This window comes from Camelina sativa, chromosome 9 (genome assembly GCF_030686135.1).
Source record: "Camelina sativa cultivar CO46 ecotype springtype chromosome 9, ASM3068613v1".
Lineage (NCBI taxonomy): Eukaryota > Viridiplantae > Streptophyta > Magnoliopsida > Brassicales > Brassicaceae > Camelina > Camelina sativa.
The window spans coordinates 16,813,573-16,885,661 of record NC_141888.1 but is presented as its reverse complement, the minus strand read 5'-3'; the positions used below and the strand labels follow the sequence as shown (position 1 = coordinate 16,885,661).

General features: G+C 38.1%; 2 protein-coding genes, 3 long non-coding RNA genes and 4 pseudogenes across 10 annotated transcripts; 5 read left to right on the top strand and 4 right to left on the bottom strand.

Annotated features, from left to right (window-relative positions):
- Nucleotides 1–6,486: 6,486 nt before the first annotated feature.
- LOC104715210 (vacuolar iron transporter homolog 3 pseudogene) lies at nt 6,487–7,257 on the top strand (annotated as a pseudogene).
- Nucleotides 7,258–31,360: 24,103 nt separating this feature from the next.
- Nucleotides 31,361–35,700, top strand: LOC109125139 (dolichyl-diphosphooligosaccharide--protein glycosyltransferase 48 kDa subunit-like; annotated as a pseudogene). Its single transcript, XR_015566211.1, has 9 exons — nt 31,361–31,376; nt 31,469–31,588; nt 31,690–31,818; nt 31,974–32,027; nt 32,162–32,275; nt 32,431–32,486; nt 32,571–32,612; nt 32,764–32,839; nt 32,984–35,700. The product of XR_015566211.1 is annotated as a dolichyl-diphosphooligosaccharide--protein glycosyltransferase 48 kDa subunit-like (transcript).
- LOC104715218 (dolichyl-diphosphooligosaccharide--protein glycosyltransferase 48 kDa subunit-like) lies at nt 35,688–36,797 on the top strand. The gene is made up of 5 exons (XM_019229926.2): nt 35,688–35,764; nt 35,874–35,997; nt 36,109–36,213; nt 36,302–36,385; nt 36,496–36,797. The coding sequence occupies exons 2-5, from the start codon at nt 35,893–35,895 to the stop codon at nt 36,541–36,543; spliced, it is 342 nt and encodes a 113-aa protein (XP_019085471.1). The 5' UTR covers nt 35,688–35,764; nt 35,874–35,892; the 3' UTR covers nt 36,544–36,797.
- A 1,956-nt stretch (nt 36,798–38,753) lies between these two features.
- LOC109126654 (uncharacterized) lies at nt 38,754–40,474 on the bottom strand. 2 transcript variants are annotated; one of them, XR_002033556.2, is made up of 4 exons: nt 40,364–40,474; nt 39,746–40,264; nt 39,410–39,571; nt 38,754–39,319 (listed from the first exon to the last, which is right to left on the bottom strand). It is a non-coding gene; the product is annotated as an uncharacterized LOC109126654 (long non-coding RNA). The 2 variants fall into 2 exon arrangements; XR_015566532.1 differs by having other exon boundaries at nt 40,209–40,264.
- A 4,808-nt stretch (nt 40,475–45,282) lies between these two features.
- On the top strand, nt 45,283–47,126 carry LOC104710879 (uncharacterized). Of its 4 annotated transcripts, XR_015565629.1 has the most exons (4): nt 46,233–46,371; nt 46,458–46,548; nt 46,806–46,904; nt 46,991–47,126. It is a non-coding gene; the product is annotated as an uncharacterized LOC104710879 (long non-coding RNA). The 4 variants fall into 4 exon arrangements; XR_015565628.1 differs by lacking the exons at nt 46,806–46,904; nt 46,991–47,126 and adding an exon at nt 45,283–45,949 and having other exon boundaries at nt 46,268–46,371; nt 46,458–46,695; XR_015565627.1 differs by lacking the exons at nt 46,806–46,904; nt 46,991–47,126 and adding an exon at nt 45,815–45,949 and having other exon boundaries at nt 46,261–46,371; nt 46,458–46,695.
- A 2,782-nt stretch (nt 47,127–49,908) lies between these two features.
- On the top strand, nt 49,909–50,648 carry LOC104710878 (vacuolar iron transporter homolog 3 pseudogene; annotated as a pseudogene).
- Nucleotides 50,649–59,097: 8,449 nt separating this feature from the next.
- LOC147938195 (uncharacterized) lies at nt 59,098–61,446 on the bottom strand (annotated as a pseudogene).
- Nucleotides 61,447–66,159: 4,713 nt separating this feature from the next.
- Nucleotides 66,160–68,111, bottom strand: LOC147938194 (uncharacterized). Its single transcript, XR_015565578.1, has 6 exons — nt 67,684–68,111; nt 67,242–67,382; nt 66,916–66,968; nt 66,652–66,788; nt 66,493–66,563; nt 66,160–66,409 (listed from the first exon to the last, which is right to left on the bottom strand). It is a non-coding gene; the product is annotated as an uncharacterized LOC147938194 (long non-coding RNA).
- Nucleotides 68,112–68,298: 187 nt separating this feature from the next.
- Nucleotides 68,299–71,007, bottom strand: LOC104710877 (casein kinase II subunit beta-2-like). The gene is made up of 4 exons (XM_087465519.1): nt 70,737–71,007; nt 69,106–69,321; nt 68,726–68,983; nt 68,299–68,633 (listed from the first exon to the last, which is right to left on the bottom strand). Exons 1-4 carry the CDS (start codon nt 71,005–71,007, stop codon nt 68,503–68,505), a joined length of 876 nt encoding a protein of 291 aa, XP_087321645.1. The 3' UTR covers nt 68,299–68,502.
- Nucleotides 71,008–72,089: the final 1,082 nt, after the last annotated feature.

Here is a 72,089-nt window from a genome sequence, read left to right as displayed (position 1 = left end):
CTCGAAGAGGATGTTCTAGGACTCCATGCCACACACAATTGACTAACTCACATAATCAATCAAGACATGCAATCCCAAACATCTACAACAGAAACCTAGTGAACCCAAACCTAGAACCGTAAGGGCTCTGATACCAAAATGAAACGACCGACCTTTTTTTTTTTAATAATAAATACTAAATAATAAATTTATAATTTAATATAATAATAAACTACAACTAGTGGTCCCATACCCACTAGCCACCTAACCACAATCACAATCATCAGCGGAAATAACAACACCAACATAATATCCAATAATACTCCAATAAAAACCAATAACCATAATCATCAGCAATAATCAATCCAAACAACAAGAAACAAGGAACCAGCAACCTAGCAATGTTTCTAATGACCCAACTCTAGCAACCTAGCAATGCCAGACAACATCCAATCGAGTCCCTAGAACATCCTCCTCTTCATTGCCTTGATTCCACGATCACACTTTGCCTTTACCTGCACCACAAACACAAATTGAGATGCATGAGTATTTGATAAACACTCAGTGAGGCAATCCTCCCATCTACTGGGCTATACACACAAGCAATAAGATCTCTACATGCCACAAACAGCAACCAATAAAACAAACCAGGCAATATACAAAGCATGCGACGTCCATCGTAACTGAACAAGGGGTGTCGACCGACACCAGATGGTGTCGATCGATACTGAACATCTGGTGTCGACCGACACCAAACTGGTGTCGACTGACACCCTGCCCGACACTCCCGGAAACCCTAGTTTGCATCGACCGACACCTCCACATGGCATCGTTCGACACTCGCTAAAGTCCCGAGCCGTCCTCGCGTTGGTGTCGACCGACACCCCAACTGGTGTCGACCGACACCGATGCCGAGCAGCGATTTTCCCCTCGACCAGAAACTCCAAATCTCGCCTCCAAGCTTCTCCAATCCGCTCCTTGCACTCCCAGAAGCCAAACCCAGCCCAGACAGCAACGAAATATCATAGAGAACTCAAAGAAACAACCACATAAGCACCAAATCACATAGAATCTAGAGATCTTAGCTTAGATAAGCCATGGTCATGCACTCACCTCTTTGCAGGAAGTTTCTGACCAATAAGGACGAATCCCTCACTCCTAGCAAGCTTCTAGCACCTTCCCAGCCTCCAATCTCTCAAGAACAGCCAAGAATCTCACAATCTCACTCACAATCTCAAGAACACTTCTTTTCTCTCTGTTTTTGACAAAAGCGGCCAAGAGAGGAGAAAAACTCGAGCTCCCCTCTTAAAAACCCGAGCTAGGGTTTTCCTTAAACCAACTCCCCAAACCGGACAATTAAAATTGAACCGACCAAACCGGCCACAACTGGTGTCGATCGATGCCTCACTAGAGGGTGTCGATCGACACCCTTACCAAAATACCAAAAATTGGTTTGCGGGTGTTACAACCTATGTGAGTATATTGTTGATTATAATGATTGCACTAAGAAAATATAGACATCAAACGATTATCTTGCTGAGAGCTTAGAAAACCAGTACCTCACGATAGATAATCTTATTGACCCTTTGGACAGAGATTAAAAGCAAATATGGACACCAAAAGATGGTGCTCCTACCAAATGCTCAATTCGATTGGAAAACCTAAGGAACCAGGACTTCAAGTCCCTCGATGAGTATAACTCAGAGCTTTTAAGATTGTCTCAATCCTAAGGTTGTGTGGTACTAAGGTCATTGAGAAGGAATTGTTGGAGAAGACATTCTCGACATTTCACACAAATAACATTGTGCTCCAGCAGCAATATCGCGAGAAAGGTTTAAAAACCTACGCAGACCTAAAACTCTTGTTTAATGCTAGATGAGCAAAACAATGAGATATTATTGATGAAAAGTGCAATGAAGCCCACAAGGTTGATATGACTAAGAAAAAATCCTAAAGAGCCTAAAGAGCCAAAGAGACTAATGAGTCTAACTATGTCCATAGGGACAAGTGTGGCCGTGGCCAAGGAAGAAGTGGACGTGGTGGTCCTGGTCGTGGGACTTACCAAAGACATAATTATGATGGTCAAGACCGTAGAAACCGATTAGGCTTCGGCCGTGGTCGGGGTAGAGGCCGCGTGTTATCTAAACCGCAACATAAGACCAAGTCCACTTGTAATAATAATTATGGTATAGAGAACCATTAGATAAAGACATGCAGAACTCCTAAGCACCTTGTTGATCTCTATTAAGAGAGTTTGAAAATAAAGAAAAAAAAAATCCAGAAGCTAACCTGGTTCATCTTGATGGTGAAGGAAATTTCAACCATGAGAAAGATGACTAAATTGGATTATGAGATTTGTAATTGCCTAAAGAAAATAATTAAACTCATGTGGTGTGTTGATTTAATTTCTATGCCTTGAATTTGATTGAATTATTATTTTGGTTTAAATTCAATTATTCTATTTCCTTCAATATATATTAAAACATAAAATCTTGTCCATTATTGGAAATGGCTAAGGACAAGAACATAAGTGTGGTGGATAGTGGATTAAGCCACACAACTTTGAAAATGCCAATATTAGCAACGATAAGCGGGTATAGCAAGCCTAAGTGAAGGCTACGGCCAGGCATATATTTTATGGCACACATTTTGAACTAAGTGTTGCATTATATTCACCCAGCTCTAAGAGAAGCTTATTGAGCCTTAAGGACATTCATTTGAATGGTTTCCATATTGAAATAAAGGGTGAAGGAAACAGAGAGTTCCGCTATATTGAAATCACCCAAGGACATAAGAAAGTCCTAGAGTCTATACCTGCACTAGCCACTGGTATTTACCATGCTAAGATTAATATGACAGAAAATCATTTGGCAAAGAATAAGATGTTCAATGAACAATTGACTTTATGGCATGACCGGATTGGCCATCCGGGTTCTAACATGATGCGTAAGCAGATATTAAAATGGGCACACTCCTAAAAGAGAGAAGAAGTTATCCCTAAAAGAATCTCACGTGTGTAGCATGTACACAAGGAAAACTCATTTATAAGGCCATCACCAGTAAATTTAAATAAAGAGATTATCCACTTAAGACTATAAGTCTAGATAGTGCTAGTGAATTTATATCCCAAGCGTTTAATAATACTGGTATGTCCATGGGGGGAAGTGTGGACCACCCTGTGGCACATGAACATACAGAGAATGGATTAGATGAATCCATCATTAAACGTATTGCTCGACCATTACTCATGAGGTCGAAGCTTCTTGTGTCGGCTTGGGGACACACAATATTACATGCAGAAAAGCTTATACGCATCAGGCCATCTAGTGAGCATAGAATATTCACCATCCCAATTACTAACGGGTCATGAGCCAGACATATCCCATCTAAAATAATATTCGGGATTGCCGTTTATATTGCATCATCACAGAAAAAAATGGGATCTTAAAGAGGATGGGAATATATGATGGATATGATTCTCCCACCATTATTAAGTATCTTGAGCCAACTATGGGTGATTTATATGTGGCCAGATACACGGATTGTCACTTAGTTGAATCCGAGTTTTCTATGTTGGGTGGAGAGACAAACAAGCTGGTCAAAGAAATATTATGGAATCAAACATCCTTAAATTGGCAAGATCCTAGGACTCTAGCCTATGATGCAGAGGTCCAAAGAATTATATATAGGCAAAAGCTAGCTAATAAATTGCTAGATTCCTTTTGACCCAAAGAGAATAAGAAAATCATACAATACCAGCTTGTAATGCACCAGTACGTATTGATGTTCAAAAGGAACACAATAATCAAGTTGCTACAGAGTCTAAATAGACCAATATGTTCCATAGAAAATAACCTTTGGAAATCTAAGAAAGGTGCAAATAAAACCGAGGTTAAGGAAAGAGTATAGACATGGCCGCGGCAAATCCTAAGGTACCAACAATGAGGTTTGGGACGCTAAACCTCAAGGTCCTTAAGGTATTGATAATAATAAAAGCTCGATAAACTATATCATGTTTGGAATAAAATGGAACTGCAAAGATGTCGACATTAATGAAATAATTGCATGCAAGGTAGCACTTGAGATAAATGAGGATCTAGAGCCCACGTCTATATTAGAGTGCACTCAAAGCAAAGATTAAAAGGAAGCTATTGATGTGGAGCTTAACTCTTAGAAGAAGAGAAATGTGTTTGGTCCGACCTTAAGGACAACACTTGATATAAAACCAGTTGGACATAAGTTGGTCTTTGTAAGAAAGAGAAATGAGAGTAATGAAAGCGTGAGACAAGGCACAACTTGTAGCACAAGGATTCTCTCAAAGACCAGGAATAGACTATGAGGAGACATACTCCCCTGTGATGGATGCAACGACTTTTAGATATCTAATAAGTCTGGCTGTAAGAGAAAAACTGGATTTGCGGTTAATGGATGTTGTAACTGCTTACTTATATGGTCCACTGGATAATGAAATTTATATGAGATTACCAGAGGGAATAGAACTCAAAGATAAGAGTGGTTCTCGAGAACAGTACTGCATAAGGCTAGACAAATCGCTTTATGGACTGAAACAGAGTGGTCGAATGTGGTATAATAGAGTTAGCAAATTTTTGGCAAAGAAAAGGCTATAGAAATGACCCCATCAGTCCATGTATATTTATAAAGAAGTTTGCAAACAAAGGATTTGTGATAATAGCAGTCTATGTGGATGATTTAAATATCCTTGGAACTCCTGGTTAAATCGCTCAAACAAGTAGAAAGCATTTGAAATGAAAGACCTAGGCAAGAGAGAAAAATAATTCTGTTTGGGGTTACAAGTTGAGTACATAAAAGATAGAATCCTTGTGCACCAAATGGCATATACAGAAAGGTACTCAAGAGGTTTAATATGGAGCAAGCTCACTCATTGACTAGCCCCATGGTTGTGAGAAGCACAGATGTAGATAAAGATCCATTTGCTCCTAAGAAGGCCGATGAAAAGATTCTCGGTCCTGAAATGCCATACCTCAGTGCTATAGGAGAATTAATCTTGGCTGGCCACACTAGACCAGAGATAAGTTTTGCCGTGAACCTCCTAGCAAGAATTAGTTCTTGTTAAACCCAAAGGCACTAGAGTGAAATTAAGTATTTATTATGTTACCTACGGAGGAACATTTAATTTTTGGGTTTATATTTTACTAACTATAACAAAGAAGGTTTTAGTTGGTTTAGCTGATGCAGGTTATAGCAAAGAAAGTTTAAGTATGTATGGTTGAGATTGAAGACTCAACATATCAGGACGGATTGCAGTATCGTCGAAGACAGCAAAGAAGCAACCGTAATTTATGAAGATAACACAGCCTGCAACGCACAGCTCAAGGAAGGTTACATCAAGGGAGATCGGACGAAGCACATATTACCAAAATTCTTCTTTACACATGAACTACAAAAGGCCGGAGAAGTTCAAGTGGTGGAGGTTCAGTCATGCGACAACTCAGCCGATCTCTTCACCAAATCGCTACCGACAACAACTTTCAAGAAGCTCGCGCACCAGATTGGGATGCGGAGACTTAGGGACTTGGAGTGATGTTTGGAACAGGGGGAGCAATGTGTACTGTACTCTTTTTCCTTCACCAAGGTTTTGTCCCAATGGGTTTTCCTGGTAAGGTTTTAATGAGGCAGCACCCCCAAGCACATTGCGTCGATCTCATTCCAACATAGGCACTGTCATCTCGTCCAAGGGGGAGTGTTGTGAAACATTTAGTGGACTCAATAGACCGGCCCGTATATTATCCATGGAGTCTCGGTCCATCGGCCATACTCAGTCCGCACACCTTTGGCCCATTAGCCGAAGCCTTACTCGGCCATTACTTCCTTATGTCGGTTTAAGCCTTGTACTCTACTATATAAGGCTAAAGAATAACAAGAGCTTTATCCCTAAACTCTATATTCATAACAATACATGTTTTTTTTTTCAACCATTGGGCCACAACAGATCGGCCCATTAGCCTAATCTCTACATTCGTAAGGAGCGGAACTCGATCCCTGGTGTGATGGTGCCTTGTGCAGACTAAGGTCACTTCACAAAGTTATACATGTTTATGTTATTTAACTATTAACTTTTTTGTTTATAATTTTTACTGGCACACGACTCTAATTGCTGGATCAAAGGGATCCTCAATAGACCAGCCGTTACCACTTCGTTTATATTTCTAATACTACACGTAGTGCTTAATTCCAATTCCAAGGTTTGAAAAGTTATGAATCAGCGAAATAAGACAAATACAAGTGGGTTTTAGTCCACAATTTTTCAAATATAAGTCAGAGGTGTTTATGTTAGTGATAATGATACCCCACCACATTAATATTATCGACTCCACGCCACATAATTACTTTTTCGTACGTACGAATTATCATACTCAATTACAAAATCTCTCCATAAGTAGAGCTCAACGTAGGCGTGTGTTCTCCACACTTCACAGATATTCCTCTTTCATTTTAACTCTTTCTCATCTAACGAAGATCCAAACCATGGAATCTCACAACACCTTGAACCTTACATGGAGAAAGATCAAGAAAAGGCTTTCGACTACTCCAAACGAGCTCAATGGCTAAGAGCCGCCGTTCTTGGTGCAAACGACGGTCTTGTCTCAACGGCTTCACTTATGATGGGTGTTGGTGCGATTCAAGCTAGACGTCAAAATCATGATCTTAACCGGTTTTGCCGGTTTAGTTGCCGGAGCTTGTAGCATGGCGATCGGAGAGTTTGTCTCCGTTTACTCTCAGTACGACATAGAGAAGGCTCAGACGAAGAGAGAGAGCGGAGGAGGAGGAGAGGTAGAGAAAGAGAAGCTTCCTAGCCCGACGCAAGCAGCTGCGGCGTCAGCGTTAGCGTTTTCTCTCGGGGCGGTTGTGCCGTTGTTGGCGGCTGCGTTTGTGAAAGAGTACAAAGTGAGGATTGGTGTGATAGTGGCGGCTGTTACGTTGGCGTTAGTGATGTTCGGATGGTTAGGAGCGGTTTTGGGGAAAGCACCGGTGGTTAAGTCGTCGCTTAGGGTTTTGATTGGTGGATGGTTAGCTATGGCCATTACCTTTGGTTTTACAAAACTCATTGGGTCGCATGGTCATATGTATGCGTAACTGTGTGTGTTTACTGACATGCATGTGTGACCAAATGCTTCTTCATGTTTCTATGTTACATGCTTGAAGTCAATAAACTGTTAGAAAACAAAAAATGTCTAGTTTCAATCTCTAGATGTTTTTCCCTTTACAATCTAATAAATTTACAAATATAATTACTCTCATGAATTTTTTTTTTTTCAACCAAACATTAATAAAATTAAAAGAGAACTCTAAGATTGGTTGCCCAAACAGGAGGAAAAGAGTTTACAAAAATAGATTCAGAGGTTAAGCAACGTGATGACCGAGCCAGACAGTCCGCCCTAGCGTTGACATCTCGGGGGATCCTGACTAAGGTGAAGGAAGGGTAAAAGGTTCGGAGGAAAGCGAAATCCTCCATCAAATTGGAGAAAGCAGGCCAATCTTCCGGCGTCTGCACCATTGCAATTAGCTTAGCACAATCCGTCTCAAACGTCTGACAATCAACTCTAGCCGCCAGTAAGGACTCCATAGCCCATATCAGTGCTTGTAGTTCCGCATGTAAGGGGGTAAGACCTCTTCGGTGACTCCATGCTCCCAGAAGGAGCGTTGAATATTCGCCGCTGCAACACCTCCAGCCCAAACTCTGAAAAGGATCCGCATTTTTCCATGAACCATCAATCTGATAACGAGGGAAGAGACCCCTATCCTCCATAAGAGGCGGTGGATCCAAATAACGCGTTGAGTATGATTTGGCCTCCTTCCACAGTAATTTATCATTTGCCGCTTGATTCAAAATTTCAGTTGGCTCTACCTCAATACCTTGGAAAACCTTTTTGTTCATATCCTTCCAAATTGACCATACAATCCAGGGTAGACGAAGAGCTATATCTGAAACCCTGGATTGGGAAGACGCCCACCAGAATATGAAATCTAGATTCGCATAAATCGAATCATATGGAAAACCTCCCGAATTAATAACCACTGGGGACAAATCCCAAATGTGTCGCGACCGTGGACACTCGAATAATGCATGGTTGATAGTCTTTATTGCAGACTCGCACCGCTTACACGTAGCCTCGCACCGAACACCCCGATACGAAAGCCTATCTAAAACGGGGAGAGTACCCGACCCAATCTGCCAGAAGAAATGTTGAATCCTTGAGGGTACATCTAATTTCCACGACTGAGCCCGCAAGGCCACAGTAGTCAGCCTATATTCAACATCCGCAAGTAAATCTCGGGCCAACCGATAACCTGATTTGACCGTATACTTCCCTGACTTAGTAAAATGCCATAATAATCTATCCGGTTGACCAGTTTTACTAATCGGCATACTCCAAATAAGAGAGATATCCTCAGGATCAAAAAACTCCTCAAGAATAGGCAGATGCCAGTCCTTCGTAACCGGATTGATTAAATGATTAACCATCAAACTCGGCAACCATAAACTCCCCCGACCATTCGCTGGTCTTGGACGGATATCTGGCAACCATGGATCACGCCAGACCAAAATCGAAGACCCGGAACCTACTGCCCATCTCGCTCCTTGTTCCACCAACCCCTTAGTGGAGTAAATACTCCTCCATGCAAAGGAAGAATTATTCGGTTTTTTTGTCATAAAAGGATGTTTGTTCCTGAAATATCGTCCTTTCATCACCCAGGCCATTAAAGAATTCGGATAATGAATTAAGCGCCAAAACTGTTTAGCCAGCATGGCTTCATTGAATTGTTCCAAAGCTCGGAAACCTAATCCTCCTTCACATTTATCCTTACACAATTTATCCCAAGCAACCCAATGCATACCCCGAGCCTTATCATTAGACTTCCACCAAAAGGTAGCTATTGCACTCGTTAGTTTAGACGTCAAATCCTGTGGTAGTTTACAACATGACATGACATGAGTGGGAAGGGCGAAAGCCACCAATTTAATCATAACTTCCTTACCACCCTTGGACAAACACTTTGCGGACCAGCCATTTACTCGCTTGTCCAAACGATCCTTAACATAACTAAAAACCTTAGTTTTCGACCCTTGCAGATTTTTGGGGATACCCAAATAAGAAGCCATACCGCCTTCCTTAGAGATGCCTATAACTGATTTCAACTGGGATCGAATATCATCAGGAACCTTTTTACCAAACATAATAGAGGATTTAGCCAGATTAACCTCCTGTCCTGAGGCTGTACCATAACTATCAATAATATCCATTACCGTCCTACATTCATTTGCCGCTGCCTTACAAAAAAACAAACTATCATCTGCGAACAACAAATGTGAAACCGTAGGACTATCACAGACAATGGTAATACCCATTAATTTCTTCTCCCGTTCAGCCTTTTTAATATTTGCTATTAAAACTTTTGTGCAAAGGATAAATAAATATGGTGAGAGAGGATCACCCTGACGTAATCCCCTCTCTGGTCTAATAAAGCCTCGGGGTTGACCATTCAGAAGAACCTGGTACGACACAGACGAGACACACCACATAATCCACGAAATCCATTTCCTGTGAAATCATAGACGAACCAAAACCGCCTCCAGAAAATCTCATTCCACCCTATCATAAGCCTTACTCATGTTCGTTTTGAACGCCAAAAACTCTGAATTACACCGACGGTTAGTATTCAGCCCATGAAACATCTCCTGAGCCACAAGAATATTATCTGTAATTAAACGCCTAGAATATTATCTCATGAATTTATCAATGAAATTTTAAATCAAATAACTAACATCTTATTATATAAAACTCATATATATATATATGAGATTTGCATATTTTAGCTCATCAACTTTATGATCACTAGAACCTACCTAATATGCTTTTAGACTCTACACGAAATCAACCTGTAATTTATTTTAACATTCCTCAATCAATGAGACTTTGAATTGAGTACAACTATTCAAATCACATATCTATCTTAAACCAAATTTGGCTAAAATATAACTTTTTCTTGTTCCACCACAAAGTTTTTCATGCGTCTCCTTTGGTACCCTATAATGTACATTCTTGTATAGTCAAAATTTTGTAACAAAGTGTTATATAACAAGAAAAAGCAATTCTTTTTGTAAATTAAAATCGAGATTTCAAATAGGGACAGTACGTACTAGAAGATTTGAACTAAAGCAAGCACATACATGTTAAGAAAAAAAAGCAACTTAAAACAAGCCAAGAACTTTAGGAATATAAGAGATTGTTTGTGTCCTAAATCTAACAAATGTGATAAGAAAACAAGTGTTATATATGAAATTATTTTCTAGAAATTACCAGAAACAATAAATACGTGCAAAATGGCTCATCAATTTGTAAAACTACTAGATTAAGGTCCGTGCTAGAGCACGGATTGAAATTCATTTTATTTATATTGTAATTTTTATATAAAATATAATTTATGTGATTGTTTTTAAAAGTTTTTTTGGATAAAACATTATGCAATAAAATCATATGATAAATATGATGGCTTGAAAAAAGACACATATTTTGTAAGTTTTATATTACTAATGATTCTAGATAAGTACCCGTGCTATAACACTAGTTAAAAAAAATTTTATACAAATTTTGTATATTTTTATATTTTAAAATTAAATTTTAATATGTTGTATTAGTTTATATATGTGCAGTTATTTTCAACAATATATATTCTACATCATGATTTGAATGTCATTATAAGACATAATTTTCTAAATTTAGTTTTTAAAAAGCGAGTTATTATATTATAAGTAATTTAATATATTGTTATACTTTTTGTTTTAACATATCTGGTTACTTGAAATCTATATATACATTTTTGGAGACATTTATGAAATAAATCTTGTAGTTTCAACCTATTTACAACCATGCCATTGACATTAATTATTAATTTTATTATTCATTTAATTTATTAATATTAAATTTCAATTTTTAGAAATAAGATTTTTCATCCTAAGAAAATTTCCAAAACAATAGGAACCACTCCCTTTAACATTAAATATTAAGTTTACAACAAATTTAATTAATATTAAGTTTCCCATTTTACAAAATAATATTTTCTCCATAAAAACATTTCCTGAACAAATTATATACACACATTTTGGGTCTATTTTAATAACCAAAGTTTATTTTAAGAAAAATAATGTGGAATTCATGTCAAACAAATAACTGCTAACAATTTTATTTGCATTTCACAACAAAATTATATATACTAAAATTAACTGATTCTTTATATATAAAACACTAGATTATGACCCGTGCTAGAGCACGGGTTGAAATTTCTTTTATTTATATTATAACTTTAGAATAAAATATAATTTTATATGATTGTTTTTAGAAGTTTTTTGGATTAAATATTATGCAATAAAATTATATGCAAAATATGATGACTTTAAAAAATATCTATTTTGTAAGTTTTATATTGTTAATTTTCTAATTTTATGTATGAGAAATGGTTATGTTTGTTGTTTGTTTTTATTTTAATTTTTGAACATGTTTGGTGAAAGTTTTTTAATATGATCCGTGCTCAGTTAAGATTTTATTTTCAACAGCACAATAAGATCTCGGAAATCAAAATTAAGTGTGATAAATTGCCAAAAAAAAAATTTACGTTTAACAGTATATTTTTATGCCTAACAATATATCTTTTGTAACAATACATCGAATACTAAAGATTTTATTTTATAAATTGTATAAATTATTAGAATATTCTCTTTAAGAGGATTTTTTGGGATATTATTAAGTGTATTCATATAGCTTACAGATTGACCAATTAATCTATAACCTTTTTTTGTAACCAACCTATATTTAATCTATAGCCTATTTTGTAACCAACTTATAAAAATTATATAGTCTACCAAAAAAGTTGTGTACTTCCATTTTATTATATAGGGAATACAAAACTACAATACAAAATTATCCGGTACATATATCTAAACAATTTAAAATAATAAAAATACTACTATCTGTAAATAAATAAAAAACACAGTATATTCCTTCTATAAATCACTACTTATTTAATTGTATGTTATACTATAATAAAAAACAATAAACCTCAAACAAAATACTTTATAATTTCTATACTAACTAATATATCTATATTTGTAAGGTTGTACATGTTAAAAAATACAAATTAAACATTACTTATATATATATATATATAGTTAATCTATAAAACAAATTAAATCTTTTATAAAAAAAATAGCCCTGCGGTGTACCGCGGGTGAATATCTAGTTCTTTCATATTATAGTGACATATTATTGACATTGCTATAACAAATCAATTTAGAGTGTTTATAGTTTCTAACTTTTATATCAAGTTTCAATATTTTAAAAATATTTCAAAATAAATTATCTAAAGTTTATTATAGGGAAATTACCTAGAAATTTATTATATAAACCTTAGTTCACAAAGTTAGTAACTCACTAGATCGTGACACGTGTTTGTTTTAATGATTAGAGATCAAAGTTAAATATTCATCAGATCATGACACATGTCAATTTTAATGATCAAAGATCAAATTTAGTAATTCATCAGATCGTGACACATGTCAATTTAAAAAAGTTAGTAACCCACCAGATCGTGACACATGTTAATTTCAACGATCATAAATCAAAGTTAAATTCTCACCAGATTATGACACATGTCAATGTTAACGATCAGAGATCAAAGTTAGTAACTCATCAGATCGTACACATGTCAAATTTAACGACAAAAATCACAGTTTTCAAGCTTGGTAAAACAAAGCATAATATAATTGTAATCTTATTATATTAAAAAACAACTAAAATAAATATATTATGTGTCATCTATATCAAAGTTTCACTGTTACAAAGATTCTCAACCACTACATAGTAAAATAAATATACTATGTGTCATCCATATTTGTTCGTATAATTATACTATACAACCTAGCACATTAAATTTTATGTTTTTGTTTGCACAAAAAAAAAAAATATGTCTCTATGGTTAGCTAATTTCAGACACTGAGTACTGCAACAAGATTTGTGAAGGCACATGCGAAGAAAACGAATTTCATGGAGAACCGATTGGCATTCTTAGGAAAAAAGCTTGAACTAATATTTTTATTATATTAAAAATCTTACTATATCAAGTTGGGTTTACAAATTAGCCACATGTCAAGTATACTGATGAAATGTTAACATGTGTCAAAAATTATTTTTTTTTTCAAAACAGCTAATTAAAAAAATAACATTAAATCTAAATAAAATTTACACGTTTATCTAAAAAAAACTAAATCAAAAAGGAAAATTAACAAAACTACTATATTTTCGATTGTAAGCTACTTATGTTATACGTGTTTTCTCAATAAGATTTTGACATGTATAAACAAAAAAGTAATTCACTAAGCATGTATATTATTATTAATAAATTATGTCAAAAGAATAAGTTGAGAATAAGTTGAGAATAATTAATAAATTATCTTCCTCTCCAGGATATCATCGCCCTAATTTTGATTCAGGTAATAATAAGTTGAGAATTTATGATTCGAGAATATTTAAGACGAGATCATAACTTTAAGTTGTTTTGGTACAATTGGATACTTCTGAAGAATAAATAGGTCTTTGATCCTTAATGTGATTATGACATATGTCATGTTTTGGATTGTATATAAAGTGTCTATTTTGTATATCTGAATTATCTAAGACTTATATATATCATCTTGATTATAATTTTCAAATTTTTATTTTTATTATATTATATTATATTTCTTTCAATTTCTCAATTTTTATTGGGTTAGTCATAAAATCATTGTAATTGAGTAGATAATTTTCACCAGTTGTTCATCCAATATATTTGGAGTAAAAAAACTTCATGGTTAAAGAAATTATGTCACAAAACAATCTTAGTAATTATAAGAACTATAATTATGCCAAAAGGAAAGTAAAGCAACATAAAATTTGTTTAATTTTGAAACAACCGACCTTTTTTTTTTTTAATAATAAATAATAAATATAATATATTAAAATAAACTACAGCTAGTGGTCCCATACCCACTAGCCATCTAACCACAACACAATCAACAGCGGAATAACATAATCAATATCCAATAATAAACTAATAATAAACCAATATTATAGCAAGGCAATATCTCAATACTAAACAACAAGAAACATGAAACCAGCAACCTAGTAATGTTTCTAATGACTCAACTCTAGCACCCTAGCAAATGCCAGAAAACATCCCATCGAGTCCCTAGAACATCCTCCTCTTCATTGCCTTTGATTCCACGATCACACTTTGCCTTTACCTGCACCACAAACACAAATTGAGATGCATGAGTATTTGATAAACACTCAGTGAGGCAATTCTCCTATCTACTGGGCTATACACACAAGCAATAAGATCTCTACATGCCACAAACAACAATCAATAAAACAAACCAGGCAATATACAAAGCATGCGACGTCCATCGTAACTGAACAAGGGGTGTTGACCGACACCAGATGGTGTCGATCGATACTGAATATCTGGTGTCGACCGACACCAAACTGGTGTCGACCGACACCCTGCCCGACACTCCCGAAAACCCTAGTTTGCATCGACCGACACCTCCACATGGCATCGTTCGACACTCGCTAAAGTCCCGAGCCGTCCTCGCGTTGGTGTCGACCGACACCCCAACTGGTGTCGACCGACACCGATGCCGAGCAGCGATTTCCCTCGATCAGAAACTCCGAATCTCGCCTCCAAGCTTCTCCAATCCTCTCCTTGCACTCCCAGAAGCCAAACCCAGCCCAGACAGCAACGAAATATCATAGAGAACTCAAAGAAACAACCACATAAGCACCAAATCACATAGAATCTAGAGATCTTAGCTTAGATAAGCCATGGTCATGCACTCACCTCTTTGCAGGAAGTTTCTGACCAATAAGGACGAATCCCTCACTCCTAGCAAGCTTCTAGCACCTTCCCAGCCTCCAATCTCTCAAGAACAGCCAAGAAATCTCCCAATCTCACTCACAATCTCAAGAACACTTGTTTTCTCTCTTTTCCTCTTTTTCAAACAAAAACGGCGACCACAACCTCTGGAACACGACCTAGGTCGTTTCCTTCCTTTAAAGACCCGGTTCAATGGTTTCCTTAAACCAAACCGAACCAAATCGATTAAAAACTCATTCTGATCGAACCGAAAAATAAGTGGTGTCGACCGACACCCCCTTGGTGTCGATCGACACCCATCCCCAAAAACCAATTTTTGGTTTGCGGATGTTACAATTCTCCCCCACCAATCTAGATTCGTCCTCGAATCTCCAACAACCATCAGTCAAGGACCCCCGTGCAACCGTCTCCACGGCCTGCACTCCTCCGACCGATCTACAGAAGGTCACCTCTAGGCGATAGACTCACGCTCCAGGCGTCATTTTCTCTTGACTTTTTGGACTTTCCTTTACTCATAGGCCTAAACCTTGAGTTTTTTATTGGCTCCTCATCAGACCTAAGTCTGCATGCCAAATGATATAAGGAAAAAAAATCCAAACTCGTCTCTCGGGTTGCCACCCTACAGCGCGCCCCCCGATCGTCATCCGGAGTCGATATACCAACCATACTCCCGAGCCACAAAGTCTCTGAAAATGGCAGTACTAGGAGAACCTAAGTCCCCCAAGAGTCGCGAGCAAACAATTCTGAACACGTCTGAGTCCTATCCCTATCCAGGTTTCCTTCCCGTGGCTCGCGTAAAACATCTCAATGTCTTACCAACCACATATTCCCACACCGGGATACCCCATGACCGCACAAGGATCATATATACGCCACAAGGGCCGCCACAAAGGCCAACAAAAATGTCCTCACGAGGACCGCCACCAAGGCCAAACAAAATGTCCTAAAAAGGACCGCCACCAAGGCCACTCGTCCCCAAAGGACCGTCACAAAGACCGTCTGTCCCGAAGGACCGTCACAAAGACCATCTGTCCCGAAGGACCGTCACAAAGACCATCTGTCCCGAAGGACCGTCACAAAGACCATCTGTCCCGAAGGACCGTCACAAAGACCATCTGTCCCGAAGGACCGTCACAAAGACACTCTGGCTAAACAGCCCGCCACAAAGGCCAACAAATGGCTAAAAGCCCGCCACAAAGGCCTCACAATTGGCTAAAAGCCCGCCACAAAGGCCATACAATGTCTAACAATACCGCCACACACAGGCACTCTGACTCAAAAGTCCGCCACAAAGGCACAAAAGCCCCTCCCAAGGCTTCCCACCGCTAAAATGGACAAAATTCTGACTCCCGCAAAACTTTCCATATTTAACACTTTCCATTTTTTGGAAACTCCTCTTCACAACCCTGCCTCACTGAAACTTTGTACCCCAAACACCACCTCATCTTGTTACTGAGTCGCACAACCAACCACCCCAAGCGACCGAGTAACAAGAGAGATGGGCTGGAATACTCCATTCCCGCTCCAGCCACGGATTACAGATGGGACCAGGCTAAACAAGCTCAAGTCGCGGCTTGCTTCTCATACCACTTCTTGAACCTTGCCTTCATCTTTGCCTCAGGCTCCCAAGTCTGTTCCTCAACACCATCACAGTCCCACAGGACTCTCATCAAAGGAATCTTCTTCTTCCGAAGTTCCTTGATCCTCCTCTCGAGAACCCTCACTGGTCTCGCCTCCAAAGTCATGTTAGGCTGAAGATCCTCAGGAATCTTAGCCAACACCTCCTCTCCCTCACGGAGACACCTCCGCAACATAGACACATGGAAAACCTTATGGAATGCACGCATCACCTCAGGTAACTCCAATCTATATGCCACTGGTCCAACCCGCTCAATCACCCTGAATGGACTCATATACCTCGGACTCAACTTAGTCTCTGACAATGACCTGTTCGGACCCCGCAACATGGCCATCTTGAGGTACACTCTGTCTCCCACCTGAAACTCAAGATCTCTCCTCCTCCTATCTGCATAACTCCTCTGCCTATCCTGAGCCTCCTTCATGTTCAGCTTGAGAACCCGAATCTTCTCTGAGGTCTCCTGAACAAAACTAGCACCAAACATACTCCTCTCCCCCACCTGAGTCCAGCATAATGGTGTACGACATGGCCTCCCATACAAAGCCTCATAAGGAGCCATCTTAATACTCGCCTGATAGCTGTTGTTGTAAGCAAACTCTACCAGGTTCAGGTGATCTGCCCAATGGCCACCCCAATCCAACACACACATCCTCAGCAAATCCTCCAGCGTCTGGATCGTCCTCTCTGACAGTCCATCAGTCTGGGGATGATAAGCTTTACTCATATGCACCTTAGTGCCCATCTCTGCCTGAAACACCTTCCAGAACACCGAAGTGAACTTGGAATCCCTATTAGACACAATGCTCGCTGGCACCCCATGCAACCTGACTATCTCCCTCACATACTTCTTAGCCAAGACCGCTGCTCCATCAGTCTTCTTAATGGCCAGAAAATGTGCTGACTTGGTCAACCGGTCCACAATGACCCAAATAGCATCAAAGGTCCGTGACACTGGCAATCCCACCACAAAATCCATAGTGATCATATCCCACTTCCACTCAGGAATGGGTAAACTCTTCAGTAACCCGCCAGGAACCTGATGCTCAGCCTTCACAAGCTGACACACATCACACCTCGAAACCCAACTAGCTACATCCTTCTTCATCCCGACCCAATGATAGTACCTCTTGAGATCACGGTACATCTTAGTCGCTCCTGGATGAATGGACAACTTGCTCGCATGAGCCTCTCTCAGAATCTCCTGTCTCAACTCCTCATCCTTGGGCACACAAACCCGACCGTGCACCAAGATAGTACCATTATCTGAGACCTGATACTCTGAATCCACATCCTTAGAGGCATTCACCAGCCCCAAATCCTTCTCCTGAGCCAACCGCACTCTACTCAGAAGATCTGCTCTATCTACTGCTTCCAAACCCAACGGTTCCTGTGAAACAGCACATAAGCTCAACGCACTGATCTCCCCTACCAGAGACTCCATCTCCTGCTCCTGAGCCGAAGCTACCCTCTTCCGACTCAGAGCATCTGCAACAGTGTTAGCCTTTCCAGGATGATAGGCTATCTCCAAATCATAATCTGCCACAAGCTCCATCCACCGCCTCTGTCTCAAATTCAGCTCAGGCTGAGTGAATATATACTTCAGGCTCTTATGATCTGTAAACACCTGTACCTTTGCACCATAAAGATAAGACCTCCAAATCTTCAGGGCAAAAACTACAGCACCCATCTCCAAATCATGGGTAGGATAGTTGCCTTCATGCACCCGCAACTGCCGCGAAGCATAGGCAATCACCTTCCCATGTTGCATCAGAACACAACCCAACCCAACTCTAGATGCATCTGTATAAACCACATAGGGTTCTCCCTGCTCAGGCAAAGCCAACACTGGCGCAGTAGTCAACATCTCCTTCAGGCTTGCAAAGCCTTCCTCACACTCTTCTGACCAGACAAAAGGAACATCCTTCCCTGTCAACTTAGTCATAGGACATGCTCTGCTTGCAAACCCCTGCACAAATCTCCTGTAGTACCCTGCCAATCCAAGGAAACTCTTGATCTCTGTGGCATTCTGCGGTCTAGGCCAATCTCTGATAGCCTGAATCTTCTCTGGATCTACAGAAACCCCCTCTGCAGAAACAATGTGACCCAGAAAGCCCATCTCACGCTGCCAAAAACTACACTTGCTCAACTTGGCAAACAACTTCTGCTCCCGCTGCTTCTCCATAACTGTCCTCAAATGCACTGCATGTTCCTCAGGACTCTTAGAATAGACCAGGATATCGTCGATGAAAATGATGACAGATACATCCAGAAACTCCTGAAACACACTGGTCATCAATCTCATAAACGCTGCTGGCGCGTTAGTCAATCCGAAGGGCATCACCACAAACTCATAGTGACCATATCTCGTCCTGAAAGCAGTCTTCCTCACATCTGCCTCATCTATCGGTATCTGATGATAACCCGACGCCAGATCTACCTTGGAGAACCAAGTAGCACCCCTCAACTGATCCAACAACTCATCGATCCTAGGAAGAGGATACTTGTTCTTCACAGTGACCCGGTTCAAACCCCGATAATCAATACACAACCTGAAACTCCCATCCTTCTTCTTCACAAACAACACCGGCGCTCCCCACGGTGATACACTAGGAAGGATGAATCCCTTACTCAACAAATCTTCTAGCTGCTTCTTCAGCTCTGCCAACTCTGCTGGAGCCATTCTGTAAGGAGCCTTGGATAACGGTGTCGTCCCCGGTTCCAGTTCAATGGTAAAGGGATCCGACCGAGATGGTGGTAATCCCTGCAAAGACTGAAACACATCCTCAAACTCTTCCACTACTGGAATACCGCTAACCGTAGACTTCCCCACTGACTCTGGCATAGATATAGTAACCAGATAGGCCTCACGGCCCTTCTCGATCATCTTCCCAGCCTGAATGGCTGAGATCACGAGACTCCCCCAAGTCGGTCTAATACCCTGAAAGACCAACTTCCCTCCTGAACGCTCAAACTCCACTCTACCCCGATGGCAATCCAAATGCACCCTATGCCGATGCAACCAATCCATCCCGAGAATAACATCATACAGCTCCACTGGACTGATAAGCAAATCTGCTGGCCACGACTCTCCTGCGATCTGAATATCAATTCCTCTAGCTCGTCCAATCACTCTCAGGAACTCGCCTCCCGCAACCCTGACAACTCCTGCACGCTCTCCAGGATCCCCGCTGATCCCCGCACACTCTGCACACTCTGGAGTAATGAAGCTATGCGAAGCTCCAGAATCAAACATAACATGGGACTTAAACCCGCCCACCAACAAGGTCCCTACACAAACCTCATGTGTTGAGAACCTAACACTTTATCACAGGAAACATATACAATCTGAACCTACTAAAATTCACAAAGTTTAAGTACCAGAAAATATACCTGTGATCGCCCCAGCACTGGTTCCACCAGTCTCAGCTGTCGTGTAAACCCGAGGCCCCTGCTCAATCCGTGCCACCTGCTGTCCACCAGGCTGCACCTGCTGCAACGCTGCCACGGCTGCCGGCTGCAACTTGGGACAAAAAGGCCTGATGTGCCCTGTCTCCCTACAGTGATAACATACCCGAGGTCCTGTCGACGGAACACTCCTCTTGGGACAACTAGCAACCCTGTGATCTCTGCTCCCACAACTGAAGCAACCTGCACCACTCGGCTTCTGCGTAGCCTCCCACTTCCTCTTGGTTCCCTGAGCATGCCTACCGCCCCTGCTAGAACCACCCTGCTGCTGAGCCTTACTAGGCTGAACTGCTGGAGTAACCGACACTGACTGTGCCCGGATATCCTCCTCAATCTCTGCTGCAGTCTCTACCAGCTCTGCACGCGTAGCATAGTACCTCCCTCTACAAAGAACTCTCAAATCATCCCGTAGAGCTCTCATGAACCTCCTGACCTGAGCCTCCTCAGACTCCATGGCCCGACCCCCATAACATAGAAGTCGACTGAACTCCAAGTCCAGCTCCCGCACTGACCGCGTCCCCTGAGATATCTGAAGGAACTGCACCTCCAACCGGTCCAATGCCTCCCTAGGAAAATACTTGCGGTTGAACTCCAAGACGAAGTCAGCCCAAGTCATCTCCCTCTGCACCCTCCTAGCAACCACGGATCTCCACCACAACTCAGCATCACCACCCAAAAAGTAGACCCCTATGTCCACCCAAAACTCCACAGGACATCTCAGAGTATGGAAGTTACGTTCCACACTCGTCCTCCAAGCATCCGCAGCTGTAGGATCTGTACCACCCAAAAACCTCTCAGTGAACAGACCCTTCATCTCCTTGAGCATAGCCAAATAACGTCCATGCTCTCCCACATCCGCAACCACTGGCTGCCGCTCCTCCGCCACCACTGGTGGCACTACCTGAGCCCGAGCCGGTACCACAGGTGGTAACCGCTCTAACACCTGTGCTAGCAAAGCCGCAACGTCAACACCAGGGACTCCACCCGCTGGGACCCCCACACCCGGGACCCTAACATCACCGGCCACTGGAGCATCAATACCGCCCCCTCCTGCCACACTCACGGAATCCTCCGGAACATCCTGCGACTCGCCAACACCCTCAGCTGTCACACTCTGGTCCTCGGTCTCACTAACCACTGGGGCTCTACCCCTACCACTACCACGTCCGCGACCACGTCCGCGTCCACGACCTCGACCAGTCACAGCATCCTCTCTAACCATCTGCACTACCATGAACAGAAGGCTAAGCAAACAATTTCTATTATAACACAGAAACATAAACTCACCGTGGAATCACACACTCGGCTCGAAGAGGATGTTCTAGGACTTCATGCCACACACAATTGACTAACTCACATAATCAATCAAGACATGCAATCCCAAACATCTACAACAGAAACCTAGTGAACCCAAACCTAGAACCGTAAGGGCTCTGATACCAAAATGAAACAACCGACCTTTTTTTTTTTTTAAATAATAAATAATAAATATAATATATTAAAATAAACTACAGCTAGTGGTCCCATACCCACTAGCCATCTAACCACAACACAATCAACAGCGGAATAACATAATCAATATCCAATAATAAACCAATAATAAACCAATATTATAGCAAGGCAATATCTCAATACCAAACAACAAGAAACATGAAACCAGCAACCTAGCAATGTTTCTAATGACTCAACTCTAGCACCCTAGCAAATGCCAGACAACATCCAATCGAGTCCCTAGAACATCCTCCTCTTCATTGCCTTTGATTCCACGATCACACTTTGCCTTTACCTGCACCACAAACACAAATTGAGATGCATGAGTATTTGATAAACACTCAATGAGGCAATCCTCCCATCTACTGGGCTATACACACAAGCAATAAGATCTCTACATGCCACAAACAACAATCAATAAAACAAACCAGGAAATATACAAAGCATGCGACGTCCATCGTAACTGAACAAGGGGTGTCGACCGACACCAGATGGTGTCGATCGATACTGAATATCTGGTGTCGACCGACACCAAACTGGTGTCGACCGACACCAAACTGGTGTCGACCGACACCCTGCCCGACACTCCCGAAAACCCTAGTTTGCATCGACCGACACCTCCACATGGCATCGTTCGACACTCGCTAAAGTCCCGAGCCGTCCTCGCGTTGGTGTCGACCGACACCCCAACTGGTGTCGACCGACACCGATGCCGAGCAGCGATTTCCCTCAATCAGAAACTCCGAATCTCGCCTCCAAGCTACTCCAATCCTCTCCTTGCACTCCCAGAAGCCAAACCCAGCCCAGACAGCAACGAAATATCATAGAGAACTCAAAGAAACAACCACATAAGCACCAAATCACATAGAATCTAGAGATCTTAGCTTAGATAAGCCATGGTCATGCACTCACCTCTTTGCAGGAAGTTTCTGACCAATAAGGACGAATCCCTCACTCCTAGCAAGCTTCTAGCACCTTCCCAGCCTCCAATCTCTCAAGAACAGCGAAGAAATCTCCCAATCTCACTCACAATCTCAAGAACACTTGTTTTCTCTCTTTTCCTCTTTTTCAAACAAAAACGGCGACCACAACCTCTGGAACACGACCTAGGTCGTTTCCTTCCTTTAAAGACCCGGTTCAATGGTTTCCTTAAACCAAACCGAACCAAATCGATTAAAAACTCATTCTGATCGAACCGAAAAATAAGTGGTGTCGACCGACACCCCCTTGGTGTCGATCGACACCCATCCCCAAAAACCTATTTTTGGTTTGCGGATGTTACAATTCTCCCCCACCAATCTAGATTCGTCCTCGAATCTCGAACAACCATCAGTCAAGGACCCCCGTGCAACCGTCTCCACGGCCTGCACTCCTCCGACCGATCTACAGAAGGTCACCTCTAGGCGATAGACCCACGCTCCAGGCGTCATTTGCTCTTGACTTTTTGGACTTTCCTTTACTCATAGGCCTAAACCTTGAGTTTTTTATTGGCTCCTCATCAGACCTAAGTCTGCATGCCAAATGATATAAGGAAAAAAAATCCAAACTCGTCTCTCGGGTTGCCACCCTACAGCGCGCCCCCGGATCGTCATCCGGAGTCGATATACCAACCATACTCCCGAGCCACAAAGTCTCTGAAAATGGCAGTACTAGGAGAACCTAAGTCCCCCTAGAGTCGCGAGCAAACAATTCTGAACACGTCTGAGTCCTATCCCTATCCAGGTTTCCTTCCCGTGGCTCGCGTAAAACATCTCAATGTCTTACCAACCACATATTCCCACACCGGAATACCCCATGACCGCACAAGGATCATATATACGCCACAAGGGCCGCCACAAAGGCCAACAAAAATGTCCTCACGAGGACCGCCACCAAGGCCAAACAAAATGTCCTAAAAAGGACCGCCACCAAGGCCACTCGTCCCCAAAGGACCGTCACAAAAACCGTCTGTCCCGAAGGACTGTCACAAAGACCATCTGTCCCGAAGGACCGTCACAAAGACCATCTGTCCCGAAGGACCGTCACAAAGACCATCTGTCCCGAAGGACCGTCACAAAGACCATCTGTCCCGAAGGACCGTCACAAAGACACTCTGGCTAAACAGCCCGCCACAAAGGCCAACAAATGGCTAAAAGCCCGCCACAAAGGCCTCACAATTGGCTAAAAGCCCGCCACAAAGGCCATACAATGTCTAACAATACCGCCACACACAGGCACTCTGACTCAAAAGTCCGCCACAAAGGCACAAAAGCCCCTCCCAAGGCTTCCCACCGCTAAAATGGACAAAATTCTGACTCCCGCAAAACTTTCCATATTTAACACTTTCCATTTTTTGGAAACTCCTCTTCACAACCCTGCCTCACGGAAACTTTGTACCCCAAACACCACCTCATCTTGTTACTGAGTCGCACAACCAACCACCCCAAGCGATCGAGTAACAAGAGAGATGGGCTGGAATACTCCATTCCCGCTCCAGCCACGGATTATAGATGGGACCAGGCTAAACAAGCTCAAGTCGCGGCTTGCTTCTCATACCACTTCTTGAACCTTGCCTTCATCTTTGCCTCAGGCTCTCAAGTCTGTTCCTCAACACCATCACAGTCCCACAGGACTCTCATCAAAGGAATCTTCTTCTTCCGAAGTTCCTTGATCCTCCTCTCGAGAACCCTCACTGGTCTCGCCTCCAAAGTCATGTTAGGCTGAAGATCCTCAGGAATCTTAGCCAACACCTCAGCTCCCTCACGGAGACACCTCCGCAACATAGACACATGGAAAACCTTATGGAATGCACGCATCACCTCAGGTAACTCCAATCTATATGCCACTGGTCCAACCCGCTCAATCACCCTGAATGGACTCATATACCTCGGACTCAACTTAGTCTCTGACAATGACCTGTTCGGACCCCGCAACATGGCCATCTTGAGGTACACTCTGTCTCCCACCTGAAACTCAAGATCTCTCCTCCTCCTATCTGCATAACTCCTCTGCCTATCCTGAGCCTCCTTCATGTTCAGCTTGAGAACCCGAATCTTCTCTGAGGTCTCCTGAACAAAACTAGCACCAAACATACTCCTCTCCCCCACCTGAGTCCAGCATAATGGTGTACGACATGGCCTCCCATACAAAGCCTCATAAGGAGCCATCTTAATACTCGCCTGATAGCTGTTGTTGTAAGCAAACTCTACCAGGTTCAGGTGATCTGCCCAATGGCCACCCCAATCCAACACACACATCCTCAGCAAATCCTCCAGCGTCTGGATCGTCCTCTCTGACTGTCCATCAGTCTGGGGATGATAAGCTTTACTCATATGCACCTTAGTGCCCATCTCTGCCTGAAACGCCTTCCAGAACACCGAAGTGAACTTGGAATCCCTATCAGACACAATGCTCGCTGGCACCCCATGCAACCTGACTATCTCCCTCACATACTTCTTAGCCAAGACCGCTGCTCCATCAGTCTTCTTAATGGCCAGAAAATGTGCTGACTTGGTCAACCGGTCCACAATGACCCAAATAGCATCAAAGGTCCGTGACACTGGCAATCCCACCACAAAATCCATAGTGATCATATCCCACTTCCACTCAGGAATGGGTAAACTCTTCAGTAACCCGCCAGGAACCTGATGCTCAGCCTTCACAAGCTGACACACATCACACCTCGAAACCCAACTAGCTACATCCTTCTTCATCCCGACCCAATGATAGTACCTCTTGAGATCACGGTACATCTTAGTCGCTCCTGGATGAATGGACAACTTGCTCGCATGAGCCTCTCTCAGAATCTCCTGTCTCAACTCCTCATCCTTGGGCACACAAACCCGACCGTGCACCAAGATAGTACCATTATCTGAGACCTGATACTCTGAATCCACATCCTTAGAGGCATTCACCAGCCCCAAATCCTTCTCCTGAGCCAACCGCACTCTACTCAGAAGATCTGCTCTATCTACTGCTTCCAAACCCAACGGTTCCTGTGAAACAGCACATAAGCTCAACGCACTGATCTCCGCTACCAGAGACTCCATCTCCTGCTCCTGAGCCGAAGCTACCCTCTTCCGACTCAGAGCATCTGCAACAGTGTTAGCCTTTCCAGGATGATAGGCTATCTCCAAATCATAATCTGCCACAAGCTCCATCCACCGCCTCTGTCTCAAATTCAGCTCAGGCTGAGTGAATATATACTGCAGGCTCTTATGATCTGTAAACACCTTTACCTTTGCACCATAAAGATAAGACCTCCAAATCTTCAGGGCAAAAACTACAGCACCCATCTCCAAATCATGGGTAGGATAGTTGCCTTCATGCACCCGCAACTGCCGCGAAGCATAGGCAATCACCTTCCCATGTTGCATCAGAACACAACCCAACCCAACTCTAGATGCATCTGTATAAACCACATAGGGTTCTCCCTGCCCAGGCAAAGCCAACACTGGCGCAGTAGTCAACATCTCCTTCAGGCTTGTAAAGCCTTCCTCACACTCTTCTGACCAGACAAAAGGAACATCCTTCCCTGTCAACTTAGTCATAGGACGTGCTCTGCTTGCAAACCCCTGCACAAATCTCCTGTAGTACCCTGCCAATCCAAGGAAACTCCTGATCTCTGTGGCATTCTGCGGTCTAGGCCAATCTCTGATAGCCTGAATCTTCTCTGGATCTACAGAAACCCCCTCTGCAGAAACAATGTGACCCAGAAAGCCCATCTCACGCTGCCAAAAACTACACTTGCTCAACTTGGCAAACAACTTCTGCTCCCGCTGCTTCTCCATAACTGCCCTCAAATGCACTGCATGTTCCTCAGGACTCTTAGAATAGACCAGGATATCGTCGATGAAAATGATGACAGATACATCCAGAAACTCCTGAAACACACTGTTCATCAATCTCATAAACGCTGCTGGCGCGTTAGTCAATCCGAAGGGCATCACCACAAACTCATAGTGCCCATATCTCGTCCTGAAAGCAGTCTTCCTCACATCTGCCTCATCTATCGGTATCTGATGATAACCCGACGCCAGATCTACCTTGGAGAACCAAGTAGCACCCCTCAACTGATCCAACAACTCATCGATCCTAGGAAGAGGATACTTGTTCTTCACAGTGACCCGGTTCAAACCCCGATAATCAATACACAACCTGAAACTCCCATCCTTCTTCTTCACAAACAACACCGGCGCTCCCCACGGTGATACACTAGGACGGATGAATCCCTTACTCAACAAATCTTCTAGCTGCTTCTTCAGCTCTGCCAACTCTGCTGGAGCCATTCTGTAAGGAGCCTTGGATAACGGTGTCGTCCCCGGTTCCAGTTCAATGGTAAAGGGATCCGACCGAGATGGTGGTAATCCCTGCAAAGACTGAAACACATCCTCAAACTCTTCCACTACTGGAATACCGCTAACCGTAGACTTCCCCACTGACTCTGGCATAGATATAGTAACCAGATAGGCCTCACGGCCCTTCTCGATCATCTTCCCAGCCTGAATGGCTGAGATCACGAGACTCCCCGAAGTCGGTCTAATACCCTGAAAGACCAACTTCCCTCCTGAACGCTCAAACTCCACTCTACCCCGATGGCAATCCAAATGCACCCTATGCCGATGCAACCAATCCATCCCGAGAATAACATCATACAGCTCCACTGGACTGATAAGCAAATCTGCTGGCCACGACTCTCCTGCGATCTTAATATCAATTCCTCTAGCTCGTCCAATCACTCTCAGGAACTTGCCTCCCGCAACCCTGACAACTCCTGCACGCTCTCCAGGATCCCCGCTGATCCCCGCACACTCTGCACACTCTGGAGTAATGAAGCTATGCGAAGCTCCAGAATCAAACATAACATGGGACTTAAACCCGCCCACCAACAAGGTCCCTACACAAACCTCATGTGTTGAGAACCTAACACTTTATCACAGGAAACATATACAATCTGAACCTACTAAAATTCACAAAGTTTAAGTACCAGAAAATATACCTGTGATCGCCCCAGCACTGGTTCCACCAGTCTCAGCTGTCGTGTAAACCCGAGGCCCCTGCTCAATCCGTGCCACCTGCTGTCCACCAGGCTGCACCTGCTGCAACGCTGCCACGGCTGCCGGCTGCCGGCTGCAACTTGGGACAAAAAGGCCTGATGTGCCCTGTCTCCCTACAGTGATAACATACCCGAGGTCCTGTCGACGGAACACTCCTCTTGGGACAACTAGCAACCCTGTGATCTCTGCTCCCACAACCGAAGCAACCTGCACCACTCGGCTTCTGCGTAGCCTCCCACTTCCTCTTGGTTCCCTGAGCATGCCTACCGCCCCTGCTAGAACCACCCTGCTGCTGAGCCTTACTAGGCTGAACTGCTGGAGTAACCGACACTGACTGTGCCCGGATATCCTCCTCAATCTCTGCTGCAGTCTCTACCAGCTCTGCACGCGTAGCATAGTACCTCCCTCTACAATGAACTCTAAAATCATCCTGTAGAGCTCTCATGAACCTCCTGACCTGAGCCTCCTCAGACTCCATGGCCCGACCCCCATAACATAGAAGTCGACTGAACTCCAAGTCCAGCTCCCGCACTGACCGCGTCCCCTGAGATATCTGAAGGAACTGCACCTCCAACCGGTCCAATGCCTCCCTAGGAAAATACTTGCGGTTGAACTCCAAGACGAAGTCAGCCCAAGTCATCTCCCTCTGCACCCTCCTAGCAACCACGGATCTCCACCACAACTCAGCATCACCACCCAAAAAGTAGACCCCTATGTCCACCCAAAACTCCACAGGACATCTCAGAGTATGGAAGTTACGTTCCACACTCGTCCTCCAAGCATCCGCAGCTGTAGGATCTGTACCACCCAAAAACCTCTCAGTGAACAGACCCTTCATCTCCTTGAGCATAGCCAAATAACGTCCATGCTCTCCCACATCCGCAACCACTGGCTGCCGCTCCTCCGCCACCACTGGTGGCACTACCTGAGCCCGAGCCGGTACCACAGGTGGTAACCGCTCTAACACCTGTGCTAGCAAAGCCGCAACGTCAACACCAGGGACTCCACCCGCTGGGACCCCCACACCCGGGACCCTAACATCACCGGCCACTGGAGCATCAATACCGCCCCCTCCTGCCACACTCACGGAATCCCCCGGAACATCCTGCGACTCGCCAACACCCTCAGCTGTCACACTCTGGTCCTCGGTCTCACTAACCACTGGGGCTCTACCCCTACCACTACCACGTCCGCGACCACGTCCGCATCCACGACCTCGACCAGTCACAGCATCCTCTCTAACCATCTGCACTACCATGAACAGAAGGCTAAGCAAACAATTTCTATTATAACACAGAAACATAAACTCACCGTGGAATCACACACTCGGCTCGAAGAGGATGTTCTAGGACTTCATGCCACACACAATTGACTAACTCACATAATCAATCAAGACATGCAATCCCAAACATCTACAACAGAAACCTAGTGAACCCAAACCTAGAACCGTAAGGGCTCTGATACCAAAATGAAACAACCGACCTTTTTTTTTTTTAAATAATAAATAATAAATATAATATATTAAAATAAACTACAGCTAGTGGTCCCATACCCACTAGCCATCTAACCACAACACAATCAACAGCGGAATAACATAATCAATATCCAATAATAAACCAATAATAAACCAATATTATAGCAAGACAATATCTCAATACCAAACAACAAGAAACATGAAACCAGCAACCTAGCAATGTTTCTAATGACTCAACTCTAGCGCCCTAGCAAATGCCAGACAACATCCAATCGAGTCCCTAGAACATCCTCCTCTTCATTGCCTTTGATTCCACGATCACACTTTGCCTTTACCTGCACCACAAACACAAATTGAGATGCATGAGTATTTGATAAACACTCAGTGAGGCAATCCTCCCATCTACTGGGCTATACACACAAGCAATAAGATCTCTACATGCCACAAACAACAATCAATAAAACCAACCAGGCAATATACAAAGCATGCGACGTCCATCGTAACTGAACAAGGGGTGTCGACCGACACCAGATGGTGTCGATCGATACTGAATATCTGGTGTCGACCGACACCAAACTGGTGTCGACCGACACCCTGCCCGACACTCCCGAAAACCCTAGTTTGCATCGACCGACACCTCCATATGGCATCGTTCGACACTCGCTAAAGTCCCGAGCCGTCCTCGCGTTGGTGTCGACCGACAACCCAACTGGTGTCGACCGACACCGATGCCGAGCAGCGATTTCCCTCGATCAGAAACTCCGAATCTCGCCTCCAAGCTTCTCCAATCCGCTCCTTGCACTCCCAGAAGCCAAACCCAGCCCAGACAGCAACGAAATATCATAGAGAACTCAAAGAAACAACCACATAAGCACCAAATCACATAGAATCTAGAGATCTTAGCTTAGATAAGCCATGGTCATGCACTCACCTCTTTGCAGGAAGTTTCTGACCAATAAGGACGAATCCCTCACTCCTAGCAAGCTTCTAGCACCTTCCCAGCCTCCAATCTCTCAAGAACAGCCAAGAAATCTCCCAATCTCACTCACAATCTCAAGAACACTTGTTTTCTCTCTTTTCCTCTTTTTCAAACAAAAACGGCGACCACAACCTCTGGAACACGACCTAGGTCGTTTCCTTCCTTTAAAGACCCGGTTCAATGGTTTCCTGAAACCAAACCGAACCAAATCGATTAAAAACTCATTCTGATCGAACCGAAAAATAAGTGGTGTCGACCGACACCCCCTTGGTGTCGATCGACACCCATCCCCAAAAACCAATTTTTGGTTTGCGGATGTTACAAATTTGTTTAGAAGACATTTTATAGGTGGTGATAAAGAGCATACTTTAACAATAAAATAATTTTGGGTGTAAGAACATATTTTTAATGGTAATACATAGAGTAAAATTGTATTTGGTTACTTATTAGATGTTGCTTTGATGAATTTGTTGCATGTAAAATATTTTGTGAATAAGTTGTGAACCGTTTTTGAAATTTGACAATAATAATATTTGTAATGATGAATATTTGGCAAAAGTTTTAGTAGGATATAATTTAGCTTGAAAATATTATAATAATTATTATAATATATTAAAAAATAGAAATATAAATAAATGTATGAAGGTAAATACAAATATTCTCTAACTTAAATTATTTATATATTTACTTTAGAAAAAAAAATATCTCGTTATATATTTATGAAAATTGTTTTAGATTTAGGATTTATTTTTTCAAACAACTTTTAAATCCGCACATCGTGCGGGCCCTTATTTAGTATTACATAAAAGTAGGTTTATTACTAGAACAACACGTTATGATTTTCGACTTACTCAAACAACACGGAAATGTTTGATTATTACTTCTAAACCAGGGTTGTGTGTTTTATTACGGTTTATGCCATTTATAATTAAATTTGGTCGAAAAAAAACTTGAGATTTTATGCTATTGCTCTTGAGATCTTATGCTCTTTGATTTTGAAGAGAAAGAAACACAAAAACATGAACGATCGATTCCTGTTTTATTGGATTCTCTTAAATTTGGGTGGGAAAAAAACATCAAATTGATTCCTTCTAATTTAATTCACTTTCTCTCTCGAAAACAATGTTTCAGATCTAGTTTTTATTTTGTCCGAGTTATCGGAGAAGATATTATCGGTGAGTTCACCGGAGAAGAAATTATCGGTGAGTTCGATAATCGTAACTAGCGGTAGATTGAAAATCCCCGCCGGTACAGTTCCTTTGAGAAGATTCTTGACGATTGTGATTTTGTTTAAGGACTTGCATTTACCAAGCTCTTCTGCGTGAGAAGCTTGCTATTCCTGAAGCTGAATGGCCTCGACAGAGCGTAAGATCCTTCGATATGTCTCTTTGATCGATAATTTTGTTTTTATATTTCTGGAATCGATTTGGTCATATCTCATTTCATTGTTTATATAGGGCTTGGAGGATCTTTGGATTCGAAATCCATTGCTGATTTCGTTGATCTTATCGGCGGATACTTCAGCGTCTGATCTGATTCGGGGCATTGCCACATAGTGTGGGGTTGATTTCGATGAGGTTGGTTCCTCAGAACGTGGATTTATCTTTTTTTTTTTTTTTTTTTTTGGGAACAAAATGCGACCTAGGATTATTGATTTATTAGCTGTTTGTTTTCTTAGGATTCTTCAGCTATGGTTATTGATCATACTAGCTTCTCCGTCTCTGATGATGTTGACGGCGACCACACCTTGATTGCTGCCGACGATTTAGTGAAATCTGATGTCATCTTAGGAAAAGCCAAAATCGAGGTACCTTCCTTGCTTTCTAGCTGAGTTATGTGACTAATGCTCACAAATGTCTCTGATGGTTTTGGATTTAAGATAATGTATGAAAATCTGGGGGTTTTGGGGGTTTTTGATTAGTGAGACCTAAGTTCATTTTGTGTGTGGTTTATGAATTACAGGCTCCCGTTCTCTTCACAGGAGTTGCACATTCGTTGAACCCTACCAACAATCTGGTAAGTTGAAGAATGAAGAAGATACCTGTTTCTTCCATTAATTAGATTTACAATATTAAATGTTTCTTATGAATAGCTATGCCTTGATGTGGGAATTAACTTGTGCTAATCTATGCCTCATACTCCATTACTAGGTTTTCAAAGTTCTTTCAGCCTCTCCCTCAGCTTATTCTTCTAACCCAAGCTCGAAGTTGTCTAGTCCCCCTCAGCTCACTGGGTCTACAATTTCGCTAGTCTCGGTCATGCAGGTTTGTCTCTCTTCTGTAACCAGATATATGTAACCCTGGATAATTCGATGTTCCTGTGAAGCCTGAACTATCATGTTTTTTGGCTGCTGTTAGCGCTCTTCTTCTGAGAAGTATTTTCATTCACTACCTTGAGCTCTCTATATTTATAACTGCAGGCTAGGAACAATGCCAGGGTTGTGATCTCAGGCTCTTTGCAGTTGTTTAGTGATAGGTGAGTAAATGTTTGATGGTATTCCTCCAGCTAATTTCATGCTTATGGATGTTTCTGATTCATAGTTTAATTTGCACGAGACAGGTTAATCAGATCTGGTGTCCAGAAAGCAGGGAGTCAGAATCAGTAAGTAGACACATAGTTCGTCAAGTGAAACTTGTAGTTTGAATGATACGTAACTACACAGATTTAAGGATTCTTTTGTCAATGATACTATGATAGATGTCACATTACGTTTTGAAAGAAGATTAACTGATCTGATTTAACACTTTTCCAGATACGAAAAATCTGGCAATGAACAGTTTGTGACTGAACTAAGCAAATGGGTCTTCCACGAAAGAGGCCATTTGAAGGTATATGCATAGTCATTTTCACTTGTTTTGCTCTCTCCTTTAAACCATCAAATCTGCAGATGTTAATCGCTTACGCACTCCTATACATAATCAGATGATAGCTTGTTTCATTAGTATGTTCGTCACCTATCTTCTTTGTCCCAGGCTGGTAGTCTGATAAGCACATGAGAGGCACATGTGGGGCTGAAGATGAGTTAGTTCACACTATTGTATATAAATACAGAGAAGAAAGGATTGAGAACTTATGCATTGTTTGTGAATTGTAAAAGTGACATATGTGTTGCTTGGAGATAGAGTTGATGAATCGGTGATGTGCTGGTGGCTCTAATCTTGTAAAACAGTGTATCGGAGGATAAGAGAGTTTCATAGTTTCATTCTTATCAAATGGTGCGTGATTTCGGATCGAAACGAACGCGACGACAACAGGAATTGGGGATTTCACAATTGAAGACGAAGCTTAGCGATTATCACCGGTGAGAGAGCTATCGGAGGAGGAACAACATAACACTTCTCTAGCGGACGTGGATGATCAATTGAGTGAGATGCGAAACTCGAAAGCAAAGATGGATACCAGAATCGAATCATTAAGCTCAACAATGGGATCCAAGATTGAGTATTTGGGTAACGAGCTACGACTTCGCGATCAGAAATTAGAAGATCTTGGAAGGAAATTGGATCTTGTTCTCAATTCTTTACCCAGAATTGAAACAGTTCGTGAAATCGGAGGATCAAGTCAGTCGACGGTGCCACAATCACAAGATTGTCACAATCAGGTACATGTCTCACTCTCGGAACCTTGCCTTAGCAATATTAGGCTTGGACTTAGAGAGAACTTGATGAAAAACGTAGAAATGGCAGTGTTTGATGGAATTGGTGTCTACAGTTGGGTTGCTCGTGTTGAGCGGTTCTTTAAACACAGTGGGTATAATGATGCAGAGAAGTTAACACTGGGTTCTGTGAGCTTAAGTGATGAGGCCTTGAGTTGGTATAACTGGGAAATTAACAGAGGACGACAGTTTGTGAGTTGGGTTCAGTTTAAATCAGGATTGATGAGGAGATTTGGGAACATCAAGATTAAAAGTACATCAATGGTAGCTTCTGATTCCAAAGTGATTATGCTACAAGAAGCAAGTCACGAAGGCTCACACAAGGAGAAGAACCCCTCTGAAGAGAAGCATTTTATTCAGCATGAGGACTCTGTTAGAGTGAAGACATTATGTCAGCATCAGGAAGTGATTGGTGAAACAGAATCGAGCTTAACCTTTTCAATGACTGATTCAAGTTTCAAAAAAAGAATCACAAGAATCAGTAACTTCAAACTTGGCAACAAATGGTGTTCTCCAATCACAACAAGTTGAGAATTCAGTCTTGGAGGATCATCGAGATGCATCATTGGATCAATATCAGTCACAACCTGAACAAGTTTTCTGATGCTTTACACTCTGAACCGGGAAAAGTGAGTTCAGTATTGGAAAATCGAGAAAAGGTGGATAAACAGTTAATTCACAAGATCATTAAGATGGTTGATGTTAATGGTGATGTTGAGAGGTTGCAAGAAGAGAGAAACATCACGAAAAACTGTTCTACACACAAGATGTTTGGTAAAATGTCTTTAGATAAAGACAAGCTGAAACAGAGAAAGAAGATAAAAGGTTTGAAATCATGGATGTTCAAATATAAGCCAAACAAGGTAAGGCTTAGGAAACGACACAATCAGGACTATGCACACACTTGGAGCAGAAGAGTGAGTTGGAAGAGAAACAAGACTGCAACATTCAGGTTAGTTTCAGAACATACTCGGTTTCTTATGGCCAGTTTTAAGCTCGACAAAGAGTATGAACTTGTGAGAATGAGGTGCAAATGGAGATACAAGTACTTACTCACAATGATAAAGTGGGAAAACGTATTGCAATTACAATATGATTCTGCAATTGATACATCACAATTTGGTATGGGCATTGTTGTTGGTCTACAAAGGCTGGTTTCATCCATCTTGGGCAAGACTTATTACTTTTCGGTGTGGCATTTTTGGCGAAACAGTTCGGTTGTGATGAGATTACTGTCACTTTTGCATTTTTGGCAAAACTGGTTTCGCCAAGTAACAGTTCGGTGTGACTTATTACTTAAACGTATCACAACAACTGCATCAAATGAGATTACTGTCACTTATGTGAGATTCAAAAACAGTTCGGTTAAGTCCCAACACACGGTGAATGAAAATGACAAACGGGAGTGGTTTGTGTGTTTTTACAGAAACCCTGCATGTATGTTATTGCATACAACCTCCAACCTACAACTTCTTGCTACAACTCATAAGAAGGTTACATACAAAGAGATAAAGCAAGATTTTTGGACTCCACTAGCACTGGAACAGTTTATAAAAAGAGACACTCATGTTCAGCATCATAGTTCATGTGAAGGTTCCAAGTTTGATGAAAATAAAAGTTTTGTTTGTGTGCTTTGCTTGGACGGTATACTTCTCTGTTTTACAGATTCATGGAAGAGAAAGTTTTGCAAGGATTGGTGGTTTAAGTTCAAAGATTTAAGGACTGGAGTCACTGTTTTTCCATCTTGACTACATTTGCTACATCACAGCTTGAGGACAAGCTGTTTTCAAAGGGGGGAGTATTGATAAGCACATGAGAGGCACATGTGGGGCTGAAGATGAGTTAGTTCACACTATTGTATATAAATACAGAGAAGAAAGGATTGAGAACTTATGCATTGTTTGTGAATTGTAAAAGTGACATATGTGTTGCTTGGAGATAGAGTTGATGAATCGGTGATGTGCCGGTGGCTCTAATCTTGTAAAACAGTGTATCGGAGGATAAGAGAGTTTCATAGTTTCATTCTTATCATAGTCTTGTACACCATAGGGTTGGAGAAACAGATGAGCCAGCGATATACAGGATAAAGGATGACCTGGTATGGCTTCTACATCTTCTGACTCACCCTAAGTTGTGTTCTCTAGATGATAATCGCGGGTATCTAGTGGTAATCTGTGGCAAGCTTTTAATGTGGCTGTTCATTGCAGGAATTTTCTGTAGAGATATATGAGTGGTCAGGAAAGAGCTGGGAGCCGTATGTTGCTAATTGTGCAGGTTCAGTTTTACATGATGAGCCCGTATATGTTGAAAACCTTGTCAGCAGACAAGAAGGTGACTTATTTTTGAGCTCCAAAGCAGAGTCCTCTCTATTTTTTTTTTCGGATTTAAGCTGCTTTCAGCTTTAGAAGTTAGAACTCAGCCTGCTTTTTACCGATTTTGCAGGGTTTGTTTCATACTTCTTTCAAGGTTCCTGATGTCTATGGTGTATTCCAATTTAAGGTTGAATATGAAAAGCTAGGCTACACTACATTATCTCTTTCGAAGAAGGTGAGTAACTATCTCATAGAGTTTTGCTCACACTACATTATCTGCTTTGACACAAAAACATATGATGCAAAAATGCGGGCTTTTGCAGATTCCGGTGCGGCCTTACAGACACAATGAGTATGAGAGATTTATTCCAACTGCGTATCCTTATTACGGAGCCTGCTTTACTACGGTAAGCCCTAAATCCTTCCCTCTTGTCTCTTTCACACACACACACACACACACATAGTGGTACAACTGAGAAAGCTAATATTTGACTTAATTGTTTGCCCTTTGACGCAGATGGCTGGTTTCTTCGTATTCAGCTTCGTCTTCCTCTACCATAGGTAGACTCCCTTAAATAGTTCTCCAGTCGCATAAAGTAAGCCAAAGCTCCATATTTAGAGGAACGATTGCAAAATTGGACCCCTCATTTGAGTCAATTGCAAAATTGGACTCCTCTTTTTCTCTCTCCAACATTTGCCACTTTCTCCCTACTAAATCCTCTGCCATTCCATGTATTCACATAAATGCCATTATTTCTGATTTATTTGAAATTCTTGTGAAAATGTTTATTACATCTATATCCTCATCTTCTTCTTTTATTTACGGTTGTGCCACCGCCATCAATTTTCCAACTACCATGAACAACCAAATTTGAAGCTCTTAATGCTTCAACAACCCAAATTTGTGAGCTTAAATAACACTCAATGCTATGACAACTTCATTTTCTTCCATCTCCTCTCCATTTTAATCCAAGAAAATTTGCAAGTGCATTTATCTTGTTATATGTCATGATTCTTGGATAGTGATTAAATTGGTGCTGGGTTTCTTCTGTGGTGACTAAAAACGACGTCCTCGGTGCTTGACATTGCGAAACAACCACTGATAAGATTATTTTCCGGTAGATTTCATGATTTTCCTTGATTTTTTTGCGAAAGTAGACTTCATTTGTTAGTCTAACCGTCATAATATCATGTAAAGTCTACTCTGTGGTCAATTTTGCAATTAAAAATTTATCGAGTTTCGAGCCCGTAGACTGCAATTTCAGTCTCCTTAATATCATTTGAAAACAAAAAAATATGGTTCAGACTGCATTATAATCTTTCCGTCAGATACTTCATTTGCAGTCTACTAAGGTGTATTTTTGCAATTGACCAAATTCTTGACTTTTTAGTTATGACTGCCGGACGAAGTCTTCTTACGATAATAAACGAGTAGACTTCCATAGTGACTATTTTTGCAATTGACCAAACTATTTAAGCATTGACCGTAATATTAATATATTAAAAATATATTAAAATAATTAGTTGACTGCAAAAGAAGTCTACTATTTAAAAAATGCAATTGTTGGTCAATTGCAAAAATGACCACGGCAGACTGCAAACGAAGTCATCATTAATGTAGACTTCATACGAAGTCTACTTGGCGAAAGTCGAACTTGGTCAATTGCAAAACTAACCACGACGAAGTTTACTTTTTCTGGTTGACGGATAGTTAAAGTCTACTTAGTAGACAGAAGTCTACTGTAAAGTCAATGGGTTGGTCAATTGCAAAAATAACCATAGTCGACTATATTTGAAGTTAACCGGTTGAACTTTCCATTGAAGTCTACCTTGTTTTATATATTTAATTGCAAAACTAACCAAAAAATTAACAAAGGAAGACCACAAAAGAAGTCAACCGGTTATGGTAGACTTCATTCGCAGTCTGCTTTGTAAAATTGTAATTGCAAAAATAGACCCCAAGAAATAGACTTCATTTGAAGTTATCCTCGTATAGTCTTTTTTATGTCTACTCGTTGATGTGAACATGAAGTAAGCATTATTTGAAAACTAAATTATTGCAAATTGGTGAATAATTTTTAAGATTTTCTTGTTGTATTCTTTGATATATGTTATGTACTTGCTTCTATATGTTTTTGACATGATTATATATTATACATATGGAGAAATCAAGTTTTTGGTTTTCTTAGGCAGTTAGATCATTAACTTAGACTTATTTTTGAAGTCAACGTGTTGGAGTTCTGTGTGAAGTCTGTATAATTGAAAAAATCTTTGATTGAATTTTTTTTTATTTTTTATAAAAATTTTATATTCATTTTCTTTTTCTATTGATATTTAAGTTAAACTTTTTCTACAACAATTCTATCTCTAACTTTGCGATTGACATGTGCGTGGCGAGTTTTATTTTGTTTGTCTGGGAGAGGTTAGATGCGCCAAAGGCTGAAGCTTTTGCGACAACAGTGGCTTCTGGGAGATGGAATCTGGACTTTGCCAAGTTCAGTGCTTGCTATAGCTGGAGTTAAACCTCCTATTTGCATGAAGTTTCTCTCAGCTTCAACTAATCATAGAGTCGACAAGTTCCTGAATGGATCCTCTTAGTTTGTTAAATGCTCAATGTGATTTTGGCAAAATGTAATGATGTTTCAATCTGTTGAAGAAGTAAAGTGTAATGATATTTCAATTTTGGCAAAATGTGATAGAAGGTATATTGTCTTGATCAAAATGTGATAGAAGGTATATTGTCTTGACCACTAAGTATAGATACATAAGAGACGGTTTGTTTTTGTTGTATTAAAATGAGCATATTATTTATACATCTATCGATTAAGCAATAATGAATCCATTATCCAATTCTTGCTTTGTGCAACATAATCATCAGTCTCGTAGCTATTTCTCATTCTCCATCTCACACAAACATAACTAAAAGGTTTGCCACGAAACAGACAAGTCACATAGACGCAAATGTATACACAACCAATGGAAAAAACCAAGGATAACAAAAAAACTAGGCAGCATCAAAGAGATATCATCGAACAAAGAACAAATTGGCATACTTTTGGAGATGCTTCTGCCAGTAAAGGTGTTGCCAATCAGCTGGTGATTCGACATGGTCAATAAACTCAGGCCAACGCAGCTCAAACAACACCTTCCAAGTGTTACCAAGTACATCGTTTCTGCAAAGAACTTAATCAATAACCTGTAACAAACTACCTGTAACAAACTGGTAACTAATCTAAAAGGATTTTGAGTTGGTCAAGATATCTCAGGCTTGAGAATATCCCATGAAACATCATCTGACTTTGTAACAGTAACAAAATCAGACCCAAAGAAAACTCGAACACCTGCAAAAATCAAAGAAACAACATCATAAATCACATATGACCGATTGGTTAAACAAACAAAAACAGGTTACACACGAGAGATAATAATACCATCAATGGAGTAAATAGCCTTGGCTAATGGCGAACCCAAAGCGGAACAAACATTAGGAAAATCAGCGCTTCCAACCTCCATGACTGGTTTGTCAGGATAAAAAATCAGAGAAGAAGGATTCCGAGTTGATTGTGTTTGAATAAACATTGTCCTTCTCTGCCCTGCTCAAATCACACATGAGTTAATGGAATTAGACCCTTAAATCGACATGTTTTTTTTCCAAATTCATTCGTTTAAAGGACTCTAGAGATTAAAAAAATATATATTGCTCTAACTTGAACCAATCTAATATCTGAAAAATCCAATCTTTCACCAACAACGTAGAAGATCGATACCTCCGAGGAAGGTCCATTTCAGAGGAAGTGAAGAAGATATCGAAGAAGAGGTAAGAAGAGAATTTGTCGCCCGAAAATCGAGTCAATTGGTCGCAGAGATGAAAAGCAGACGAGATAGCACAATAGAGGAAGAAGAAACAGTACTTCGTCCAGAAACGATCTCGCGACACCCGAGTCGCGAAAGAGAGGTTACAAGCGATACCGACAGATAAAGAGAGACAAACAGAGAGAGAGACCTTCTTCTTAACTCTCCAGTCAGATCCATAAACGGAAAAATAAAACAACACCCTATCCAAATCCGCCGCCGTATCTAGCTCCAAACACGTTCAATTTTTGTTGTAATCGAATCTCCAGAGAGAGAGAGAGAGAGAGAGTTGAGAAGAAGAATGGAGGAGAGAATGACGTTGTTTTACTTTTGGTGATGAGCTAAGGAAGTGATGAATCGCGCGTAATAAAAGCTTACCAAAGCCATTGCTCAAACGGAGAAGGTACGAACTCGGAGATCTTCTGAGTTCAGATCTAGTACCAAAAGAAAACAACAAGTAAACGATGAGTCGTCGATAAAACTTCGAAATGAGAGAAGCGATAAGGAGAAGAAGTTGAGAGATGGATTCTTACGAGAGAAGCTTCTACAGATTTTTCCGAGAGAGCTTGAGCAAAGCGAGAGAGAAGGATACAAAAGCGGCGGCGAGGATAGTATAAAAGAGTGTATGTAAAATTAGGGCAAGTGAAAATTAGGTATATATAACTCGGTTACTTAAAACCGATCGGTTATGCCCCGCCAAACCGAACCGAATCGGGAACCGATTACCAAATTAATTTCGCCGATTGGTTTGTTAATCCTATCACAGATGCTGTCGAAAACCGAACATATTGGTTTAATCGGTTCGGTTCTCTCGGTTCTGACCAAACACCCAGAACTAATTAATAGTTGATAGCATTACAAAGTCAATTACCAATAGTCTACAGAGAAGTCTACTTAAGCAAATCCTAAATCAAATAATTTTAACCTAATTAGTATTTCCTCCTTTAATTTGACTAGTTCATATGTAAATTTATTTTATTACAATGCAGGAAGTCTATGTGATTATTATTTGGTCAATAGGTTTACCAAATTATTTTTTATAATTTTTTTAATTAAAATTTTACCTATAATTAAGGAGTAGACTTACTTTTAAGTTTTCCCTTTGACGTCAATTTGAAATCAACCTTAAAAATATCTTTTACATACTTCATCGGGTTAAATCTGTCATTTTGGCTTCTATTTTTTGTTCGGTCGTAAGTGGGTCAACTGTAATTTCAGCACCCTTAGTGGTTATGTTTCTCGAAAAACGAATATGAGGTCTACGAGTTCATTTAAATGCAAATAAAGGTACTAAAAATGCAATTGTCCCATATTTAGACGAGGAAAAACTTTTGAATCTTGAGACCAATTTTTTTAGCCAGACAGTTGCAACCTTTTTTTTTTCCCAGATAATTTATGTTAACGTAACTTTACACCCTTTCTCTGCTTCTCCTTACTCCTGTACTCGAGATATGAGCATGTCCGAGTCAGGTCACCGATTAAATCCTTAAATCAATGGGGCATGTCTGTGTGGTAACAAATTTTAGGAAAAGAAAATACATCACGACTCACGAGTATCAATCATCATGATCTCTATCATCGCAACACATCTGAATCACACCAAAAGATATATCGGGTGGATGTGTGAATAGGAAAAACAAAAAAATTAGTAACTCTTGTAAGTAATCAAAAAGCATCGTGTATATGTGTAATTTATCCCAAATTATCAGGTACATGTGTAAATGACTATAACATATAACGGTATATATATAATTAAGGGATGGTATTGGTTTGAGATTTATGAAGATTAAAGGGTGGTAAATGACATGAGTATCTTCTCAGCCACCATCGTCAATGCTCCACCATCAATGCCAAACAGCTAGAAACTCCAACGTTCTCCTCCATTACTTCGCATATCTAGTTTCCTTTTCTGCGTATTTTATGATCGTTTGGTTTAGCATTTTGTATGGATGCATTTTCTAAGTAATAAAAAAAATCGGTTTGTCGTTTGCTTCAAAACATCGTCTTGTTCTTGTGTTTCTTCTAAGTGTGTCTGGTTTCCCCTCACTTGGCTGATTCGTTGAATCTTTTATCTTTGTGCGGATTCTCCTTAGATAAAACCTCAAAACCGGTTACTCAATTCACTTTCATCACCACCACCTCGACACTTCCACATGTTGTCTCGTACTAGTGTGCTCACAAGTGCGGTGTGAGTCCATTCTTGTAACACTCCCTCACATTTTCAAGGAAATCAAAAAGTTTGTAGGGTACTCAATCAGAAAGTTTGTGACTCCATAGTTGTCCAGTTGTACTCTCGTATTCATAGTTGAACTTTTGCATTTTTTTGTATTTCAAGTTGGACTATAATATAAATTGTTAATTAGTAGTTGACCACAAAATTTATCACTATTAATTAGCATATACAAGTAAAGCCATAACACAATGTTCATAAAAACTTGGTTTTCACCTCTTTTGCTTCATTTGAGGTGATCACTTACTAAGTCTTCCTTATACTATAAAGAGTGTTTTATGTGAAAACGATAGTATGTATTAGAAAGTGATTAATTCTTGTATTGTTGATTAAACATAGTTCTTTAATAGTTCAATATGTAAAGAAATTCGTATAAACCTTAATTATCATTTTCATATTTTAAATATAAATGCAAATCTAAATATATATTTAGTTGTACCTAGTTGAACTGAGTATTATATATTTATGTTATCTAAATATTATCCTCTATAGTTAAAATGTAATTTTGTGTGGTTATTGTTCATTACCTCTCGAAAATATAATAAATAAATAAACAATTACGAATTACATAGGTTGTTTTAGTAACATCTCTTACTTTTTCTAGTAACATCTCTTACTTGTTCCATTTCCGGTGAACAACAACGACAATATTAGCTAGGGTTGTAGAAGAAGATATGTTGAAGATGAGGAAAAACGGCTTTTTCATACCCCCACAATAGTCCTGTGTTGAATTCATACATTTGACTATTGATCTGGCCTAAACATACATTATGTTTTTGAATATTTGAATTCCGTACCCTAACTTCGAAATCAATACCCCAAATATAAATGTTGTGCCATAACATACAAAAACATGTTTATGGTCTAACTCTGTTAAACTTCCGTTCAATCAAAATGACGTGGATTCCACGTGTGCGCAGCGATTCAAAACGACGTCGTTTTGAGAAAACAGCGAGTCTAAAATTTTGGCCAAAACGACGTCGTTTTTTATTTCTCTCCCAAATCTCTCTTCCTCTCTCCCAATCCTCTCTCTCGTGGCAGAGGAACCCTAACATTTGGGCATTTTCAATTTCGGGTCAATCTGAAACTTTAAATTCTCTGTTTGGCCAAAATTTTAGATTCTCTGTTTTCCCAAAACGACGTTGTTTTGAATCGCTGCGCACACGTGGAATCCACGTCATTTTGATTAAACGGAAGCTTAACAGAGTTAGACCATAAACACGTTTTTGTATGTTATGGCACAACATTTATACTTCGGGTATTGATTTCGAAGTTGGGGTACGGAATTCAATAATTCAGAAACATAATGTATTTTTAGGTCAGATCAATAGTCAAATGTATGAATTCAACACAGAGCTATCGTGGAGGTATGAAAAAGCCATTTTTCCTTGAAGATGACTACAAAATTACAATAATATTGTTCATTAAAACGGATTTATGGACCTACACTAAACAAAAGAACGTTATGTACGTACACTAATCTCAAGAACATTATGTATGTATAAGTTCATATGTACATACACGTTGATATGTATGTACACGTTCGATTTTAGGTTTAATGAACCCAAAATTACCATATTATCCTCGTCTTCTACCTCTAACATACGACTGAAAACCCTAATTTCCCCTGCCTCATTTTATTTTTTCACGACTTATGTCTATTTTTTTGGTTTCACTTGTGGGGGTTTTTACTCAACTATTATAGATTTTCCTCTCAACATCTGATTTCTAAATTAAAAACCTATAAAAAGAGAATTATATAGATTTCCGAAACGATATCTTGCTCTTCCATGGATGAACCCAGAGGAAAGATTTCCGAAACTGAGTAGGAAAAAGACGTTTGCTCCGGCCGACAAATAGAACACGATTGATGAATCTGCTACAAACTTTATTACATGAACACCATTAATCGGAAGAACAGCAAACGTGTTTAGATCTTCCTCCAATAAGTCTATCGCAACGCTAGACTGTCTTTGCCAGCTTAAACAAATTCGTGTTATTCTGGTAAGACTTTACAGCTGTAAAAAATGCTTACTAAATCTACCACGGACAAGAAGCATACCACTACACTACGAAAACTATTTCAAAAAACAATCAAAGTATACCGAAAATATCTGTAACGAGAGAAGGCTGTCGAATAAATCTGTCGCAACAGGCCATTAGTCTACCATAAATATCTTCCCACCCTTTTATGTTTATCGCTATACCCACTAAAAACATAAGTCTATCATCAAAGGGCAACTTAATCTACCGAAATCATATATCTATCGATTTCATCTACGTGGACCGATAAGTGTACCAACACTACAACTAAGTGTACCATCTACGTCGACCGATAAGTGTACCAACACTACAACTAAGTGTACCAAAAATATCTGACGTACACCTTTAATCAGTCCACCTAGATAAATGTACCACCAAAGAATCGGTAGACTTTCTACCAGTTCCCAATATTTTTTTTTCCACTAATGGAATAGCCGTAATTACGTTTTTTCTCAACACTAGTTTCAGGGGTAGTATGGGTACAGAGTTTATTCTAGTAATTACAAACAATTGTGTGTTACTTTTGTAATAAGGAAGCTTTTATGCAATATTATAGTAACTCTCCCTTTATTATATTATATCAAATTATAAAATGCAAAAAAAAAGTTGAATTTAAATATTCAAATTTTGACCCGTTACTCAGTAAAATTTTTAATTCAATAAATATTATTTTTAAAGAATAATATTACTAAAGCTTGAATATTTTATAGTTTGAACAATTTATATTTGTTTTTAAAAATTCAACTTATGGTATATCCAGAAATAAAACTATTTTTTAATTATAATAAATAATATGATAATTTATTTGTTTTACAAAATAGACTCATATATAAAATGAGAGGTGAAGTATAATGATAATTAACAAATTAATATGTTAAGTTAAATATCAAAGGATTTTATTTGATGAATAATTTTATAAAGAAAATTAATATGGTAAGTTAAATGATATCAAATGATTCTTTAGAATATTCTCTTTAAGATTTTTGAAAACAATGTGCTCTAGTAATAAAATCTTCTGAAAATAAATTAAAGTTGCACCCACTATTTAACTTGTAACCAATTAATCTATCAATTAATCTATAACCTATTTGTAACAAACTTATTAAAATTATATAGTCTACAAAACATTATTATGTACTTCCGTTTTATTATAAAAGGATACCAAAATTTGGATAAATTGAATTCTTGATATTGTGCCACTCGAGATCTATTAATTTCCTTTTAGATTTTTGTATGTAAATTCTTAAATGTTCATGAGGGTGGTCGATCAGTTAAATCAATTTCATGTATGATATATTACGAAATCACTAAGGGGGGTGTATTGAACTGAAGATTTTAAGAGATTTTAGGATATTCTTAAATCCATTGTTATTTAATTGATGATTTTAAAAATCATATGAAATCCTATGTTATTCAATGTGAAATTTATAAAAGTCATTTACAATCACTTGTTATTCAATCAATAGTTTATAAATCTCACTTCAAATCTACTGTTATTCAAAAAATCACAAATTTTTTTAAAAAATCTATTAAATGTGATTTTAGGAGACTTTTGTAACTTTTTTAGTTCAAAAATATGTCAAACAAAATCACACCTCTAAAGGTGAGATTTTAAAATATTTCTTCCATCTACAAAAAAAGAAAAAAAACTTCCTTCGACACTGACATTTTTTTTTTAACGAGAAAACTCTCTCCCTCTTTCTCTCTTTCTCTCTTTCTCTCTTTCTCGTTTCTCGTCTCGCTTCTCTCTTTACTCTGGAAAAATCCTAACATTTGTTGATGTGTAATCGAGTTCATCTTCTGCAGGAATCAATGGATGGTATTTGGAACTTCATCATAGACAAAGGTAAACTGTCTTGTATCTTGATTCTTGAGCAAAGCTTGAAACCGTTTTGTAACTAACCTCTTGAGAATCCTTACAGCTTATTCTTAAAATTTCTTAAGTACTTTTGATTTTGCAAAAAACCAAAAAAAAAAGTGCAGATTTGATTCACGTTTTGATGAAATTGGTGTTAATTTGATGGTATGATATCAAATTCATCAAACTTGAATCAAATCAAATTGGTGAGAGATCTCTGTTTAGGTTTTATTGTTGTTGGTGCTTGATTGATTGAAGAAACTGAGAGAGGTGTTTTTGTCTACTTACGTGGTCCGGAGAGTAAAGGCATTGACCTAAGCCACAAGCCTCGTACTTACAACAACAATTCAGATCAAGCCGAGGGTGTTTCATTCCCCGTTGCTTCACGGGAATACGGCATTGGAGCACAAGTAACAACAAATTACATTGAATCTTTTTGATATTAACTGTTTCTATTTTAAAATAAGCAAAGATTGATCAAAGATTGGTGATGCAGGGATCTTGGAGTTAGAGAGATGATGGTGATGACAAATAATCCAGCACATTACGTTGGTCTTAAAGGCTATGGTTTATCAATTTCTGGCAAGGTTCCACTCATTAGTCCGACCTAGTCCCTAAGTGTTTTTTTTTAGTTGGTGAAAAATATGACCGTTGTTTGATCTCGTTAAGTTACGACATATGTTTGAAGTTGTGAGTGACTTTAGTTTGTTGTTAGTTGTGTTTTGGTGCCTAAACCATGTGTTTTTGTTTTCTTCACCTCCATAATTGTCATTAGAATAATTTTAAATGGTATCTTCTAATTGACTTACGACTTTGAGAAAGCTTCTACATTCCCTTTGGTCAGATTGTTAGCAGGAGGGATCGCCGGTTACAAGGAGGATCATCAACCCTGCTTTTCACATCGAGAAGATCAAGATATTGCTTCTCTCTGCTGCCTGCACCAGTTAAGACTGTAATATGTAATGATCTTTTAGTTACCTTGTTTTTTTGGTTACAGAACATGGTCCCTGCGTTCTATCATTGTTGCAGCGAGGTTGTCTGCCAATGGGAGAAGCTATTTACAGATAAAGAATCGTCTCTTGAAGTCGATGTTTGGCCTGGCTTGTGAATATGACTGCGGATGTGATCTCACATACTGCTTTTGGAAGCAGATATAAAGAAGGGCAGAAGATATTTCAACTACAAGGAGAAATGGCTGAGCTCATTGCACAAGCTTTTAAGAAATCTTACATCCCTGGATTGAGGTAAAAATCCACAACATCCATTGTGTTTTTTTACCTGTCACAAACTAAAGATTTTGAGAATTTGTTTGTTTGGTGTAGGTTTTACCCAACAAAGAGCAATAGAAGGATTAAAGCAATAGATTTGATTTGAATACATCATTGACATAAGTTTCAGAAGCTTTTGTCGTATGAGCTCAGCTTCAATGTCTATTTTTTTTCTTCTAAAATTAACAAAAGTGTGATCGAGTGAAAACTGAAATGTGATTCTTCACATGACGTTGAATCAAGCTGTTTTTTTTTTTACTTTCCTTACTATATTATAAAATCACCTAAAATTCATAATCAAATCTCATCAAATCCCAAAACCCAAATCTCAAAAAATCTGCAAAAATATCAAAATCTCCTAAAATTAGACTCAAATCTCCCGAAATTCTAAAATATTTAAATCCCAGCAAAGCTCCTAAAATATCAAATTCAATACACCCCCCTAAAGCTGGACCAAAAACTAAAAGGATTCAAAAAGCCTTTGCACATTCCTAAGTATTCCACATGTACAGCATAGCACATTGCTATTCAAGTACGAAGAGTTTTAGTAGGATGTGTCTACAATGAAAATTATCCTAATCAATGAAAATTATCTTAATTACTAGTGAAACTATATATCTTGGGATGATTTGATTATCCTAATCACATAGCAGTTATTTTTCTTTTTGAAGTACACATGTTGGATGTAAATGGTTGATATAAATTACGAACTTTAAAAGTGATTGTTCTTTGTTGTCAAAAAAAAAAAAACAAAAAAAAAAGAACTTTAAAAGTGATTCATCTAATTTTTTACTATCTGAGAAGAATAAACTGGAAAATGATTTCAACCATTCAACTAAGAAACTCATTAATTTACTATTTCATAAAAGAATGAGTTGAATGCTATAAAATTTTTATTTATTTGAACTCAATTTTTCTCAATCAACCAATTTTCGTACCATCATTTACACAATTACATTACACTTGTTGAGGTTATAGGTAGATAGAGAGTATTATTTAAATAATCAATTTAACAAAGTGTTATTGGTTTTGTGATTTTTAAAGAGTTAGAACTTTCTGAAAACTTTACTGTTATTCAATCTTGAATTATTAAGATTGTATTAAAATCATGTGTTATTGGTTCAAAGTTTATAATATTGCTTACATTCATTAAAATTTATGTTTGACTGAATTGATAATTTTAGAAATTCAATTGTGCCTTCTTGGATTAAGGAAATTTTGACTAACTTTTATGATTATACGGAGTATTAAAGTTTAGTGTTTGGTTGATTGACTTTAAACAAGTTTTGTTCATTTGAAACAACTTTTAAAGACTTTCAAAATAGTAGATGGTAAATATATGTGAATCTATTTACTTGTCCATGCTCTGTTTTGGCATGGCGATTGTCCAACATACCCATACCACCCGCTCAAATAGCCTCAAAGGATCTGGAAAGCAACATACCTCAGTTATTAAATCTTCAATTGGCACAAGGTGCCTCACTGGAAGAAAAACTTCTTCCTTTTTGGCTACTCTGGCATATTTGGCGTGAAAGAAATAATCAAGTTTTTAACAAAATCAATGTAATCCCCTCAAGAGTGGTTTTACAAGCTAAAGCAAATGTCAAACATTGGTTGGAAGCAATCTCACAAACCTCCTTGAGCGGTACAAGTCGTCCTATGCTGCAAAGGCATAATTCATCTTCCTGACTAGACCGATGTGTCACTCATTAAATGCAATTTTGATGCAAGTTTTGATCCATCAACAAATAAAACAACCGGAGGATGGATCATTCGAGACGGTGAAGGTTTAGCTAAGGCTTGGGGCTCCTCATGGTTACAAAGCACAAGTTCTCCTCTAGAAGCTGAAGCAATTGTATTGTTCGCATCAATGCAGCAAATTTGGATTAGAGGTTTCACAAATGCATGCTTTGAAGGTGATTGCCAAGTTCTTATCAACAACAGCAACAGCACAAACAGTGATGTCTCTCTTGAAGGAATTTTATCGGACATACAATTTTGGGAATCAAAATTCACCACAATACGTTTTATATATGTTCATCATAATTCAAATAAAGTTGCTCATATATGAATGATTTGGGTGTACCAATTCAGAATTTTATTCAGCTTCTTGTAATCCGCCTATCTGGCTTATGAACGAATTGTTTGTTGATTCACCAAATTAATAAATTTTAATTTCGACGAAAATAATATATATGTGGATCTTTTATAAACTTTCTAAAGCTTTCTTAAACTTTGAAACCATCATAATCATTATAATTCTACATTATTCAAAATCGAAATGATGCAATTAAAATCAGTTTTAAATATGTTTTCTTCATATGTGTAATTACTAATCCTAAAAATTGAATTAATAATAGGAACAGACTCACAGAGGGAGTATTATTATAAAAAAAAAAAGAAAAAAAAATACAAGCTGTCAAAAAAAAGAATACTTGATATAGGAAAACAAATAATTAACAGCTAGCATCATAATTGTTTTGGTAAGTAAAACTCAAAGTTAGAATAGAATTACAATTAGAGATAAGAGGAAATCTGGTGAAGGTTCTCTAGTCCACATTTTTGTTTTCCAATATAGTAAAAATATAAAGTACCAAAAAAGAACAAAATAACAAAAAAAAGAAAAGAAAACCAAAATACTCAAACAAAATTTCTCCATAAATACAAGTTATCCTAGGCGTGTGTTCTCCACACTTCACCAATATTTATAGTCTTTCTCATTTAACCATGGAATCACACAATAACGTGAACCTGGACGTGGAGAAAGATGAAGAAATGGCTTTTGACTACTCCAAAAGAGCTCAATGGCTACGAGCCGCCGTGCTAGGTGCCAACGACGGTCTTGTCTCGACGGCTTCACTTATGATGGGTGTTGGTGCGGTGAAGCAAGACGTCAAAATCATGCTCTTGACCGGTTTTGCTGGTTTAGTGGCCGGAGCTTGTAGCATGGCGATCGGAGAGTTTGTCTCCGTTTACTCTCAGTACGACATAGAGAAGGCTCAGATGAAGAGAGAGAGTGGTGGAGGAGGAGGAGGAGAGACAGAGAAAGAGAAGCTTCCGAGCCCGACGCAAGCGGCTGTGGCGTCGGCGTTAGCGTTTTCTATAGGAGGGATTGTGCCGTTATTGGCGGCTGCGTTTGTGAAAGAGTACAAAGTGAGGATTGGAGTGATTGTGGCGGCGGTCACGTTGGCGTTAGTGGTGTTTGGATGGTTAGGAGCGGAAAGCATCGGTGATAAAGTCATCGCTTAGGGTTTTGATTGGTGGATGGTTAGCTATGGCTATTACCTTCGGTTTTACAAAACTCGTTGGGTCACATGCTCTCTGATATGTATGTCTGTGTTTATTTATGTAACCAAACTCTTCTTAATATTTCATTCAACTCAATACAAACTCGGAGAAAAAATAAAAAATTCTAATAAGTAAAGTGAATTCTTTTAACAATCTAACTAGATAGTTATTTTTGCTGGAGAAATATTAGCGTAAATTTTACTGTAATTTGTTAGTTATAAAATTATGGTAGAAGTTTATTTGATGAACCTCTTCATTCAGCCTCTTATAAAATAAGGAAATAAAATCTGCATACATTATTATAAAATTAATAATTTAAACCGCTATATAATTTTATTCTAATTGTAAATTCTAAATGCTAACCATTTCATTTGTAAATCCAAACCGACATATAATTTCATTCTAATTATAAAATCTAAACTCTAACCATCTCATTTGTAAACCCAAACCGACATATAATTTCTTTATTATTGTAAAATCTAAACCCTAACCATCACATTTGTAAACCCAAACCGACATATAATTTCGTTCTAATTGTAAAATCTAAACCTAACCACCTCATTTGTAAATCCAAACCGACATGTAATTTTGTTTTAATTGTAAAATCTAAACCCTAACCACTTTATTTGTAAACCCAAACCGACATATAATTTTATTTTAATTATAAAATCTAAACTCTAATAACCTTATTTGTGTTTCCAAACCGACACATAATTTTGTTCTAATTTTAAAAATCTAAACCAAGCCAATATTTAACTTCCTTTAATTAAGAATATACAGAATTTGTTTCCTTAATTTGTTTTTCTTTTTAATTTAATTTTGATTTATTTTAGAGAAATGTCCCAGAATACCATCAAACCTAGTTTTAGTTCCTAATTTACCATCCATTACTTATTTTTCCACTAATACCATTATTTATTTAAATTAAAAGACCATTATATCCCTATGTTATAAACCAACGTGAGTGAAGCTTTTGGATTTCGTTCTCAAACCCTCTCTAAGTATTGTCATCGTGATTCATCATCTTCGTCGAGTTCTGACGGCTCCATCTATCTTTGACATCGTTCGTCTCCGTCTTCCTCCGACATCATTCATCTCTGTATTCCTCCAACTTCGTCAATTTGTTTGACATCTCTTTGGTTTCATCGACGCCGGCAACAACGATTTATTCATTCTCCAATTCACCATCAGATCTGAGAGTTTCGATATCGATGTTGATGAATCTATCGAATTCAAAGTCGAAATCGACAAAAATGACTGTTCCAAGGCCATCATTGTGTCTAGATCCGATGACGCTCCCGTACAAGACAACAACGGTGGTGATTAATTTGGTGGTTGCAGTGTTTGCGTTATCATCGGAGATAAATTAATGATAAGGTATTCTCTATGCTCTGATTGCTTGATTTTACCATTTGATTGCTTTATTGAATAGTATTTTGTGCTTCATTCTAAAATTTTACAAAATTTGTTGTTTATAAAATTCTTGTGTAGTTTTTGAATCCTTTAGCTAATGACACACATTATTCTGAAAGTGTTTTTTTTGGGGTTTCAAGGTAATTAATAAAACTGCTAGTGTTGCAAAACTAGTTTAATTGTGATGTGATCTTCGTGTATTATAGTTTTAGAGTTGAGTTATGTTTATAAAGATTGTACATACTGGTAGAGAAGATGTGAGTCATGTAAACCACATTTAGTTATTTAGTTAAATGCATATAATCCTTTCCTTTTGTTCTTGTATCAATAGGGACAATATTGTAGTCACTCCAATATCTCTTCTCACCAGCTACCAAACCACTTACATGTTTGAAAGAGATTTGGTGTTTGTATCTATATGTGCTAAGAATGACATTTACTCGATGGGAGTATCAACAATACACAAATGCTTTTTGCAATAGTTGTTGCTGTGAGTAAAGGTTATGGAATATAGAGTTAAAAATTTCTTTGTGCTTAATATGCTTTTAGTTCTCATATATATATTCTTTTGTGTTTCTCTAGTAGATATTGAATGAAGAGGAGATGGTATGACTATAACAGTAAGATATATAGTCTTTACGAGTTAGGAAGGCATTCATAAATTGGTTTTTTACTTATATGTGTTTATGTTTGTAGGATTTTTATCGACTAAGTGGATGTGTCATTACATTCAAGTGATTGATGATATACATGATCGCTAATATTTCAAGGACAAAGCAGAGTTGATGATGAAGATAAGAAAATGGACAATTGTGTGGAAGTTTGAATGCATGTCATTGTGGAAGACCTTCCTAAATTCAAGAATGTCTTCCTAAACATTAGAAAATCCTCCCTAAATTTAAAGAAATGTAATTTTAAATCTTTGTTTATCTTCTTGCCTCACTGTATAACATATTACTCATTAGTGAGGGATAGTGATTGAAATTTGTTCACATCCTCGTGTTTTACCTATATAGTAGAATTTTAACTTGAGGTATAATTGTATTGTTTAACGATGGAGAAAAATCCAAAAGGTCTTCCTAAATGCCAAGGATTCCTTCCTAAATTTCAAGGATTCCTTCCTAAATTTCAATTAGTCTTTCCTAAATGAAAATAACTAAATATTGGAAGAAAGTTATTGAAACTGTTATTCATTAACGTCATCTCAAACATTATACAATCCTAGATAGATGAAAACAAACAAAAAGTTAAGTATGCTTTGACTTCTTTGATGCAATCGTAGTTTGTAAACTAGTTTATCTTCAATTCAGATCATGGCTCATCTCCTATGTTGAAATGGAGCTTAGAGTTTGATATTTGTAAGGAAAGAATCTTCCATGTCCTGCATAAAAAAAAAAAAAAAAGCAGATCGTGTCAGGAAAATCATCCTAAAATATATAGATCATTTCCTGAATCTTCGACAATGTTTCTCAATTTTCAACTATCTTAATCAATCAACGTTTATATGGTATGAATGACTTCATGAGTTAGCAGAAAGCACAAAAAGTAGTCACAAGAAACCACCTTTCAATCAATGTAAGTTTCTAAATTAACAAAAAACACAGATGGTGTCAGGAAAATCATCACAAAATACAAAGATCATTTCCTGAATGTTCATCAGTGCTTCCCAATTTTCAAAAATCTTAATCCAATCAACGTTTATGTGAGAAACTACATGATATGAATAGCTTCATGAGTAAGCAGAAAGCAAAACCATTGGCCACAAAGAGCCAAATTTTCATTATGAAACATATCGTATTATGAAAGTCTTCCTAAAATTTCAACAGTGCTTCCCAAATTTTCAACAAACAAGAAATCTACAGTAGTCAGTTATGAACACGAAAACACTAAACCATGTCAGCAAACCAAGCTTAATGTATAAAGATAAAGTAAACTGAAACATAAGCAAATCCAAATTGTATAATTGTGACATGTATAAGCTAATCCAAGTTGTAAGTAGTTCTTCTTGAATGATCAAATCAAGCATGTAACTTCACTGGTTAATCCAACTAGAATGACACAAAACCATCTCAATAAGCAACATGAACATCCAGTTGCAAGACTCATCACAATGACACTTATAATTAACTTTTCTATGCAACATTAAAACGACCAAGTCAAGTACACTAAGCAAAGTTATAGTTAGAAAAGACAACACCAATGGAATAAAGTATAATGCAACTGAATAATAACTACCATCAACCAAACTCTAGCTAACAAAACTAGCATTGTATCTAACAAAACTAGCATCACCATTGTTACACAGATAAGAAAATCCACAACAATTTACATGTTTAGGAAGAACAAATCATTACATGACGAAGACAATCCACAACAGATAAATTTTAGTAGAAACCATAAGAATCTACTAAATTTTGCACCCAATAGGTTTAGGTTTTTGTGGATTTAGTAAAGTCAAAATCACACACACATACATAAATCTTATGGTGTTTTCAATTTCTACAATAGAAAGAGAATGAAATGAATCTTACCTATAAACTACAATGACCAATGCTAAAGCGTTGTGTGGAGAAGGTTGATCAACGAAGAAGAAGAACCTCAAATACAAATCGCAACGACGATGAGGCAAAGCAAGGCCGAAACGAGGCATAAGGATGGTGGTGGCTAGGGCGATGCGAATCGAATTGAGGAGACCTCTAAGACGAAGCAAGACAACAGCATACCGGCGAAGCGGTGAAAATCCGGCGAGATAGACCGATGATGCGACGGGAATCCGGCGAGATAGATTGGTGATGCGACGAGAATCCGGCGAGATAGACCGGTGATGCGACGAGTTTCCGGTGAGATATACCGGTGATGCGATGAGAATCCGGCGAGGTGGCAAGAATCCATCAACCACCGTATCTATTTTTTTGAGTGAAGGGAGGCAACGAGAAGCGATTTGGAAACAATGAGGGTTTGAGAAATAAGAGGGGTATTTTCGTCAAATGGTTTAATGAAAAATGTTAGAAATGAAAATTGTTTGGGCTTATGGTATTTTTGACCCAGAAACTTAAAATGATGGTATTCATGACAATTGCCCTTTATTTTATTTATTTTAACAACAATAGAAAATAATTGACTCAAACAAGCCAATTCGGAGAAGAACTGCCAACAAATGTAACCACATACGGTTTTGATTTTTTTTTTTAATGAAATATTAGATAGAAAATTCTGATTGGTTGAGAGGAGAGGAAATAAATTTTAGTAAAATTCATAAAATCAAACAAAACCCGTATTAAAGCGGTCGTGTTTAGAAATCCGATTTAACTTTATGATTTTTTTTAGTTGTATATATTATATTGAATAAAATCTAACATTTGTGATTTCTTAGATTTTAATAAGATGTCACTGCGTGGATATATAGTGCAAAAAAGTTTAATAAATTAGATATAATATTTTCTATTTTTAAAATAGAAACAATATTGTATTTTAGTTTTAAAATATATCTGTTATTATTAAACAATTTAGAGATGCATATTTAATCTTAGTTTTATAAATAAAATTAAATTTTATAATTTTTCTAAATAGTTTGTTATTATTTCTTAAGATTTCTGAAACAATAAATGAAATCTGTTAAATAATTTTGAAAATATTGTTTTATTATTTTATAAACCAATATAAGCTTTTATTTTGTAAGTTATTAAATTAATTAAAATGCATGACATTTTTGTAATATGTCACATGATAGTAGAGTTAAACTTATATCATCATCCTAACCAATGGAACATTTGTTCTTTTCTACACAAGATTACATCAAACCGCTAAAAAAGCAAATATATTCAACAATATCGACAAGAGAAGAACATCCAATTCAGATCTATCATATATCCGACGACCAATCCACTTATAGAGTCAAAGCTGCACTGATCAATTTGAGACTGATTCTTTGTTTCTTTTACCTTCAACTGCATTAAACACACTAGTTTTTAAACACCTAGAATAGCAAAATCACAAGTATAAAAGAAAACCACAGTCACTACTCTTTTTTTAAAAAAATATACTAATAGCTTAGCTTAATCAATTGACTTCAGCGATAGAACAAAAAAAAATCACAACTATTATCGTCATAAAATATGATGAGTCGCGGTAGAGATCTTCACACTACATTAAAACATGGAATTGCCGATTATAAAAATAGTCACTATATAGTCGCAAACTACTTAGTAACGACTGATTGGCGACTGACATACGTAGTCGCTAAACAGTGGATCGCTAAAATAATCAGTCGCCAAACAGTCGACACGGATCTACTAATTGGCGACTGATAATTGTGGTCGTTCTTCCCTCGCCAAACAGTCGCTAAAGTTGCGACTGAATTGCAACACTTTAGCGACTGATCTGGTTACTCATTTGCGACTGTTTTGGTTACTGATTTGTGTACGTTTCAGTGACTGTTTTACGACTGTTTAATTATCATGTCTTTTAAAAAATTCTGGTAAAAATGAATTATTTGATTTAATAATACCAAAACTGATTATGAAACTATAACTAAAACATAACAAACATGAAATTAAACAAAAATATAAGTTTCAACATACATTCAACATAAGTTCCAGAAAACATCCAAACATCCAAGAGTACAAGTCGCAAATATTACAAAAGTTTTCATAATCATGAGGGAAGGAGGGATAGTGAAGGAACCTAACTTTGAACATCAGCAGGGTTGGAGTCATTGGTTTGAGACTCGAGGAAGGCGACATATTTTGGGTTAGTCTTGAGGAAGCTAACCAAGCGTGTGATCTCTGCTTGTTGCTCAGATGCAATCTGTAAAGCCTCAGCTGCAACCCGTGAAGCCTCTGCGTCACGTTCTGCTTGTAGAGCTGCTTGTTGCTCTATTTTGCGGTTAGCTTCTTCAAGCTGTTGTTGCAGGCTTGTGAAAGAAGAAGAGCTTCCAGGGAACTTCTGCTTCCCGTTGATGTAACTCCCTAGGCTTCCAACTCCAAAGTATGTTCCTCTATCACTTATGAAAGTAGACTGCATAAACAAAACAGAGAGAAAAAGTTAACATAATTACTTAACAATAAAAAACTTAATAGATTATTAGAAAGAAGCAAATTACCTGAAGAAAGAGCTCATCATCCTCCTCGTGAGATAGCTCTGATCGACGTGAAGTACCATCAGAAGACTCATCATTATCCAGAGCAGCCAACTTAGCTTCCCTTTTTTTCTTATATGCCTCATGAACTGCTTGCACTTTCTTATCCACAAAAGTACCATCTTTTTTGGTATGAGTCCTGAGAAAAAATTCAGGAATAGTTGGCGGTCTTCCCAATTCCACTTCCTGAAATGTTTGACAATTAAAAGGTTAGGAACCATATGATGTCAATTAATTAAACAATGAAAAGGTTATGATGTACCTCACCATCTCCTTTTCAATTTGTAAGTAAGACTTCGGCCCTGATACATGTTTGTGAGGGCTAAGACCATTACGGTCAGACATTAGAGCTGCTGAAGTGGTTGCACTCTTTGCCACGGCTTCTTCTGTGTTCCAATAGTCACACATTTCTTTCCAAATAGATTTCTCAATCCAACTCGGTTTCACTTGATCTCGCTGAGCTGCTGCCTTGGAAACCATGTCTTTCATACGGTTTCGACAAATGGTATAAAACTTTTCTTGAACCACACCGGTTAGTGAGGGATCCTAGGTGTGTGTTTTCTACAAAAGAAGACTAGTGTTAGTGATAAAAAAACCAAAAAAAAACTATAACTACAGAAATCAAATTGAAAGGAGTACAAGTTTACCGCGAATTCCAAGTATTTTTCTCTTCTTGCATTAGTAACACAACCCCAACTGTAATATGGCCCATCAAACTTGTTTGTAAACACTTTTGTAATCTTTCGGGTAAGTGATGACTTGTCTTTACCAAACCTTCAAACACAAACAAATCAAAAGTAAAATTCTAATCAAGCACAAACAAACCTTCAAACATAAACAAATCGAAAGTACAAAATTCTTAAAATTCTAATCAAACACAAACACAAGTGTTCCAAACACAAACAAACCTAAAAATTCTAATCAATCCAAGAAAAATTCTAATCAATCTAATAAACTAAAAATTCTAATCTTACCAAGTGGTTCCACGCTCTAATGTTGGAGAGAGGACAGTGGTTTACTACTCACGGCCTGGTTGGGCAAGCATGTCATGTAAAGAAGCGAGTACATCAGCTGGGAGATTTGATTGCCTTAAACCGTCATCCTCAGAATCAGATTCTTCTTCCTCATGTGAGTTTTGCGCTTGAGAACTATGATGCGATGCAGAAGCTGCTCGAGGTTGACCAGGTTGAGAAGAGTGTGGTCGATGATTTGAGACGTGAGGAGTCTGTCGAGGTAGATTCGAGACTTGAGGAGACTGTCAATGATGATTCGTGACTGACGGTTGAAGAGACTCTCGAAGTTGACTCGAGAATTTTGGTGGATTCGTCGCGGAGGCGAGAGGTTGAGGAAAAGGACGCCTGATTGGAGCTTTGCTGGAAGGGGATGCTCCAAGAAATCTCCTCGAGTTCTGGAACAGATTTGTCGGAGGTGTATAGTCTCTGTAAGTAGGTGTAGGTCTCCCTGGACGCTGGAGAATTGGGACAGGAATTTCCTGAGAATCAGTGTCTGGGTCTCGCTGGTTCGCCGGCGTGAAGGCATACTGGCTTGGAAGATTAGCGGGTCTTCGATTTGCTGTTTGTGAGGTTCTAGAGGTTTGATTTGAGGGGTTTCTTCTTCCTCCTCCTCTTTTCTTTACTCCAGCCATCAAAATCAAGAGATACTAGGACGGGGATGAAGATCTAGGGTTTTCTCGATTGAGAGCAATTGAGATCTAGGGTTTTCTCGGGGATGAAGAGAAATGAGGGATTAGGGTTTTCTCAGGGATGAAGATGAGATCGATTTGGGTTTTCGCCGTTTTGTTATGGCCAAAATTTGTTTTAAGGCCCAAATTAAATATACCAGTCGCTAACGAGTAGCTGTTTAGTCGCAACGTTTGGCGACTGTCAAATTGGTCTCAAAATTAGTCGCAAATTGGCGACTAAACTGCGACATTATGCATCAGTATTGAATTAGCGTCTACTAGGCGACTGTTTTATTTTAGTAGCCATTCAGTAGCAAAACAATCGCAATTCAGTCGCTAAATTTAGCGACTATGTTTTAAGTTGCAACTTGCAGTCGACAACTCCATGTTTTCTTGTAGTGTCAATAGCAAAGGTATGGTATTGGTCATAGTAACAAGTTGCTTGTGATGAAGGCTCGCCACAGATCTTCTCGAGGGTGGAGAAAGTACAGTTCTGCTCAAAAGAAGCAATTTCATCACAAGAAGATGGAGTCGAGGACTTTGGGTTTTCGTGGAGAGAAGAGGAGCTAGGGTTTTGATCAGAATTGGAAACAAATTGTGTTTCTTGAAACAGACTCATTCCGTTATTATCTTTCTCTGTTTCCCATAAAAAGTCAACAAATCTAACATCATCTTCATTCACCAAGTAACCTGATTGATCAGATAATAACAACTCGCCATAGAGATCTTCAATAGGCCGGAAACTAGGGTTTTGAACTTGTGCACCACAGATCTTCTCGAGGGAGGAGAAAGTAGACTTCTTTTGTTCTGGAGACGAGGACTTAGTGTTTTCGTCGAGAGAAGCAGATAAGCACGTCAATTAGGGCAAAAGCCCGGGGGCTGGCCCGGCCCGGCCTTGAAAAATAGCGGCCTCGGGCTTAAATATATATGTCTAGAAAAAATCGGGCCTTTTGGGCTCAGCCCGTTTGGGTTATAGGGTTTTTTGGGCTTAGCCCGACTGGGCTCGGGCCAGCCCGAAAAGCCCTTTAACAAAAATATTTGTATGTTTTTGTTAACATTTTTGTTTGATTGCAATATTTGATTAATAATTTATTGTAATTAAAGTTTTAAACTCTAATCCTAATTTTTATATTTACTTAATAACCATACTTAATACTTTAAAATTTTTTATCTATGATATTTTATATGAATTATATATTAGTTTATTTGGTTAAAGTATCAAAATTTTGTTTAGTCTTAAACTTTTATATTAAATTAAGTTGGTTATAATGAATATAGATGAGTTATTATTATTATTTTTTTGTCAACCATTGGGCCACAACAGGCCGGCCCATTAGCCTAATCCCTGCATTCGTAGGGAGCGGGACTCGATCCCTGGTGTGATGGTGCCTTGTGCATGAAGGACTTATCTTTGGCCACTGCACTAAGGTCACTTCACGAGTTATTAAATTTTTGATTGATTTTTTTTATAGTGCACCTTGAAACACTGTTTTTTAAGCCTTATAAGTTTGAATTTTTGATCGGTAAGATAAGCCCAAAAAAGCTCGAAAAGCCCTGTAGCCCTGTTAGGGCCGGGCTTGGGCTTTGAAATATAGGCTCGAAAATATTTCGGGCCAGCCCGGGCCGGGCTCAAACATATGCAGGCTTTACGGGTTTCGGGCCGAGCTGGACTGGGCCAGCCCGATTGACACCCCTAGAAGCAGAGGAGCTAGGGTTTTGTTCGGAAACAAATTGTGATTTTTCTTTCTTCTCAAGGCAATCCCTCAGATGCTTCTTCGTTCTCATCATACGATCCTCGATCATCTTTAATTCACAGAGATCGTCGCAATAACGGTAGAGATCAGGGTCTTCCCACCAAAACCCTAGCTTGGTTTGGAGGTTAGTAATCTTAGGAGGAGACTTGCCGTTGAGGTAGCAATCAGCAATTTCAGAAGGAGGAGAATAGCTGGAGAAGGAGTAAACGACATCGGAGTTTTCTACCGGAGAGGTTACGAAGACAGAAGTCAGCGGCTTTGGAGAAGAGAGTTTGACGGTGTTTGCTGCAAGCCACCGAGCGTTGTTGTTTAGTGTCACATTTCTTAATCTCAATCTTTCTCTTTGTTCCTCCTCTTTTCATCGTCATGGTGCACTCAGATACCCTCGACGGCGTTGTTAGGTTTTTTTTGTTTCTTTCCCGAGAAAATTAAGAGAAAGATGAAAAAGAGAAAGAGAGAAACCAAAGCAAAAAAAAAGTAGAACAAACTCATATTTATAGATTTGATATCCTAATTAGTGACGTTGTATGACTCACTCGTACTAATTGTTTTCCTTTTTCTTTTTTCTTTTTTTCCTTCTTTGACAGGAAAAATGTTTTCCTTTTTTTTTTCTCCTCCTCGTATAAAATCGACTTGTATGCACTTAAAATAAATTATTTATTTTTATTAAAACTCTTTTTTTCTTTTTCTTAAACAGCTAGCTACTAATATTCATTTTTTTCTAAAGCATAGTTCTTTTCTTTTAAATAAAAACTTTTAAAAACTAAAACAAAAGTTATTATTTTTTTTATTTTTCTTTTTGATTATCCAGAATTGATGAGTTATATAGGATGGAAGGATTGGCTAAAAAAAATTGTGACTGACGATGCAAAAAGACTCTGCGCACCGGGTGTAGGCGATGTCCAAATGGGCCTTTTTTGGTGATTACTCATAAGCGAGCCCATAATGTTAAAAGGAAAATATTGATCTGATCCATCTATGCCCTGCGCTCCGATCGAGCCCATATTGGATTTTTTCGTTGTTTATCTTTTCATCGATATAAGAAAACATTCTGGTCGAAATGGAATCCAATCGCGAAGTGTCGATGGCGTCTAAGGCGGAGGACTTGTTGGAGAAGTACACAGAGGAGGAGATTAATGAGATGCGCGAGGAGTGTATACGCTTAATTAAGGAAATGGATCGGGAGAAGATGGCGAGAGACGAGGTCATCAACAGTAAGGATAGAGAGGCGATGATAGAGGATTACAATGCGGAGGAGATGAATATCATTGCCAACATAAAATACTTAGAAGGCGCAGAGAGAGGTTCGTGAGGCATTTCAGACGGAGTCAGACACCTAAGAAGAATTCTTAATCATCATCCGCGGAAGAATCTTTCACCAGTGACTCTCACGACAAGATGACGGAAATGAAACGCCTCATGGAGAAAGCTATCCAGGAGAATATGACTTGGACTTTGCCGGCAAAAGATGAGGTAATCATATATAATAATATATAAAAGCAAGGTTTTGGTCTCTCCTTATTGGTTGATTTTAATTTAATGCTTTCTATTTTTTTTTTTGCTTTTTAATTATTTGTTTGCTTTAAACAATACGAGATTTGGACCCCTGCTCTAGCACGGGTTAAATTTTCTTTTATCTTTATTATAATTTCAAAATAAAATATAATTTAGAAGACGGTTTAGCATTGTAAACTGAGAAACGATTGTTATTATTATTATTTTTGTATGAATATGTATTTTGGTGAATGGAGATCTGAATGATTTATATCAATGTTTTTTAATCAGGACCAGACCAGCCGGTCGGTTCGATCCAACCACAACCCGATAGATATTCCGGTCATGGTAACCTCTAAAAACCTAAAAAATTAAACCCGTAAAAAAATAGAAAAACCCACTAAAAACCCGTGAACCGGTGGTTGAACAGGAGGGTCGGACCAGGTTGTCGATCTCAAATTAAAATATTTTATTTTGGTCACACTTTAAACTCAAACCAAATTAAAAATAAATGTTGTTATTTATAAAAGAATCAGTTAGTTATTTTATCTAATCATTTAAAAGTTTAATTTTAGTTGCTTAGTACCTAACTATGTATGTTTTGTTCATATATTTATAAAAAGTAGATGTTATATTCATAAAATATAATCAAACTAATAAACTAATTGACCTGTAATTCAATCGGTCTGACTTGTTGACCCAGTGACTCGAAAGACTTCCGGTTCACCTTCCGGTCCGGTTTTAAAGACATTGATTTATATTAAAAGTTTGGAAGGATGTTAGGTCAGATTTTATTTTGAAATCCACATAAAATCTCAGAAATCACGATTAAGTGTGATTAATTGCCAAGATTTTATTCTTTTTTATACCTAACAGTATATTTTTGTACCTAACACTATATATAGTGTAACAATATATGAAATAATTAAGAATTTTTTTGGAAATTGTATAAATCATTGAAATATTATCTATAAGAGGATTCTTTGAGATATTCTGAAGTGTATTTGTAATTTCATATAGCCCACGGATTTCATCTATAACTTTTTTTTTGTAACCAACCTATATTTAATATATTATTTATTTTGTAACCAACTTATAAAAATTATATATTCTACAAAAAAAAATGTGTACTTCCGTTTTATTATACAAAAAAAAATTGTGTACTTCCGTTTTATTATACAAAAAAAGTTGTGTACTTTCAATTTATGATTGAGAGTATATTTTTATCCCATTTAATAACTTGGTTAACGTTGTGGTCTATCAATAAAATCTCAGGAAAATAAATTGGTAATATTGTAATTGTAGATCTTTGGAAACAACGTGATCTTCCGAAAATAAAGTTTGGAATATCCATGAACTATCAATTTGGAATATCACGTTTAAGATTTTCTGTTACAATTAAGGTTTTATTTGTTACCTTTAATATATGAACTATCAACTTGTAACTAATTAATATATAGATTAATCTATAACCTATTTGTAACCATTTATTAAAATTATAAAGTCTTATAAAGTCTACCAAAACAATGTTATGTACTTCCATTTTATTAAAAAGAGGATTTATCATTTATCATTTATTATCTATATATGAAGAGTTATCTTATGAAGAGTATAGGGTCAATGTAGATCCTATATATAACCTATTTTTATTTTTATGAATTTGTAACCATTTCTATTTTTTATAAAGTCTACGATTTGATACAAACATACGAAAGGAGGATCTTCATATATATTATAACTAAATCTTGCTCCACGATTTATGGATATCATTTATCATTTATCATTTATTATCTTTATATGAAGAGTTATCTTATGAAGAGTATAGGGTTAATATATAACCTATTTTTATTTTTATGCATTTGTAACCATTTATATTTTTTATAAAGTCTACAAAAACTAAGTTGTGTACTTCCCTTTTATTAAAAAGGGGATTTAAGACCAATTAACACAATACATTTAATTCACACATTAAAATAAAATTATAACTGAAAATAAAATAAATTATGCATTAATCATATTTCACCACTTAATTCTATTCAAACACAATAAATTATAATTATGCACTCACTTTTTTTTTGTAACTTCCATCAATTTTATCATATAAATAAGCATTCTCTCATATCAACATTCTTTTACTTTCACATTTTCCTATTCTCTCATTCTCTTCCAAAATACCTCAAATCATTTTTCAATTTTTTGTTTTTGATTTCTTATTTTTGTTGTATGGGTTACAAAAAACCAAATGAAATATCATTGTAAATTTGAATGCTAAATTTCTTTTAATTTTAGAGACTGCATGATATATATTTTACATTGTTCTTGTTTTTAAAGAGTCATCTCCATTATCTAATTTGGATTATCCTCTTATAAGTAATCATTCTCTTTTGTTTTTGTCAACCATTGGGCCACAACAGGCCGACCCATTAGCCTAATCTCTACGTTCCTAGGGAGCGAGACTCTCTTTATCTCCCACCAATATCAAATGTTGTTATATCTCATATGTGTTGTAAGAGTTGGATTATCATCTTTGTTTTGTTTATATTCTTGCATAAATTTAAAACTCATGGTAAGAGTATGATTATATATTTTGCTAGATTTATCTTATATTTTATTCAATTTTTTTTAATGTATTTCTTCCTTCATTCTTTCTCTTTTTACTATTTTCAATGTTCAATTACATATGTATAATAAAAATTTGGTGGCTATACAAAAGTAATTATCGATGCAAATTCAACAACACTAATTTCAATCAAAGCCCAATGAGAGAATCAATCAAAAGAAATCATCTTCATACATGTATATATATATATTTTTAAAAGTATGCAATGTTTTAACAAAATTAACTATTATAATAGAATTATTAAATCAAAATTTTAATTCTCTCTTACCTCCAATTTGATTTTTTGAGAATTTGTATACTCATCATTATATTTTGGTTCTTCTGATCCAAAGTATAATTATATAAAGATCATTATAGTGTTTCTTTAATTCAAAATTTTGTAATTTAAAGATTTTCTATATAAAAAATAATTTGATATTCCCATTTCCAAAATCTTACTACAAAGAGGAAATCATTAGAATTTAACCTAGCAATATAGCTTAAATTAAGTTGAATATAAAAAAGATTAAAAATTAAATTAATATTTGGGATTTTTAATTGCATTTCATATGATTTTATAGGAAATATATTTAATTGATACTTCAAAAATAATATTGCAATTTAATTATTAAATGTTTTAGGTAAATTTTGAATATCATAGTAAATTTTTATGATTTGAATAAATAAAGTGTATTATTGACATTTAGGAGATTTGTTTGTTATATATGTATTTTTAATGAGAATTACATTTTTCAATACCAACACTAAAAATACCATTTTTAAAAAATTTATTAAAAAGATTTTCTCAAAAAATTCTCATAATTTTATGATAAGTAAATAAACTAAAATAAATTAACATATGTAATACAACAATCCGCGCATATGATGCGCGGGATATTACCTAGTCAATATTAAATTCGGGCTTTACTGTGGGCTTCTAACTCAAAACCAATTGGCAAGGAGTAGATTGGCCCTAACCCTTTATATATTAATTAAATCATTTCACATCTTTTCGATGTGAGATATTTTACACTAACACCCCCCCCCCCCCCCTCACACTCAGGCATGACCATTTGAAGCGTGGGCATATGTGGGAACAACATCCACGAGAGAGAGAGAGAGAGAGAGAGAGAGAGAGAGAGAGAGAGAGAGAGAGAGAGAGAGAGAGAGAGAGAGAGAGAGCACTACAACAAATATGTACATTGTTAGGACGAGAGAAACGCTATAATATGTAATTCATAGCTCTTTTACAAACGCTATATTAGGCCACTGTTATTGTAGATACCTCACATATGATAGCGAAAAGTTCGTATGCTATGGTATAGTATTATACCATAGCAGTACAGAAATGCTATGTTATCCCGCTTTTCAAATTTTTAAAGATAATGTTATAAGTCATTTTACACGCTATGCTAGGAGCTTCTACCGTAGCTATATCATAGCAATAATCGAATGCTATAAATATATTTTATTGTATCACAAAATTAATGCTATTTTATTTATTATTGTAATTTTTTTTTTCAAAATTTATTTAAATAGATTTATATTTTTACATTTCATAAAATAATCAACATACATAACATAAATTACATTAACCAAAATAAGTCTTACATAACAAAGTGTCACCAAGTCTTAAATAAAATAAAACTAACATCAAAAAGAATAGAAACACTACTTGACATGTACATGTAACCCTTCAAAGCTTTTCTTACTTGTAGCAAAGGGTCTCTTTTAGCTGCTCACTTAGCGTTTCTTGAAACAGTCCAATGAACAGCTACTAGTTCACTTTGAATATATGAATCAAGTATCCAAAGCTGCACATAGATACAGTAGAAAAACAACAGTCATTAAAATTGTTGCACATAACGAGTTTATGGAGATGAGGCGAGACACTTACTTCTCGTGTAGTTCCTTAATTTATATGTTTCTTGTTCTTTGCTAAAGGAACTCACTCTCTTTCTGGTGTTCCTGTTTCAAAATCAGTAGATAAAAGCCGTTAAAATCCAAAACTAAATGTGCTAAGTTGGAAATTCCGTAAACTCTAAAAGACACTCACGAAGGTTGGCAAATGATGTTGCATAGAGCTATCACCATGCCGAAGCCTTTTTCTTGTTTCGAAACCTAGTCCTAGACCATAACAAAGCTTCAAGATTTCAACCCATGCTATCACAGATCCATCGGATGAAAACAGGGCTAGTGAATGCCAATGACAATATTATAAGAAAAGCATCCAGTCAAAATATTATACAAAGAGCTTAAATCAACAAGGCATAATCAAAGACATAAATTGTTAGAAAAACTAGAGATCAGAACGTATAACCTGTAGCAATGATCCCAAGTCTATACTCGACTTCTTGTACTCGACTTCTTGTCCTGCAGTTAACAATCACAAGACCTCAATCTAATCTAGAACTGGAACTCTCAATTCCAAGAGTCAGCAGACAGCAACTTTCACAAATTTTAGAAACTACAACAGATATCATAGCCATTGCCATCTCATTGGCTCAATAAACTTATGTTGCCAAATTTTGGATAGTAACTCGGAATCATTGACTAAAATCGAAAACAATAATGAATAGAGAAACCACAAAATCCAGAAAATTCTCAATCAGCAAAGCTAGACTCACGGTTTAAGCCATGGCTTACATTATCAGTTTTTCACCATCAAGAATACATATAACAAAGCTTCATATAATTTGGCGATTAATTTTCTCAACAGGAAAAGAAGAAGAGTCACCGAGATTTGTTCCTTGAGTCTGTGAAATGAGAATTGTTGAATGTATCACCCTGTTTCACAGTGAGAAACCAAAATCAGAGGTTCAAAGAAGAAACATGAGCAACAAGATACAAGTCACTTTCAATAGATATTGTACTCATGAAATATATCATCTTACAACTCCATACAGAATCTAAAAGGCATGTCATCACTTCTAATCAACAAGAGTTCTTACAATAGCAAGACTGATAAGTGATAGGCAAATAATCGAACATGAAAATCAAAAGCAAATTGGATCTGAAACCGTGCGACGACCCGACGGAGAGAGATCGAGCTACTACTTTGCAAAATATGATTGAGAAGAAGGGAAACCTTGACGAGTTCAGAAGAGATTGTAAACTGAGAGGGATCGAGAGTGAAAGATGTGACAAACAAATTGGGATCGAGTTTAGATCGGGTTTCGAATCAAGTTTCAGAACGGGTTTCGAATCAAGTTTCAGCGAGACAGAAGAGAGAAGAAGCAGAGGAAGAAGAAGAAGGCTTCGAAAGAAGAACCATCGTCTTTGTCGCCGGTATCAGCAACGAGAATCAAAAGCTCTCGATCTCTTCGTGTTAATCACTTTGTCGCCGAGATATAACATCGGAATGGACGCGAAATGAGGCTGCCGACGAGCTTCACGGTGGAGTCTATGGTGACTCAAAAAGACCTAGATTTCAATTTGGGGAAGAAAATTTTTCTAGAAGTTTTGTTCGTCTTCTCGTACAGAGAAGGGATAATGTTTTATTTTTGCTGTAAACGTGGCACTTAAATTTTTTGGTTCTTGATACAAAAACAAAAATTGGATCTAAAAGACGCTTAAACGAAAATTTTCATCTAAGTATTGGCGGAATAAACGATTTTAGGTTCTCATTTAATGAATTTTTATCTTAGCGTTTTTCTAGTGCTATTATATGGTAATAACAAAAAAAGTATATTTTTCATAGCTGTTGAAGAGAATGAGCTATAATCTATTGCTATCAATGTGGACTTTTCTTGTAGTGGAGAGAGAGAGAGAGAGAGAGAGAGAGAGAGAGAGAGAGAGAGAGAGAGAGAGAGAGAGAAGTCTATTAGTGATACAATTATTTGTATGTGATTCACACATACAAGTCTTATACTAGTAGTATTCGGTCTTCCGTTTTACCTTTTTCCCTTCACGGCTTGTGTAAGTTGAACCCAAACACTCTTGGAACATAGCTTTGCGATACCGTTTCTGGCCTTATAAATTCATAAGTCATCATAAACTGATGTGAAAATGTTGTCCCAAAGTAAGCTCCATCTATATCTGTTTTTTTCACATGTTTAAAGAAAAACAAAAAAACCAAAGATAGGAAAATAATATCGAATGCCAAAAAAACAAACAAGAAAAAAGGATACTTGCTTCGTATTTTGATGGCGGGTAATACACATCTTCACATTTAGGACAATATATCTTGACGGTACTTGCTCGAGGGATATCGGATAGGCCAACAGGTAAACAAGGTTGGCCACGACAATAAAGTTTTGGACATCTTCCAAAATCATAGTTGTTGTATTTTTTTAAACCTGTCAATATGTAACGAGCATGAATCATTCCATATAATATCTCGGCTGCAGACTCAATCAACTCGTTATGTTCTTCTGTAATGATCTCACCTGTTTGTGTAACCCCGTCCGTCGTCAATGCCAAATCAAGCATCAGTAAAAAAAAAAAAAGAAAAAAAAAAGAGTTCCCAAAGACAAAACCAAACACAGCATATCACATACGAAAGACTTACCACGAGAAGAAGAAGATTCTTCTACATCGAGAATCAAATCGAGAGCATAGTCGTAGTAAGGAACTTGATGGCTGAGTCCACACAAGTTGTAGTCATCTAGGATGTAATCATCATCGACTTCACATAAGAATTTGTTCCCACGAAGGTTACAGAACATAGAAATCCAGGAGCTGTCTTCTTTGTCAGAACCACTGACCTCTGATTCTTCTGATATATCTACAGCTAAGAAATGCCCTCAAAAATCCTTTTTTTTTGGAAAACTAATAAGAAAGATTTGCTGCCTAGAATCATGAAGAAAAGCTGCGTTTAAGGATATCACGTTCCTAACATACAATATATACATTTGATCACATGGAAAATGAATAAATATAGTTGGATGAAACTAATGCTCTCGAGCACTTGAATAACAACAAGTCAAATCAAGAACTGTTGGCATAAGCTTAAATATAGCTTGAGGTGCAAGCTATACTAATCCTACCAAGTTATGGAATTAGGATTAATTATATTTAGGAGTTATCTAAACATGTTAGTTTACCGGTTTAGAATAGGAAAGTTGTTAACTTTAGGGTTGAGCCATTGTTATAAATACCAAGAGAGCGTTTCATAAAGAGGTGCGCGTCTTAGGGTATTTCAGAGAGATGCACACAAGCACATGAACATTCTCGTCCTTTAAACATATAGATCTAGCCACATATATGTTCTTTATTTGGTATCAGAGCTTGTGTTCGACAGAGATCTATTCTTGTTTGGGATGTGATTCTAGATTTGTGGCTAGCCTAGAATTGGAAGCAGATGAGAATGACGAATATTCATGAAGAAGGAAAATAAATCATAAACTCCAAGGAAGGGTTTGTGCTATCCATCAGAGTTGTATGAAAACGCTACTTGTTTCCATTATCGCCAGGAAACGATTGAGAAGAAAACAGTTTTCTTGACACGGGATAGGAAAAGAAAGGTATGATGAATTCAGGAGCCAAGACCGATGACAAAGTAACAGCCTGAAATTACAGAGATTTAGAGGAGGTGGTGGTTGTTGATCAGAATCGTGTTGCGGAAGCATCGATGAAGAAAGGAACCACCAGTTTTGCTTGCCGCTTCAGATCTAGACGATGGCTAGCTAAGGGTTTCTATATGAACCGAGACAGAGGACCGAAGACGTCTCTAAAGCCGCTATAGTGCCCTAATAGTGTCTATCTCCGATGTGTCCCCACTGCCTTCACAATTGAAAGAGCATCCACACTTAGAGGAGACGAAGCCAATATTGATGTTGTTGATGGGAAGGTGAATGAGAAGTTGAAAGACGAGGAAAGGGACAATAGAGAAAGAAGAAGAAGAGTGATGGTAGCGAGGAGAGACGATGTAATAATTGTAGAAGTAGACAGCGATAGATGGTGCTAGACGATGTAATAATGGAGAGACGGCAGAGAGATGGCAGAGAGATGCATAAGATGGCAGAGATACGGCAGAGAGATGTCATAAGATGGCAGAGATACGACAGAGAGATGGCATAAGATGGCAGAGATACGGCAGATACGGCAGATACGACATACGATGGCATTAAGTTAAGACAACACAGAGAGACGTCACACGGCAGAGCATAAGACTGCATATTTAATAAGACTGCATAAGACTGTGTAGAGACTGCACACGGTAGAGACGGAAGAGACTGCATAAGATAGAGACTGCATAGAGACTGCAGAAGATTGCATAAGACTGCAGAAGACTGCATAAGACTGATAAGACTGTGTAGAGACTGCACACGGTAGAGACGGAAGAGACTGCATAAGATAGAAACTGCATAGAGACTGCAGAAGACTGCATAAGACTGCAGAAGACTAAACAAGAGATTGGATGGTCTTTTTGGAGATTCTTTAGCTCCTTCAAGATCGGTTTAGGCGCCATATTCTCACTGATAAACATATACGAAAAGGATAAAGTTAGAGCGGAGAACTTGACTGACCGGCGGCAGATTAGAGTCTCTAGCCTAGAAAATTATATATATCTAGGGTTAACATATATTCCTTTTCGTATATGTTTTATCAGTGAGAATATGGCGCCTAAACCGATCTTGAAAGTGCTAAAGAATCTCCGAAAAAAATTGTTGATGGCATTAATAACACAAATACTTTATCTCTTCGCTAGACTGTTTTAGGGTATTTCAGAGAGATGCACACAAGATGTGTGGCATTGCTCCATCAATAAGATAGTGATCTTTTGATGGTATTGTTGAAGTTCTAATTCTAATCAATGAATGCTAGACTTGGTCCCGGAGATGTAGGTTATCCGAACCCTGTTAACAAAGCTTGTGTCTTAATTACCATTATGCTCTTAGATCTAGCCACATATATGTTCTTTAGGAACAACCACCAGAGCCAAGTCTAAGATAAGTTTCTCTGATAAATATGCCCACCCAGAAAACAAGCAAAAAAAAAAGAAAAAAAAAGAAGAAGATTGATTTGCTAAAAAATTATTATCAGCAAAAGGAACACACAGAAACTAAAAGCCGGGATGCACCTTAAAAGATCAAAGCTTTTATATGTTTGTTTTGCTTACATCAAAATATGAGAGTCGAGAATCTCACCGTCGGAAATGTAATTAGTCTTGGAGAGAAGAGGAGAAGGAGAAACATGCAATATCTGCTTCCCCATCAACACGGACCGCTTATTATTATTATATTCAGCTTCGTTACTCCGTTTCATTGTTCTCTCTCCCTATTGTTCTCCTCTCCCTAAACATTGATCTAATCTGTTATTCCTCTACCAAAGCTTCCCCGTCTCAATTCTCAAATACAAAATCCGGTACCGTCGTCATCGGATATTCAATCCACGCTGGTGGATACAAAAATAAATTACGAGATAAGATGAGATGAGTTGAGAGAGTTTCTAGGGGTTTTAAAATGTAAAAAATGGGTTTATTATAGTCCGGTCCGTCTGTCTGCCTGGTGGATTCGTTCAACGGGTTTAAATTGGTCAACTTAATGGTCT

Coding starts and splice junctions, on each gene's coding strand:
- LOC104715218 (XM_019229926.2), top strand. CDS start 35,893: ATGAGTGGTCAGGAAAGAGCTGGGAGCCGTATGTTGCTAATTGTGCAG. Junction 36,214..36,301: donor CATTATCTCTTTCGAAGAAG/GTGAGTAACTAT, acceptor GGGCTTTTGCAG/ATTCCGGTGCGGCCTTACAG. Junction 36,386..36,495: donor ACGGAGCCTGCTTTACTACG/GTAAGCCCTAAA, acceptor CCTTTGACGCAG/ATGGCTGGTTTCTTCGTATT.
- LOC104710877 (XM_087465519.1), bottom strand. CDS start 71,007: ATGGCGCCTAAACCGATCTTGAAGGAGCTAAAGAATCTCCAAAAAGAC. Junction 69,322..70,736: donor CCGTGTGCAGTCTCTACACA/GTCTTATGCAGT, acceptor TCTTAGCTGTAG/ATATATCAGAAGAATCAGAG. Junction 68,634..68,725: donor GCCATCAAAATACGAAGCAA/GTATCCTTTTTT, acceptor TGAAAAAAACAG/ATATAGATGGAGCTTACTTT.